The sequence below is a fragment of the Rhinoderma darwinii genome, chromosome 2, assembly GCF_050947455.1.
Source record: "Rhinoderma darwinii isolate aRhiDar2 chromosome 2, aRhiDar2.hap1, whole genome shotgun sequence".
Taxonomy (NCBI): domain Eukaryota; kingdom Metazoa; phylum Chordata; class Amphibia; order Anura; family Rhinodermatidae; genus Rhinoderma; species Rhinoderma darwinii.
In genome coordinates, this window is record NC_134688.1 from 252,907,721 (window position 1) to 252,968,668 (window position 60,948).

Sequence of the window (60,948 nt, forward strand, 5' to 3'; positions counted from 1 at the left end):
CTGTCTACCCAGGAGAGACAACGCAGATGCACCTCGGGACTCTGTCTGTATTGCAGCCTCGGAGGCCATCTTGTGCATCTGTGCCCCCAAAAGCCCCAGAGCCTAGGGTTGTTTGTGGAGAGAACTCTGGGTGAAGGACTTTTTTCTAAATTGTCCATCCCTGTGACCATAGTGTCCGGCGAAAAGATGCACCGGGTCTATGCCTATCTGGACTCTGGCTCCGCAGCTAACTTCATTCAGAGAGGCCTGATGGATCTTCTCCAGTTGCCCACAAACCCCCTAGAGAGGCCTTTGATCATTGCCTCGTGAATGGACTGCCTCTGCCAGACCCAATTGTGGCTGTGAACACACCACTGAGGCTCCAAGTGGGAGCCCTTCATTCCGAGCTCATCTCATTTTTTGTCCTGTCTAAGGCTGTCAACCCTGTGCTGCTGGGCCTGACATGGCTCCGACTACATGCCCCAGTTCTGGACTGGAATTCTGGAGAGGTTCTCCAGTGGGGTGATGCCCTTCAGTCTGTGTAACGCTCCCGCGGTCTTCCAAGAGTTCGTTAATGACATCTTCTGTGACCTCCTCTATGTCTGTGTTGTGGTCTATCTCGATGACATCTTAATTTTTTCTCCAGACCTGACGACTCATCAGAGACATGTCCGTCAAGTTTTGCTGCGATTAAGGGAGAATCGCCTGTATGCCAAGCTGGAGAAGTGCGTGTTTGAGAGAAATGCTCTTCCCTTCCTGGGCTACATCATCTCGGATCAAGGCCTCAAGATGGATCCTGAGAAGGTAAAGGCCGTCCTGGAATGGCCACGTCCTCAAGGCTTAAGGTCTATACAGCATTTCCTGGGATTCGCCAATTTCTACCGGCAGTTCATCCCAAACTTCTCCTCACTGACAGCTCCCATCTCCACCCTCACCAAAAAAGGCATGAACGCCAAGGTCTGGACTCCAGAAGCGGAATCCGCATTTAATAGCCTGAATAGTGCCTTCACGTCATCCTCTACCCTCCATCATACTGATGTATCTCAACAGTTTTCGTTGGAGGTGGATGCCTCCTCTGTTGGTGCTGGCGCACTTCTGTTCCAGAGAGGTCCCAAGGGCAAGGAAGTGGTATGTGGCTATTACTCTAAACTTTTCTCTTCCGCAGAGCACAACTACTCGAGTGGGGATCGGGAGTTACTGACCATCAAATTGGCCCTGAAGGAGTGGAGACATCTACTAGAGGGCGCAGTTCATCCCATCCTGATATTTACTGACCACGAGAACCTCACCTATCTCCAGAAAGCCCAACATCTGAATACCCATCAAGCCAGGTGGTCGCTGTTCTTTGCCCGGTTCCAGTTTGAGCTCCACTACCGCCCTGCCAACAAGAATGTGAGGGCCGATGCCTTGTCCAGGTCGTTCGAGACAGAAGACACCATGGAGTCTCCACAAAATATCATTGATCCGTCCTGCATTATCTCTGTCAACCCTCTGCAAGTAGGAGACATCCCTCTGGGGAGGACTTTTGTGCGCTTGGCAGACAGAAGGAGAATCCTTCGCTGGGGACACAGCTCCAGACTGGCAGGTCACGCGGGTGCCTGTAAAACTGGGACCTGATTGCCCGTAATTTATGGTGGCCCACGCTGCCCAAAGACATCATGGACTTAGTCTCGTCCTGCACGGTGTGCGCGGCTAACAAGGTTGCTCATATCAAGCCCGCTGGCTTGCTCCAGGCACTGCCTGTGCCCAATGCTCCCTGGAAGCATATAGGAATGTACTTTGTTACGGACCTGCCTCCCTGTGCTGGATGCAGTGCGGTCTGGGTGGTGGTGGACCAATTCTCGAAGATGGCTCATTTCGTTCCGCTGACCGGTCTACCTTCTGCTTCTCGACTGGCCAACCTCTTCATCCAACACATCTTCCGCCTGCATGGCTTACCTCTGCATATCGTTTCGGATCGGGGGGTTCAGTGCACCTCGAAATTTTGAAGAGCTCTCTGTAAACTCCTTGATGTAAAGTTGGATTTTTCCTAAGCCTACCATCCCCAGTCCAATGGCCAATTCGAGAGGATCAACCAAATCATGGAGAACTATCTACAACTATTCACTGTTCAATGGTAGATAAGTCTTGGTGGTTTTCCCTTGGATGATGTGCTACATATATTTCACTGGGTGGATACAAATGGGAATTTATTAGTTACAACGTAACCTTCAGTATGAGATTTGTTTCACTCTTTAGCAATTTATGATAGTGATACAATTGTATCTATATAGATAATTCACTAGTGCTTGCGCACTTTACATTGACACATGTAATAGGTTCGAGTAGGGCAAGGATGCGTTATAAAGTTTTAATGGTTAATACCATTACACTCTAATATTTTTATTTTTATTTTGAGTTTTATGTATTTTTACTCTCATATTTTAATTATTTTATATTTTTATAATATTTTAGTTTTGTTATCTTCAATTTGGGACCGGTAACCCCCCTTGTCAAGGAGCTATCACTCGGGTTCCTTATCTAGTTTCAAACACCGAAGCTGCTGCACACTGAACACCTTAATTGCCAGGTACTGAATGTGATGTCAGCAGCTGCAGCTTTATCTGTGTAACCCTCGTGCTATCAAAACACTCTCCCTGCCTATCTACAAACAACTAGCCCTTCACTCTTAGATAACTCTGCAGTGATTCGTCAGGGGCTTGCAGAGTTAATAGATTAGACCCTCTGGCATTCCATAGGTCTGTGTAAACAATGTACAAGGTCTGCAATTATAACTTGGACATAAATGCTAGCCGCTGTCAGCGGCAAAGTGCTCCGTCTTTTAAAGACAGAGTGCCCTCTCCCTAATGAGGTCACTGTCACCTTCAGCCAATGAATTGGAATTGCGTAGTTAGTGAAGTCTCGCCCCGATTGTAAGGGTATGTGCACACGGTGAGAGGCTTTTACGGCTGAAATGACAGACTGTTTTCAGGAGAAAACAGCTGCCTCGTTTCAGCCGTAAAAGCTCCTCCTCGTATTATGCGAGGCGTCTGAGACGCTCGTAAATCTTGAGCTGCTCTTCATTGAGTTCAATGAAGAACGGCTCAAATTACGTTGCAAAGAAGTGCCCTGCACTTCATTGCAGAGGCAGTTAATTTACGCGTCGTCGTTTGACATCTGTCAAACGACGACGCGTAAATTACAGGTCGTCTGCACAGTACGTCGGCAAACCCATTCAAATGAATGGGCAGATGTTTGCCGACGTATTGTAGCCCTATTTTCAGGCGTAAAACGAGGCATAATACGCCTCGTTTACGCCTGAAAATAGGTCATGTGAACCCAGCCTTAGGGGCTTGTCTGCGCTGGCCAATTAATGGTCTGCACTATTGCAGACTCCCCTCATGACATGAGGGGGCGTGGTCAGAGCTCCAGAGTCAGCCCTGTTGGAAATGGGCATGCCCTGTCTCTCCATACATAGCTGCAACATAATGCTGTTCAAACTGCTCCTCCACGTCAGAACAGAGATACAGCATCAGGACTCGCTGTACCTATAGTGAGCAATGCCAGATCTGTCTGTCTAATGCATGTTTTGTGACAGTAATTAGAGGCTGGGGTGATATAAGAACGTGTGTCAGGCTGTCAGCACATATAAAAATGACATATTCTAATGCATTGGGGGTATATGTAGTATATTGTCAAGAGAATAATGTATGATAACAAATAGATGTATCTCTTATCTAGTTGCATGTGATGCAGATGTCAAGTTATATACCGTATACCATTCTATATGAGATTAGATGAAACTTACACATGACATATAATCATTGATCCCAAGCGGATGTAGTGTTTTCAATCGATAAATCCATCTACATTCCTTCTGTAAAAGTAACCTATCTAGGTTACCTCCTCTAATAGAGGGTCTGATCACGTCTATGACTTGGAATGTGATTTCATCCTGTTTATCTGGATGTATTTCTCTCATATGTCTTGCTAGGCAAGTATCATATTTCCTGCGTATATTACCAATATGGTCCAAAATTCTTGTCCGAAACTCCCGAATTGTTTTGCCTATATAATTCTGCTTACAGACACAGGTAGCCATATAGACTACGCCCTTGGTTCTGCAATTGGCAAATTCACTATTTTCGTAAATTTTTCCAGTCACAGCACTAGTGAATGTATTACTTTTGGCAATATATCTGCACGCCTTGCAGGAACCGCATCTGAAGGTGCCTGCTGGTTTGTTAGAGAGCCATGTTGATGGAGAGGGGGGTTCATTGAAATGCATTACACGCCTTGCAGGAACCGCATCTGAAGGTGCCTGCTGGTTTGTTAGAGAGCCATGTTGATGGAGAGGGGGGTTCATTGAAATGGCTGTGCACCAAACGGTCTTGGAGGTTTTTTCCCCTCCTAAAGGTGATCAATGGATGGGAAAGTACTGCTTTATTTAGATCTCGATCGGCCTTTAAAATCCCCCAATAAAAGACGTTTCTGATCTCCCTGTGTCTATGATCGAAGGTACCCACTATTCTGGTTGGTGAGGATGTCTCCACCTCCTTTGATTTAGGGACCGATAGGCTGAGTCTGTTCACAGATAATGCATTTTGATATGCATCCCTCAATGTCTTATCTGGGTAACCTCTACTACCAAATCGTTTATGGAGTTGTTGGGATTTATCCATAAAGTCCCCAAAATTAGAACAATTTCGCTTAAGCCTTAAATACTGTCCTTTGGGGATCCCCCTTCTTAGAGGTACTGGGTGATGGCTATCCCATGCAAGTAAGTTGTTGGTGGCCGTAGGCTTACGGAATAGACTCGTAGTCAGAGTTCCCATTGTCGTCTTAGTGACCGTAATATCTAAAAAATTGATTGACGTTTCTTCTATCTCTGATGTGAAATATAGGCCTAATTCGTTCACATTTAGATTGTTGACAAATTGATTGAAGTGGTCGACAGAATCGCCCCACAGTATCAAAACGCCATCTATGTACCTAGCCCACAGAATAATGGACGAGGTATATGATGCCATATTCTTTGCAAAGACCACCTGGTCCTCCCACCAGCCCAGATATAAATTGGCATAGCTGGGGGCACATGGACTGCCCATGGCTGTACCTCTGAGCTGGTGGAAGAGTTGTCCCCCAAATAGAAAATTATTCTTAGTAAGGATAAAATTGAATAGGTTCAAAACCAGCTCATTATGCGCCTTAAATTGGATGCCTCGTGTTTCGAGGAAGCTCCACAAAGCCCGACGCCCCTGTTCATGGGGTATAGAGCTGCACAATGCCTCGTCATCCAGGCTTGTTCAATCTCTTTAGTAACCAATTGCACAAACAAGTCAATGTTATGTGTTTCTCCAAACGGTGCGGGTTTAGTACTCTTGTTTCTAAGTTTAGTGAAGGGGCCTTCCCCCAAGGTCACTTTCCTTCCATAGTTCCATTAGGTTCAAAAAGTCGGGATAATCTGTCTCCTCTATTCCTAATTCCCTACATTGTTTAAGGTCATGGTTCTTATAGAACTTGGTCCATTTAAATTTTCGCGAAAATAGATTCAGGTCTCTGACCCAGTCAAATGTGTTAAATCTCTAGGCAGCATAATGACTGGTTGCAGCATCTTCCTTGGGCCGAGTTCTCCTATAAAAACCACACAAGTGAGTTCACTACTTCTGCACCGTTCTTTATTGTCTACGGCCAACATCCACGAATTCCTCTCCCTGTGTCTGCTACGTCCCAGGTGCCTGCAGCTGACTCTGCATTCAGGGACTTCCTACAGATCTGGCAGCAAACCCGATCCTCTATTCTGCTGGCGGTCAACTGCATGAAGCGAAAGGCAGACACAAGGGGAAGAGAACCTCCGCAGTTTCCTCAGGGTCCCAAGGTCTGGCTGTCCTCAGGGAATATCCGGCTGAGGGTGCCATCGTGCAAATTAGCTCCCATGTTCCTCTGACCCTTTGAGATCCTCCAGCGGATCAACACGGTCTCTTATAAGCTTTGGCTGTCCACTACCCTCAGAATCCCCAAATCCTTTCACGTGACTCTTCTGAAGCCTGTGGTCCTGAACCGCTACTCTAAGACTCTTAGCCCTGCAGTTGCCCCCAGTGGTTCTGCCGATGTATTCGAGGTCAAGGAGATCTTGGACTTCAAGAGGATAAGAGGAAAAGCATTTTACTTGGTGGATTGGAAGTGGTTTGGTCCAGAAAAGAGGTCCTGGGAGCCAGAGGAGAATGTCAAGACTCCTTCCCTCATTAAGAAGTTCCTCTCTCGTTCTGGCCCCAAGAAGATGGGGGATACTGTAAACGTTTTCCTCCCCAGAGATGCCAGCACTTTCGGCCATTCTGTCCTGCAGTGACCACTAGGTTGAGCGCTCAAGCTCATTCCCGGCCTTAAAGGCCCAGAGCACACATATGTTTTAGATTGACTGATTGCTCTCGATTATAAGAAGGGCACTGCCCCTTCCTTCATTGCCTGAGCTTTGTTGTGTTTACCAGTGTTAGTCTTTGCAAATGGTCCCTTAGTTTTTTCCCATTCCCAGTGTTCCCGTTCCCACTACCTATATCCTGTATCCCGTGCTACTTTGTTCCTGTGCCGTAGAGAGTTGGAGTCGTGTTGTGTCATATACTACGCCTGCTGTATTTCACCGCGCCTGGTCTCTGCCTGCTGCCAAGGTCCCATCCGAGCCTGCCATCGCTACTGTCTGTATTGCCACAGGTACCCTTATTCGAACTATTGACTTTGCCTTGGTATCCTGTTTGGCCAGCTGCTATCTCGCTACGGCGGTAGGGCCCAGTGGGTCCACACACCCATTGTGACAACGGGGCACTCTGGCTGGCACTGTTATGAGTGCATGGTCAGTATTTGAGGGTGGTGCTTAAAAGGATTGTCTGGTTTAGAAAACGTATTTTGAAATACATTGTTAGGGAATTCTGAGTTAATAGAAAGAGTGACCCCGGGTATGGGACCATCATCTATTAGCCAGAGCAGAAAGCAGCTAAAAAGAGTGTCTAGCACTTTCTGACCCACCGCTACACCAACTCCTCTACCTTCTGCCAGTCACTACACTGGTTGCCCATACCATTCAGAATTCAATTCAAACTTATTACTCTCATCCACAAAGCTCTCCACAGTGCTACACCACCTTACATCTCCTCCCTCATCTCTGTTTACCACCTTACTCGCGCTCTACGTTCTGCCAACGACCTCAGATTAACATCTGCCATAACCCGAACCTCCCACTCCCGTCTCCAAGATTTTTCTCGTGCTGCACCAGTCCTCTGGAATGCACTACCCCAGACAATCGGATTAATTCCCAACTTCCAGTACAGACCGGACCCGGCTGAAAGCCATAGGGGGAGGCCACCATGAGCAGGGATGTAGGCAGTGAATGGGTTAAGGGAGACAGGAGGGGTGGTTAGGAGGTAGTAGGGGACGAGGTTAGTGGGGCGAGGCATGGCCTACTTAAGGGTGGGGAGAGAGGAAAGACGCCATTGCTGAGCAGAACAGTGCAGCTTGTACACTGTCTGCTGCGTTCGCTACTCACTCAGTCCGGGCGGCCGTGGCAGAACGAGGGACGGCGTGGCCGGATGAAGCGCTGGGGCTATCTGGCCCGCTGTCAGCAGGTCCGAGCTCGCGGTGAGCGTGAGTGGAGAGGAGATATTGGGGCCTTCTGCTCCGGCGGCAGGAGAGGAAGAAGTGTTGGCATGTAGATCCGGGGCTCAGGCGGTGACGTCATCTCCTCCTCGGCGGTGGTCCCGTCGCACGAAGCCTCCGGAGCGCCTGAGCCCCGACGTTTTACCGCGAGCCAGGCGCAGGGTAAGGAGCCCCTCAAGGGACCTTCCAGGCCGGGCTCCCTGCTCGGCTGCCAGGAGCAGGACAGCCCGGTCTGAGAGGAATCCTGTTAGCCGGCCTGGCTCAGTGGAGTGGGGGGGCAGGCTCCCTTGCAGCTGGGTCCGCCCTCTGCCTCCAGTCGTCGGGATCCTGGAATTGCGGCGGGCCGTGCGGGCGATGATCCAGTCGGGCAGCCAGCCTGTCGTCTGGATGAAGTACCGGTTTCGAGGCGTGTGCCACGGTCGGTGGTGACACGGCGGGCAGGTGGGTGGCTACCTGCGGGACCCGGGGTGGACAAGGGCCCCAACCGTCGGGCGGAGAGGCCCGATTCATCTGCGCTAGTCCAGAGCGCTTCCGTGGAGAGTCGGGGGTGTCGGTCGTGTGGCGCTTGTCCGGATGCAGCCGGGTCGGATGAAGCTGACGACTGGGAGGTCGGTGGACAGGAGGGACGTCTGGATGGATCCTTCGTCCCGGCTGGTGGAGACACAGCCCCTACGCAGCCCGGTGAGTTGTTATCTCCTACATTTTCATTGCCTGCTATATTTCGGTCCCCGGGAGTGGGTTTCCACTTGCGCTGATGGGGTTGCCGGGGTGTAGCGGGGGTGGTTCCGGTGGTGGGGTGTGCAATGGGGGGGAGATTTGTGAATTGTTGGGTTGTGTGCGGGAGCTGTTGGGGCATTGCGGAGGGGGGTCCTTGGGGTCCCCTTCCCCGGTTTCGGCGTGGGTGCCGCCGTCGGTTGGGCCAGCATTGGGGGATAGTACGTCGGGTGGTACTGGGGGTGTGGCTATGTAAGCGGGTGTGGCAGTGTCTGTGCAAACGGAGAAGGATGGGGCGGTCGATGAGGTGCGGTTGGATGATAAGGCAAAAGCTGAGGTGTATGTCTGCTTTGTGGGCCCGTTAGGTGCGCATCTGAAGCCTGAAGTCCGGGAAAAAATATGGAATGATGAACATGTTGAAATTTTTTCATTGTTGCCGTTAGAGAAGTTCAACTGAGATAAGGGAAAATGGTTGGAAAGTAAAAAGGAGAAGGAAGAAAAACGACGCTATCGCTTGATTCCCCAAACTTTTGTTAATTGGTTGCAGGCGTTTGCAATATTGGCAAGCATGATAGGTCAGAATACGCCGGAGCATTGTTCCGGGCTCTTTTGTTATATGGATGCTATCGGGGAAGCTCATCTTGTTTACGGCGGGCAGACGTGGCTGCGCTACGATGAGCAGTTCCGGCAGCGCAAAGCCGTGCGGCCTGACATTAGATGGGATAATAAGGATATAGGGTTGTGGTTGCGGGTCAGGGCTCCGGTGCGGTATGGCCAGTCCTTTCCTACGGGTGGGGTCGGTTCAGCCGGCTCCTCAGCGCCTGCGAGTGGGGGGTCTGGTGGGTCAGGAGGAAAGCCCGGGTTCTACTGGCAGTTTAATGAAGGCCAGTGTAAGTTCGGGCCGGGATGTAAGTTTAAGCATAGCTGTTCCTCCTGCGGCGGGACTTCCCACTGATCCGTTAAGTGTTATCGGAAGGGTAAGGGACGGGGGGCAGGGGGCGCTAGCCAAGGGCCTGATGCCAGTGAAGTGGGAAGAAATGGAGCCTTTCCTAAATAGATTTCCTGATAGAGCGCGGGCGGTTTTATTGTTGGATGGTTTTCGGGTTGGTTTCCATATCCCTGCCCCCTCTCATAAGGTTCCTGTTTCCTTGCGTAATCTGCGTTCGGCGTTGCAGTATGCAGCGGTGGTTGGGGAAAAGTTGCGGAAGGAGGTTGAGTTGGGGCGTATGGCGGGGCCGTTTGTGGATTGCCCTTTGCCGGATCTCGTGGTATCGCCACTGGGGGTGGTGCCTAAGAAGGAGCTTAAAAAAATTCCGGCTCATACATCATTTGTCTTATCCGCGGGGGCGGTCGGCTAATGATGGAATCTCTCCTGAACTCTCGGTGGTTTATACCTCGTTTGATGCAGCGGTGGAATGGGTGCGTCACTATGGGGGAGCTTTGATGGCGAAAACCGATATCGAATCAGTCTTTCGCCTCCTCCATGTGCATCCTGATAGCTTAAGGCTGTTAGGGTGTTATTGGGACGGGGCTTATTTTGTGGATCGCCGCCTCCCTATGGGTTGTTCGATTTCCTGTGCCTATTTAGAGGCCTTTAGTTCCTTCCTGGAGTGGGTGGTCTGTGATGTGGCGGGCATCTCGTCGGTCATACACTATTTAGACGATTTCCTATGTGTTGGTCCGGCGGGTTCCTCGGTTTGTTTTAATTTGCTGAGCACGATTGAGTGGGTGGCGAGGAGGTTCAGTGTACCTTTGGCCCTGGACAAATCATAGGGGCCTAGCTCCTGTCTGGTCTTTTTGGGAATCACGATCGATTCCGTGAAGCTGGAGTGTCGGCTTCCTGGTGATAAGCTGGAGGCTTTGCGGGCAGAGGTGGATCGAGCCAGGCGGAAGATCTCCTTGCGCGAGTTGCAGTCCTTGTTAGGCAAACTTAATTTTGCGTGTCGGATTATGCCCATGGGGCGGATTTTTAGTAGGCGGCTGTCGGGAGACGGCCCGCATCATTTTATTCGGCTGAACAAAGAGCTCAGAGCGGATTTGGCGGTTTGGTTTGAGTTTTTAAGTATAATGGGAAGTCCTTTATTATGTCCCCAGTGGTGGACAGTGTTGTTTGGGAGTTATTTACAGACGCGGCGGGGGGCGTTGGTTTCGGAGTTTACTGCAAGGGGCAGTGGTGTGCTGCTCTCTGGCCACAGAAGTGAGTGGATTTAGGATTAGTAAAGAACCTTGCTTTCCTTGAACTCTTTCCTATTCTGGTGGCGGTAGAGATTTGGAGTGAGATGTTTCGGGACAGCAAGGTCCGTTTTCAGTGTGACAATTTGGGGGTTGTGGAGGCCATTAACAATTGTCGGCTTCTTCACTCCCTGGTCGTCCGGCTGTTGAGGCGCTTGGTGTTACGTTGCCTGTCCCTGAATGCGTGGATAGTTGCGGTTCATGTACCAGGCGTCCAGAATGACATTGCGGATTCTCTTTCTCGATTGCAGTGGGATCGTTTTCGCTTGGTGGCTCCGGACGCGGCGTTGGAAGGGTGATCCGGTCTTCTCTTGCACCTGGGACTTGGGTTGCTCATGATTCTGCGTGGTGGAATTGGGAAAGTTGGCTGGCATCTCTGGATGGGGTAAGAACAGATGACGATCGCGTAGTGGCGCTGCTGGTGTTTCTGGGACAGGTTTCTATTGCGGGCTGGTCCGTATCTAAGGTTAGTAGTTTTGTGGTAGCCCTGGCCTTTGGTTTTAAGCTCCGGGGGTACAGGGATATTACAAAAAGTTTTTTGGTTGGCCAGGCCCTGAGGGGTTATAGGAAGGGGAGAGTGTTACCTGATCGTCGACGCCCTGTGGCTTTCGTGTTATTGGGACAGTTGCGGGGGGTGTTGGTAGATGTTTGTTTTTCTGATTTTGAGGTGACTTTGTACAGATTGGCGTTCTCGTGGGCGTTCTTTGGGGCCATGAGGGTGAGGGAGCTGATGGCGCCTAGCACAAAGAGGTCTGGGGGGTTGCGGATGGAGGATGTGGTACTGGCGGACAGGAGTGTGGAGTTTTGGATCCGTCGTTCTAAGACGGATCAGGGTGGACGTGGTAAGCGAGTGGTGTTAGGGGCAGCGGCTGGGGCCAGGATGTGCCCGGTTGCATGCTTCATGGGTTATAGGGCTGTTTGGCCGGTGGTGAGGGGGCAACTGTTGTGTCACGTGGATGGGTCATTTCTGTCTCGTTAACAGTTTACTTGGATTTTGCGTCTTGAGCAGTTGGGGTTAGATGTGTCCTTGTTCTCCCCTCATTAATTTCGTATTGGAGCAGCGACGGAGACGGTGTCCTGGGGGATGGGGGCAGATGTTGTAAAACGGATAGGTCGGTGGGATTCCCGCCGTTTTCAGTTGTATGTGCGCCCGCAGTTTTTATTATGATTATGTGTGTGCTGGTTTTCGGCCCACCCCTCCACTCTCTTTTTTATTCTTCCCATCGCCCCTCCCCCCTCTCTCTTTTCCCTTTCCCTCCCTTTCTTCCTCCTCCGGTTCTTTTTTTTTTTTTTTTTTTTTTAAACTTTTTTTTATTGAGTTTTACATATATCTTTAACATACATATAATATAATATTATAGCAGAAATGTACAATACATCACATTATTTATACCCTGAAACTGGTACAGCTATGGTACATAGTCTTTCTTCCGCTGGTAAGTCCAAACTTTTCTAATTTATAGAGCTATTGCAGCTTTGGCAACAGATTACACATAAAAAACCAAAAACATTTAACACATTAACTATGGTAGCCTAACCAATAATTCCTCATTTGTCTCTTCTCTTGCTCCTTTTATGTCTTGCTTTCAATGTGTTCCTATCTGACTGTTTGATTCTGCTGTTTTTAGCTTCCCTAATGTCCCTTTAATATCTTCGATAAGATACCATTTAGTTTGTCTAAAACCTTCCATCGTTTTTGCTATATCGGATTCTGTCATTTGTTCTAAAAATGGCCTCCATTTTCTAAAAAATTTCACCGTCCCCCGCTCTTTGTGCCTCAGTGCTTCCATTCTGTCCGAATGTAAATATCCATGTAGTTGCTGGACTAATTGTTCCATCTTTGGGGTGTTAGTTTCCAACCAATTTTTCAGGATGCACCTCTTTGCTATAAGTATTATTATGTGTGCTAACGGCGGTATGCGTTGCAATATTCCCTCTTCTGCAGTGTCCACTAACGCTATTGAATGAAATAATAACAGTGTCGGGCTCAATGGAATGGTTTTACCCCATAGCTTCTTGATATATGTTAATACTTCCGTCCAATATCCCTGAGTAGCCGAACACAACCAGATACCATGATATAAGTCTGTGTGCGGCTGAGCACACTTTGGGCAGGAATGCATCCTATTTGGATTTTCAGCTGTGGGTGGTATATTAAAAGCATAAATGGCTGCATGTATCAGTCTAAATTGTGTCTCCCTCCACACTTCATTAATCACATGTTTTCTCACTGTTTGCCATCCCTCCAGTAATTGTTCATTTATATCTGGGGTTTTGAAAATACGTCTCCAATATGGAAATTGATTTTTATTTTCTAGTTTTACATAAATACCTTTCATTGCCCGATATAATTCCGACAGGGACTTCCTATGGGAATCTTCTCCCACTAGTGTATCAAAGGGGTTGTCTATTATTTCTTTTTCTAAATTCCCCACCAGCTTCGTACAAAAAGCTCTAATTTGCATATATTGTAAAAAATGAGTTTGCTGAATTCCATATTCACTCCCCAGTTCTGTTAGCGTCTTTAACCTTGGTTCCGTCCCATGCAATACATGTTCTACTGTGTCTATCCCTTTGTTTTTCCATGCCTTAAATAGACTGCTAGACTGCCCCGCCGGAAACCGGGCATCATTCCAAAGGGGCAAATACTTAGATAATTGGAAGGAAAGGCCCTGTTTTTTCCTCACTTCCTTCCAACACATTATTGTGTCACGTAATATGACTGAGGACTTGACCTTTTGAGGTAGGTGTCCTAGCTTAGTGTGTAACAAAGCCCGGAGATCATATTCTCCCGCCAGAGCCGACTCCAAGTTTCTATTCGAATAGTGGCTAGTTTTATGTATCCAGTCCAGGACATGGCGGAAAAGGCTAGCTATATTATAACCTCTCAAGTGTGGTATGTTCACCCCCCCTTGCCAATGATATCCCTGTAATTTTAGCAATGACACTCTAGGGCGCTTATTCATCCATATGAATTTCGTTATGGCCGAATTGAAGGCATTTACATCTTTATGTTTTAGCAACAGAGGCAGTGTTTGCAGTGGATATAGTAATCTCGCAAAGGAAATCATTTTGACCAAATGGCATCTCCCAAACATGGACAATGGTAAAGCCATCCATCTTTGTAGTTCCACTTTTATTTTGCTGAAAATGGGTTCGTAATTTAGTTGGTATAGCGTTCCTGTGCTCCGCCCTATATGTATTCCCAGATATTTTATTCGTGTTTTTGCTATTTTAATTCCCAGTCGCTGAAGGTTCTCGTCTGCTGTGTGATTATGATGTGTTAAACCTAAAAGTTCACACTTGCTTGTGTTAATTTTCAGTCCTGCATGTTTTCCATATTCCTGAATCACTTCAAATACTCTAGGCAAGTGCCTGGACGGTTGGGAAAGAAACAACAGAATGTCATCTGCAAAGACCGCTGTCTTAACTTCCATTTCGCCTACTTGGATCCCTGAGTATATCTGCCCTCGCTCCAGAACCCGTATCAGAGGCTCCAAAGCAAGGTCAAACAAAAGTGGTGACAAGGGACACCCCTGCCGTGTGCCTTTTGACAACTTAAACATTTTTGATCTAATGCCCGGAGTGCAAACTGCTGCTGTTGGATTATTGTATAGCGTTTTCAAATATACTCTGAATGCTCCTTGTATATTGAATTTATCCATGACCATATCTAACCACCTCCACTCAACATTGTCAAATGCTTTTTCAGCATCCAATAACACTATCGCTGCCTGGTTGTGTGACTTTACTTCGGCCCTTATCCCGTCCATGACTCCCAGTACCTTTCTTATGTTTGTCACTGCCGACCTACCTTTTATAAATCCCACTTGTGAAGGACCCACCAATAATGGCATTATCTGAGCCAGTCTGGTCGCCATGATTTTCGAGATTAGCTTAAGATCCTGGTTAATTAACGATATTGGTCTATAGGAGCCCGGCAGTAACAAATCTTTCCCCTCTTTGGGCAACACTTTTATATACGCCATGTTTGCTGCTATAGGAATGCCTTCTCCCATTAACAATGAATTAAAGTATGTTAGTAACGGAGGGGTTACCTGGTCTTGCAATATTTTGTAGAATTCCGCCGGGTAACCATCAGGTCCCGGCGCCTTTCCATTTGCCAATGTCTTAATCGTCTGCTGTAGTTCTTCCTGCGTGATAGATGCATTCAGTTCCCCTAATTGTTCCTGGGTGAGTGTAGGCATGGGGAGATTAGCCAAAAACTGGCTTCCTTGTAAATCCCCAGGTCCCGCTGTGGAAGTATATAGCTGCTGGTAGAATTCCTCTAGTACAGCATTTATTTTCTTAGGGTCCGAATGAATCTGGCCTTCCTTATCCTTCATTTTAGTGATGTGTGTCTGCGGTCGGAACCCTCTAGATAACCCTGCTAGCATCTTTCCAGCTTTGTTACCATACCTAAAAAGCTTGGCTTCATAGAGTGATCTCCCAAACCTTTCTTTGTTTTCCAACCATGTCTCAAAATGTCTTCTGGCCTCTATCCATTTTAGTTTTTTTCCTGTTATAGGGTCAGCCAGAAAGGCAGAGTATGCAGCTCTAAGCTCGTCACTGCATTCTCTAAATTTCTGCTGTGTTTGTTTTTTCCTAAACGCTGCATATGATATGAGCCTCCCTCTTAATACCGCTTTCGCTGTTTCCCAATAAAGTGCCTGGTCAGTGACATGTTCTGCATTATCTATCGAATACTCCATCCACCATCCTTTTAACTTCTGTTGGAAATCTTCCTCCTCCGCCAGATGAGTTGGGAATCTCCACTGCGTGAAATCCCCCCTGGGATGTTTATCTATCAGTACCAGTCTCACTGGCGCGTGGTCCGAAATGATCATGTCAGTGATGTCTATTTGATCCAAGTACTGTAATAGTTGTTGACTCAGATATATGTAATCTATCCTAGACCAGGATTTATGGTATGGTGAGTAATAGGTGTATTCCCTATCATCTGGATGACTATATCTCCACCCATCCGTTACTTGTGTAATTTGCGCAAACTTCTCTAGAATACCATCTGTGCCTAATGCCGATGTCTGACTACTTCTCTTCCTATCTTCAGCCACACATTGTACTGAGTTGAAATCCCCTCCCACTAACTTCATTGCACACGTGTCCGCTAGTAATGTCGTCTGCAGGGTTTGGAAATAGGTGCGGTTATTTGTGTTGGGTGCATATATATTATAGACACTGATCTCTCCCAATTGCGTGTCTAATAATAATCTCATCATGCGTCCCTCCGAATCTACCTCCTGTGAGCACATCGTTGCGGCAAGATTTTTATTTATTAAAATCAGGACCCCGTTTTTTTTTTTTATCGCCGGTGAGCCGTATACCTGTCCCACCCAAAATTTTCGCATCCTGAAGAAATCTTTTTCCTCCAGGTGCGTTTCCTGGAGTAAGGCCAAATCTACCTTCATTTTACCGAGATGTCTCAGAACCATTGACCTTTTGTGTGGGGACAAGAGCCCCTTAACGTTCCATGTTACTACTTTCATATAGGATTCTTATGATATGTGTCTGTGTTATCATTTGATGTATCCCCATCCCCTAGGAGGAACCACTTCACAATCTTCCCTTCAATATGGCTACCATTCCACCTTAAACTCCAATTATAAACCAACAATTTAACATTTTTTGTTGTCTTCTGACAACCTCCCTTCCCCCTGTTTTTATTCCTTTTGACTTCACTTTTTTCTGCCATGTGTTCTTCTTTCACCTACTTTTAAATCTGTCCTATGCAGCTTGACTTTCTTTGTCACATACTAGATTAACATTTGTAACATAACATATCTCCCGGATTCACAGATATATATCTATACATCCCACTTTGTCGTCCTTTTTTACCACTTCCCTCCTTAATTATCCCAGAGGTAGATCTCGTCAACAAAATATATCTGGAGCTAAACATCTGTATTACTCACTACTCCCATAAATCGGACAGTCCACCATTTTCTGGCTGTGTGCCCAGGTTATCAATGCCTCGGCGTCTGCGTCAGCCTTTTTTCTTTTGGCGGTTGTCCTTTCTGGTGCGACGTCTCTTGTTGCGTTCCACTTTTTGCGGGGTTGTTTTCTGCCGCGGTAGATCCCGGACCTTTGAGTATGTCCTTGTATACTGCTTCCGCTTCCCTATGATCCGTATATACTTGCAATGTGCCACTTGGCGTTGTTACTTTTAAAATCGCCGGGTACTGGAGCTGAAACTTCATGCCTCGATGATGAAATGCTGTGCAGATTTTACTAAACAATTTTCTTTTCTTCGAGACTTCCGCTGAGTAGTCTCCAAATAACAGGACTGTGACCCCGTTTAATTTTACCGGCCCTCTTCTGGTCTTGTACTGACGTAACAGCGCTTCCTTGTCAGAGTAATCCAAGTAACGAACTATGACTTGTCTTGCCCTCTGCATCTGACCTTGCGGCTGCGTCAGCTTTTGTCTGTCTGGGCCCACCCTGTGCGCTCTTTCCACCTTGCACGGACCATCCATGTTCAGCATCTTCGGGAGGTCATATTCACAAATGTTTTTTAAATGCGTTGCCGGCACTGTTTCTGGTATTCCCACCACCCGGACGTTATTTCGCCTTGATCTGTTCTCCAGATCATCTATTTTGGCCAGCATTTTTTCCTTCTCTGCTACCAGCTCCTGCAGTGTGCCATGAGTCTCTGCTGCCTCATCTTCCAGCATAGAGATTCGCTGTTCCACCTCATCTAGTCCCTCCTCCGGTTCTTATGGTTGGTTTTCTTATATTTTGCTCTTATCGTCCTAGGTATCCCTTGCCGGTTGGTGTGGATTGTCAGGCATTCTTACGTGCATTGGGGGGCGGAGTGGGCCGATGTTCGTCCGGACAGGCGACAGTTGGGTTTTTGGCGGGAGGAGGTATTGGTTAGTCGGCTGGGGAGTAGAGGGATGGTCTGGAATTGGGTATTGCCTGATGTTCATAGGTTTGCGGAGATGGATAGAGCGCCTGACATTTTAGTGTTGCACGTGGGGGGTAATGATTTGGGTAGTCGCCCTTTTCAGGAATTGATTAGGGACATTAAATAGGATTTGCTTAGGTTGTGGTCCAGTTTCCCGGGGTTCACGGTGGTGTGATCTGAAATTGTTCCGCGTAAGGCCTGGAGGCATGCCAGGTCTGTGGCGCGTTTAAATAAGGCCCAGATGAAGGTCAATAGGGCGGTTTCGGGGTTTGTAGTGAGGAACGGGGGCATCTTTGTTCGTCATTATGACTTTAAAGATGGCCAAGGCAATTTCTGGTTGGGTGATGGTGTTCACCTGACGGCCGTGGGGATCGACCTGTGGACTCTGCGCCTGCAGGAGGGGATTGAGCGGGCTCTCTTGCTGGGTGGGGGCTCTCATACTTCAAGGTGGTCTAAGTATGTTCGTGTGGCGGATTGGGGGTCCTTGGAGTTGGTGGTAAATTGCTGTTGGGGGGGGGGGGGAGATACATCGAGGGTATAGTCCCTCCCTAATTTATTATGGTTTTGTGCTCTGGTCAATTGGGCTCCTGCTGGGTGGTGTCCCGGGGAGTGGTTGTGGTGTAGGTCAGCCAACTGTAGGTATGACGGTGCCCCTGAGCCTGTAGGGTGACGGCTGGGAGTAAAATACGGTGCAGGTGGGCTGTTTATGTTGACAGACTTTTGTAGCTCCAAGGACTCCCCTTCCATTGTTATTTTATGTAAATTGTTGTTTCCATTATATTTGTTTGTAAATAAAATGGCTGCTGTGGCCAAAATGTATCCAACCCAGTTGTCTGTGTTTTCCTTATAGGTGAAGGGTGATGGTAGGTGGTATGACCATTAAGAAGGGGAGGGGTAGAAGGCATAGTAACATTACCCTTATGAGAGTGAACACACTCTACAGTCCCCTCATCAAGAAATTTAGACGTGCCCTGAAAACACATTTTTTAGACAGGCCTATAACATTCCCTACTCTAATTCCTTTCCCTGGTCCCCCTTTAGATCATTAATGAGGCCCCTTCATTCAGCAGTATCCCCCACACTCCTTGTACCCTAATACACTTCATGTCTGTCATACACTGACACTGGCTGGTGACCAGCTCATGCAGCTTTATGTGTACTACCCCATATGTATAAAATATGGCTGGACCATTGTACTTAAGCATTTTTTTACACTTTGTGTCTCCCTTATTTTCTCATAGATTGTAAGCTCTTGCGAGCAGGGTCCTGACTCCTCTTGTTTGAATTGTAAATTAGTTTTGTCAATATGTAATGTCTGATTTTGTCTGTACAATTTACCCCCTGAACTGTAAAGTGCTGTGGAATACGTTGGCGCTATATAAATAATTTTTTTTATTTCTTGAGGCCCTATCAGTGCATTACATGGCAGTCCATTCAAGTTTAATAAGGACTCTGTAATGCTTCATTTCTTCTATGATCGCACTGCAGAAGAATTAATCACAAACTGCCAGGATCGCCCACAGATTACTGCGGATTGCTGGAGACCCAGTGGCAGGATACCCTGTCATTAGCTTATTGTTGGTGGACACGTCTAGGAAAAAGGGATTGTCCAAAACATACATCCCCCATAAGCCTTCCTGAAAACACCTCTTAAACATTAGCAACTATGATCCATGTCAGGGTTTCTCAAACTGTGAGGTGCCCCCCCCCCCCCCCCAGTTGTTGGTAAGGGGCAGCTGGGGAGGCAGTTTTGACAGAAGTGATCATAACCTGCACAGTTCTCTCTCTAGCTACAGCAATATTTGGTTTAGGAACAAAACCAGCTTCTTTTGTGCTTATTTTAATGTTCTACTCGATTTAGGAGACAAATTTTAACCCCATAATGACGCGGCCTATTCTGGTCATCAGGACGCAGTGATTTCTATTTTCATTGTTGCATTCTAAGAGCCATAAAATTTTTCTTTTTCTGTCAACGTAGCCATATGAGGGCTTATTTTTGCGGAATGAGTTATATTTCATGGGTAACATACTGTATAACGTATTGTATAACTTTTATTTATTTTTTTACCAATTATGTGTACTATTTTTTTATTTATTTTTTTATTATAATTATTGTTATTATTATTTTACTTTATAAAGCATTCCTATTTAGGAGGCTTTGTGTTATTTATTTATTTATATTTTTAAATATTTTAATTAACTTTTTTTGTGCCACTAGGTGGCTAGATTATGTGATTGTTTGATCAATGATATAACACACTACAAAACTTCTGTAATGCAGTGTATTATTTGCCTGTCAGTGTCCTATTAGGCCCTGCCTTCTGCCACAGAAACACATCGGCATCCCACGATCACGTCACAGGGGGGATGGGCTAACAGAGGGAGCCCCTAGGATGCCACAGTCACCAGGATCGGTGTTATCTCCGATCCCAGCCGTTAGAGAGTGGTGTTGGCTGTGTAATCCACCCGAAACTTGCTAGTGATGTGCCTGCGCCATCACTATTATATACATTTACGTTAATTTGCTGGAACTGTACAATTCCCAGAACGTAAATGTACATCATAGCGAGGGAATGGGTCAGGGGCTGGCTGACTGGCAAATTTTGGCCAGTGGGGCAAGTACACAGTACTGGCCCATGAGTAGAAGCCCATCCTTAACCTGTTTACATCCGCCTGCTGTATAAAGGTGTCAGAGGTAACTAGTCTTTAAATACAGCCGTTGTTAAAAGAGTGCTGTTTTCATGTTGGGATCGCACACGTATGTGCAATCTCTGATACAGTACTAGAATGAAGATAAAAAGTGCTTAAAGGGGTTATCCAATCAGGGACATATATGGCCAGGGTCGGACTGGGAGGATCCTCCGGTGGGGCCAGGCAACAAGCTGCTTTTATCCAGCAGCTGCTTACTCTTGTAGGCAGGGCCAGCGTTAAGGCCCACTGCCGACTATAGCAGCCAGAGTGGCTGAAATGGGGCCTGAAACATGAGGCGGCACGTGCCCCCTCATGATCGGTCGCGTCGCTAGCACTCGAGGGGGACCCGGTGCAAGCGACTGCAACATTCACTTGTATCTGCGTCCTCAGGATGCAGATACAATTGAATAGTATTGGCTGCAGGCTATGACGGAGTGACGTCATTGCATCACGCTGACCTATGCAAGGGTCCCGTACGAGACGGTGGAGCACTCCGTCCGTCGCGGGAACAGGGCTAGTTAAGTACAATTATTATTTTTGGGGGGGCACTATTTACTTGGGGGGACTGTGTGGCGCTATTTACTAGGGGGGCTGTGTGGCACAATACAGGGGGAAGGGCTGTGTGGCACTATCTACTAGGAGGGCAGTGTGGCAAATTAGAGGGGGAGGGCTGTGTGGCGTCATCTACTAGGGGGGCTGTGTGGCGCTAAATACAAGGGTGTGTGTGGCAATATCTACTAGGGGATCTGTGTGACTGAAAGGATCTGCCAGGCACAGCTTCTGTGTCAACACCCATAGGTAATCAGTCTGCACCTGCTTCTATGTCTGTGAGACTGACTCCATCTTCCACCACTCAGGATGGCAGGCTTAGGAGTGGGAGAGCCTATCACAGCCTGGCCAGACGGAGCTAGCTCCCGCCCTCTGTCTATTTATACCTGCCTTTCCTGTTCCTCCTTGCTTGTGATTCTTCTCGTTTGGTTTCCTGGCCCTGCTGCAGCTTCTTGAACTATTTGACCTTGCTTCATATTGACCCTGGCTTACTGACTACTCTCCTGCTCTGCGTTTGGTACCTCGTACACTCCTGGTTTGACTCGGCTTGTTCACTACTCTACTGCTCTGCGTTTGGTACCTCGTACACTCCTGGTTTGACTCGGCTCGTTCACCACTCTTGTTGCTCACGGTGTTGCCGTGGGCAACTGCCCCTTTTCCCTTGCTTCTGTGTACCCTTGTCTGTTTGTCTGTCATGCACTTATTGAGCGTAGGGACCGTCGCCCAGTTGTACCCCGTCGCCTAGGGCGGGTCGTTGCAAGTAGGCAGGGACTGAGTGGCGGGTAGATTAGGGTTCACTTGTCTGTTTCCCTACCCCCAGCATTACAGTGACAGTATTTACTAGGGGGGCTGTGTGGCGCTATCTACTAGGGAGCTGTGTGGGGCTATCTACTAGGGGGAGGGCTATGCTGCACTATCTACCAGGGGCACAATGTGGCACTATATGGGGGGCTGTGTGGCACTATCTACAAGAGGGGGCTGTGTGTGGTAATATCTACAAGAGGGGGGCTGTGTGTGGAACTATCTACAGGGGCTGTGTGTGGCAATCTACAGGGAGCTTTGTGTGGCACTCTCTACAGGGAGCTATGTGTGGCACTATTATTATTGTGTGGCCTAAAGGGGGTACCATTATAGTGTGTGGCAACGAAGGGGCATTAATTCCATCTGGGGCACTATAAATGGTAAGGTTTTTGTAGAGGGTGGAGAGGTGCTAGAAAAGCGAGAAGCCAAAGATGTTTTTGTTGCAAATTCTGCAGAGGCGATTCGTGGTCGGGAAAAGGTGTCGGGGCAATCCGGGCTGGATGAAGAAGAAAAGGAAAAGTGAGCGACTCCAATCTGAGAAGACATCACCGGTGAGTCACTGGATTTCCCTCTATTGTATTAAAGGAGTTTTCCCATCTTAGACATTTATGGCATATTCACAGGAAATGCCAGAATTGTCTTGATAGATGCAAATTCAGGCGGTAATATTGGTATTTGGTTTACTACACACGTTTTACTACACAATTAAGAGTAGTTGCATTATTTATATATAGCTGGTGGGCCCAAGGTACTCCAGTCTGACACTGTTTATGGCATATCCACAGGATATGCCATAAATGTCAGATAAATGCGGGTCCCACAACATAATACAAGAAGACAAACGCACACTTACTAATCACAGGCATGCACACATACACACATCCACTACCTAAATGCACTTACGTATTATACACACACTCCCTATGTACATACGGCACGCACACTACATACATGTGTACATACATTTTGGTAACGGCTTCTCATCTCTTTCCTCCTAATGAAATTGGCGCAGGGCCCCGAAGCAAGGGGGGCCCACGGCCCCCCGCACCACATCAATAAAAAGTTACTATAGTAACTCGGACCGCGGGCCCCTGTTACTATAGTAACATACTTTACTTACTTTCCTGGTTCCGGATGGCAGCGGAGGTCCTGACGTCAGGCGCTGTGCGCAGCGCATGACGTCACAGCGCTATGCGCCGCGCACAGCATCGAGACGACAGAACTCCCGCCGCGGCCGAAGAGGAAGGTAAGGTTAGCCCTGACTGGCGGGGACCGACTCCCGGGACCCGCCAATCAGCTGTTTTGAAGGGGCCGCAGCACTCGGCCCATGCGTGATCCTGTCTGCTGGGCCCTGTATCTAAGCCAATCACAAGGTAGGCTTAGATACATGGCCCATGTGTGATCCTGTCTGCTGGGCCCTGTATCTAAGCCTACCGCACTGTAGGTTTAGATACAGGGCCCCAGCACACAGTAATCTTATACTGTATAAGATTACTGTCTGCTGGACCCTGTATCTAAGAATACCTTGTGGTAGGCTTAGATACAGGGTCCCACAGACAGTATCACACATGGGCCCTGTATCTAAGCCTAACACACGTGTTACTAATAATTTTTTGTGTGTTTTCTTACAGGTTCGGTCGTTGGACTACGTCGGATTCCAGGACTACTTCGATGACAGCTTTTTTTTTATTATCAATAAAATGGTTAATGAGGGCTGTGTGGGTTTTTTCTTTATTTCAATAAAATATTTTTTCTATATCTTTGTGGTTTTTTTTAAACTATATTACTACCGCCTTAGTAATGGCCGCCGGCTGATTGACAGCATCCATTGCTAAGGCGGGGCTTAGTGTTAGCCGATGCCGAGGCTAACACTAACCCCCTTTATTACCCCGGTACCCACCGCCACCAGGGGTGCTGGGAAGAGCCAGGTACGATCCAGTACCTGACCATCTGTAGTGATGGTCGGCCACTGGGGTGGCCGCAGGCTGGTATTATCAGGAGGGGAAAGGCCAAAAACAGTGGCCCTTCCTACCCTGGTGATGCTAGGCTGCTGCTGCTTTATTGTATCTGGCTGGTTATGAAAAATGGGGGGACCCCACGTCATTTAAAAAAAAAATAAAAATAATAATTTTAAAGAACGATGTGGGGTCCCCCCCAATTTTCATAACCAGCCAGATACAACACAGCAGCAGCAGGCAGCATTACCAGGGTGGGAAGGGCCACTGTTTTTGGCCTTCCCCAGCCTAATACTACCAGCCTGCGGCCACCCCGGTGCCTGCCCGTCACTACAGATGGTCGGGTACTGGTTCGTACCCAGCTCTTCCCAGTACCCCTGGTGGCGGTGGGTACCGGGGTAATAATGGGGGTTAGTGTAGCCTCTGCACCGGCTAACATTTAGCCTCGCCTTAGTAATGGAGGTTGTCAATCAGCCAGCGGCCATTACTAAGGCGGTGATAATAAAGTTTAAAAAAGCACATAGAAAAAATATTTTATTGAAATAAAAAAACACAACCCTCATTAATAATTTTATTGAGAATAAAAAAAACGGCGTCATTGAAGTCCTCGAATCCGAAGTCCAACAACCAAACCTGTAAAAAAACACAAACACACAAAAATAATCAGTAATACATAAAGAAGCAAAATTATTATTCTTACCTGTCCTGGGTCCAGCGCTGGAGCCGCAATGTCAGCGAGCTGGGCCCTGTATCTAATCCAATCATGTGTGATACTGTCTGCTGAGCTGTGTATCTAATCCAATCATGTGTGATACTGTCTGCTGAGCTGTGTATCTAATCCAATCATGTGTGATACTGTCTGCTGGGCCCTGTATCTAATCGTATCTTGTGTGATACTGTCTGCTGAGCTGTGTATCTAATCCTATCATGTGTGATACTGTCTGCTGAGCCACTGTATCTAATCCTATCATGTGTGATACTGCCTTCTGAGCCACTGTATCTAATCCTATCATGTGTGGTACTGTCTGCTGAGCCACTGTATCTAATCCTATCATGTGTGATACCGTCTGCTGGGCCCTATATCTAATCCTATCATGTGTGATACTGTCTGCTGAGCCACTGTATCTAATCCTATCATGTGTGATACTGCCTTCTGAGCCACTGTATCTAATCCTATCCTGTGTGATACTGTCTGCTGAGCCACTGTATCTAATCCTATCCATAGTTTATAGGGTCGTAGTGCTATAGATATGCTATGCTGTCTCATATACACACTTTTTTTTGGGCGGACACATATGTATTGGGGCTATTTCCCCTGACATTTTAAGCCCTGAGGGTATGTTCACACGGCAGCCTCCGTTACGGCTGAAATTACGGTGCTGTTTTCAGGAGAAAACAGCACCGTAATTTCAGCCGTAATGGCATGTGCAGGCGTCTTTCGCTGCGTCCATTACGGACGTAATTGGAGCTGTTTTTCTATGGAGTCCATGGAAAACGGCTCCATTTACGTCTGAAGAAGTGACAGGCACTTCTTTGACGCGGGCGTCTTTTTTACGCGCCGCCTTTTGACAGCGGCGCGTAAAAAAAAATGACCGTCGGCACAGAACATCGTAAGACCCATTCAAATGAATGGGCAGATGTTTGCCAACGCTTTTGAGCCGCATTTTCGGACGTAATTCAATGCTAAAACGCCGGAATTACGTCCGTAAATAGGGTGTGTGAACCCAGCCATAGTGACGCCCCCGGCTGCTAGTGCTGCATTGTTGGGTCACTTAGGAGACCCAGCGATGCAGCTGAAAGCTGCGGACCGTCGGCCATGAGAAGTTTGCGGGTGCGGGGGGGGGGGGGGGGGGCAGTAAGAATTCTTGCATCGGGGCCCATGAGCCTTTAGCTACGCCCCTGCAGAAACCCCTTCAATTAATGCATTTCTTCAGATTATACGAATATTAAACCTGTTCTAACAAATTGAGTGTTGGGGACAGGGCTGCCATTCCCGATCACTGCCATAAGTAAACAGGGAACCGATCAGCCGATGAACGAGCAAACATTCATTCATCAGCTGATTGTATTGTTTGTTTATGCAGCAGAAAATATTATCGTTGTTGGCAGCACATCACTCTATGTAAACAGGGAGATGTGCTGCCGACATGATGTAAATGCATGGGGACGAGCGTTCGTAGTAAAAATCGCCTTCTTTCTGCTCAACACATTAATAGCGCCTTCCTAAGAACTACACAGTAATAGTATTCCTCAGTGCCAGACACAGTAATATTGCCCCTTTTGTGCTCCACACTGAAGTAATGTCTTGCGTTGTAGCCCCTAGACAACAATAAAGCCCCATTTGTGCCTGACACAGGATTAATAGCCCCATTGTACCACACAGACAGCAATAATGTCCCTATTTACACAATAATAATGGCCCTGAAAAAAATGTAATTCATACTCTCCTAACCCATCAGCATGACGAAGGTAGCGAAACGCGCGTCGGGGTGTTTCCTTGGATCGGAGACTGTCACCCATTAGCATGTCCACCATAGGTAAATTATCTAAACATTGATATATATATTTTTTGCTATTGTGTTATTGTCATTTTGCAATAATCCTATGGTGCAACCTGAGGGACCATATTCTAGATACTTGGTCTCCTGTGTAAACATTTAACCTTATTATTGGTCTTTTTTTTAGGGGGGATTCACACGAGCGTGTATTCGGTCCGTGCGGGCCGCGTGGTTTTCACGCGGCACGCATGGACCAATACAAGTCTATGGGGCAGTACAGACAGTCCGTGCTTTTTGCGCAGCGTTTGTCTGCTGCGCAAAAAGCGCGACAGGTTCAATAACTCTGCGTATTTCGCGCATCACGCACCCATTGAAGTCAATGGGTGCGTGAAAATCACGCGCACCACACGGAAGCACTTCCGTGGGACGAGCGTGATTCGCGCAACAGCAGTGAAAAGGATGAATGAAAACCGAAAAGCACCACGTGCTTTTCTGTTTCCGAACATCCAAACGGAGTGTCTTTGCGATGAGCGAAGCCGGACAAGCGTACCGAACTTCACCGGGTTCGGCCAAACTCGTTTTGGCCGATCCCGGCAAAAAAATTATCGGTACGCGACGTCAGGAGATAGTCACTGTCCATGGTGCTGAAAGAGTTAAACTGTTTCAGCACCATGGACAGTGACTTGCGATCCCAAAATACATTAACCTGTAAAAAAAAACGAAGTTCTAACTTACCGATAACTCCTGTCTCCTTCCTGCAGTCCGACCTCCCGGGATGACACTTCAGTTCAAGTGACAGCTCCAGCCAATCACAGGCCAAGCACAGGCTGCAGCCAATCACAGGCTGCAGCGGTCACTTGGACTGCTGCGTCATCCAGGGAGGTGGGGCCCGATGTCAAGAGAGGCGCGTCACCAAGGACGCGTCACCAAGGACGCGTCACCAAGGCAACGGCCGGGAAGTTCTCGGTAAGTAGGAACTTTATCTTTTTTTTTTACAGGTTTTTCGCTGTTGTGTTCGGCATTCACTGTCGAGGGTGCTGAAAGATTTAGCTCTTTCAGCACCTTGGACAGTGACGGGCGTTGACAAGCCTCATCTCTATGATGCCGGCTGCGCGAAAATCACGCAGCCGCGCATCAGACACGCATGATATACAAAAAAATGGGACATAGAATGTAATTAAAACCACAGAAAAGGCCATACTCACAGATTAGGTGGTGGGTAAAATACCCGTTCCAAACAGGACGCAACCAGGTCAGAGAATGCTGTTGATGGGAAGTGCCCAGGTGTGTTTAAATAATGATAGCCACTCCCACTAACCTTGAGGGGAGTGGTGTGTTGGGCATGGAAGTAAATGTGTAATAATAATAAATAAATAACTAATAAAGTACTGTGTATAGTGCACATGTGAGGTATAGGGGATATGACTAAGTGTAGTGTGTAGAAATCAGGGCTGTGAGTGAAACAAAAAAAGTGAGTGGAAAGTGTAAAACATGGAGGCATAGTGTTTGGATAGTGAGGCACAGCATATATCGCCGAATAGCAGCCTATTTATAACGCCCATATTGTAAGAGAGCGGGCTGCCCTGCGTGCAGTGCCAAACATCCGCACACCAGGCTATCCCAGCATCATAAGACCCGGGCGCGTCCTGAAAAAAAGTTTGTACAATGTAAGTAACCATGAAAAAACATGGGGTATTAGTTGTTGTTTTGGCCAAAAAAACGCAAGCTCGCAATCCACGTCACGGATCCCCACACTTGCGAGTCCCTACCTAGAACTTTTCGTTCCAAAATCTAAGATATACAAAAAAATGGGACATAGAATGTAATTAAAACCACAGAAAAGGCCATACTCACAGATTAGGTGGTGGGTAAAATACCCGTTCCAAACAGGACGCAACCAGGTCAGAGAATGCTGTTGATGGGAAGTGCCCAGGTGTGTTTAAATAATGATAGCCACTCCCACTAACCTTGAGGGGAGTGGTGTGTTGGGCATGGAAGTAAATGTGTAATAATAATAAATAAATAAATAATAAAGTACTGTGTATAGTGCACATGTGAGGTATAGGGGACATGACTAAGTGTAGTGTGTAGAAATCAGGGCTGTGAGTGAAACAAAAAAAGTGAGTGGAAAGTGTAAAACATGGAGGCATAGTGTTTGGATAGTGAGGCACAGCATATATCAGACACGCATGACACACGCAGCTGTCAAATGGTTTTTGCGCTCGCAAAACGCTGCGTTGTTTGCGCGCGCAAAAACGCAACGTTCGTGTGAATCTGCCCTTATTGACATAACTTCATTATATTATGGTGGAGTCTCTTGTTCGAGGTTGTTTTTTATTATATGTTTTTAACTATTGTATGTAATTGTGGGAAAAAAGGGGGGTCATTCCCGTAACGGGACAATAAAGATTGGTATTTTGGGAAATTTAGAAATACTTTGTTGTTATTTTGTTTAGACATTTTTTTGTTTTTTTTAAATATTTTTATGTCTTGACTATTTATTGGAAGCTTTGAATACATTTTTGGTGGATAACCCATCAGAGTAGTTGAGGGCTCTTGCAGCCTGTGCTGCGAATTGATGTCACCATATCCAGCCGCCTGTGCCACACTGCTGACATTCTGTGACCCATCAGAGAGAATGGCGATACAGAGAACCTATGGTTTTTTATGCTGCGGTAGTTTTCAATTGTATCCACGTCCTCAGTTGCACTATTTCCTCTATGGTTACAGCGGTCCTGTCTCCTCCTTTGCTATTGACTCTACAGGTTAAGCCGGCAGTGTGCACATCTCTGGCTGCTAAATGTCAGTGCCTCTGACTATTCTGCCTTGCCCAATGCAATCTCCCGCTGGCATCACACACTTGACCTAGTCTTGAGACTTCTGACATTCCTAGGGCTGGGCAGCCTGGCAAAGAAGGAATATCTGATCCAAATAAGAAGTAACCTGACTGGGCACATATTGTCTTAAAGGGGTTATCTGGGATGTGCATTTTTTTGGGAAATTAAATAAATGAACCAAAAAAATACAAGCAATACTTACCTATCCTTGCCCCCGGCGATCCAGCCGATGGTTGTTTATATGCATGTAGCATGTAACCCCGGCAGCCAATCACAGGGCTCACGGGCGATGAATCATATTTCTGCCATAATGCCAGAAATACAATATATGGCCGCTGAGCCCTCTGATCGGCTGCATTGGGCACATGCTAGGTGCACGTAAACTTCCACCGGAAATGCTGTCAGAGCAACCATGCTGGATCGCCAGGAGAAAGGATAGGTAAGTACTGCTTTTTTGGTTTATTTATTTCATTTCCAGCCCCTAATAAAAAAAATTCACATACCAGGTAAATCCTTTATAACATATTTAAAATTGCTAATGTACCGCCATAGTCTTTCAAGTGTATATGAAGGCTGGGCAGTGGTTTACTGGCCTGGTGATAATACTAATTCTAATGCTTTTGTTAAATGCATAACTCATGGTATCAGCTTCATATGTACATGGAAATGTTTAACTTTATATGAAGCTATTATAATCCAGCTAATGAAAGACTTATTTTGTAAATGAAGTTATTACTTAGAAAGATAGTGTGATCTCAAAAGATTTCTATCTGATTTTATATATAACTCATATATCTCAAGATCTTAGTCTTTGAACCATAAAATCGCGCATTGAGGCCTTTCTAATGTTATAGTCTCTCTGACACAGACAGGTCCTTGTCACTACCAGCACTGCTGTAAGAGGAAAGCATCTGGTAATGCTGAGCAAAGCGACCGTTTACACGAGTCTCTACATTACTCTGGTCTTCTAAACAATGGCCGCCGAGTTATCTGACAGATTGTAACAGGAGCGCTAGATGCGGCGTGACGTCATCAGAAAGTGCCGGGAATAGTTGCTAAGGGGACGGCGGTTGAATGATGGAGCCGGAAGAAGCTGCAGTGATAGTCTTGCAGGTGAGATAAACTCGACATAGTTCTCTCAGAAAGACGTTTATAGCTGTAATTCAAATCACCGCATTTATAGGTTTACCGGCCCCAACTGTAGTCTTTACAGGATTTCATATCTTGGCACTACGAACACCACAAACCCCAATGTGATAACAACAGTTTGTAGTGTATTATTGAAGGCTCAAGAAACTGCTTTAAACCTGTAGGAGGAATTGTCCTCGTGAACTAGGAAGGACTAGTTTATAAAGATGCGTCCATTATAAAAAGAGCCTGTCGTGGATAAACATGAATAGAAGAGAGAATTGCTATTTAAACTTACCTCCACTTTCACTGAAAAACGAGGGTATTTTCACAGAGGGCGGATAGGCTGCATAAAAGCACACAGTGTATACGCCCCGGGCGCCGCAGGGGATTGAGGCCGAAAAACCGCACCAAGTTGTGGTTCTGTTTTTCGCCGGAATGTCCGCTGCTGAAAACTGCACATAAAAAAAAGTTTGATAGTTATGTAGCCATGGCGACGCGTCCCTCTGCTGTCCTGCAGGCCGGCATTCTGCGATGACATTTCTTCCCAAGTGACAGCTGCAGCCTGTGATTGGATGCAGCAGTCACATGGGATGAAATGTCATCCCAGGAGGCCGGCCTCGACGAAGAAACAGATTTCTGGGGAAGTATAAGATTTAAAAAAACATTCTGAGTTGCGGTTTTTGCAGCGGAATCCCTGCTTTTCCGCCGCAAAGAAACACAGCATCTGCTATTTGTTGCAGGTTTTACCTCCCATTGAATTCAATGGGTAAAAACCCGCAGTGCAAAAGCAGCGATTACGCAAATCCAATTGACATGCTGTGGATTAAAAATCCGCACGGCAGGTCAATTTCTGAGTGTTTTTTCCGCTCATCGTGTACGCAGCGCGTGGATGACTGTTGTTTAAATCTCATCCACTCTGCTGCTACTGCATTATTCTGCGGATTTTGCGCAACTAATTCAGTTACGGAAAATCCGCCGCATTTACGCGACGTGTGAACTTAACCTAATGGTGCAGGATTGTGTACAATAACCGTTTCTCTAAATCACTTGTATTACCATTTCTGCTCCTAAATACGGCACAGACTGCCCGTAGTCTGTGCTGCCAGCGGCTCATAACTCTGCAGTAGGAGACAGAGCGTCCTATTCGTCTCTATGGCTCATGTATCCAAAACAGGAACGTTAAGGGATTTTCCTGCACTATAATAGTTTTTCGGTGAAAGTGGAGGTACGGTGTTCTTCAGTGAAAACTTATGTGCTAGAGAACTATTGTAATATAAGAAATATGATTATCTTCTTATTATACTGCCCCCTGGCTGTGTGATATGAATACAACCTCCTACTGTCTGCTTGGGTTCCCTATCTCCGAATACACATAGCCCGGATTCTGTCTGTGTGGCATACAAAGGAAGTAATGCCCTTACACAAGATGGCAGCAGTTTGCTAAGTTTGGTAACTGCTCTCATCTTCCTCTGGTGTCAGATAACCTGCTGAGAGTACAATGTATGTATGATGGGACAAAGACCACAAGGAGAAAAAAAAATAAGAAACTAAACTGTTTCTTATCTTACCAGTGGGGCTTACAATCTAAATTCCCTATCTGTAGTGGAAGGAAACCGGAGGACCTGGAGGAAACCCATGCAAACATAGGGAGAACCTACAAACTCCATGTGTAAGGCTTCGTTCACATCTGCGTTGGGGTCCCGTTCGGACGTTCCGTCGGAACTTTCCATCAGAACGGGACCCTGAACAGACACAAGCTGCCCACGAATGGAAACCAGAGGTTTCCGTTTCCATTAGCATGGATTACAATGGGGACGGATCCGATGCCCGTGTCTCTGTTGTGCACCGGACCTGTCGTTTTGCCGGAAGCAATAACGTAGTCGAGGCAGATGTGAACGAAGCCTTACTGTCACAGCTGTCTTTGGTTCTCATACCTGCCTAAATTGCTGACACTTTCTGGTCTCAATCAGGCACACATCCGTGGTTTCCTGGCCCGCCGGAAGCTACAGGCGGTGCATCAGGAATATTTGGAGGTGGTGCGAGAGATAGAGGGAGAAGAAGTCGTCCTTTACCCAGGAAAATGGCTCCTATCCCCCCCACAATTCACTGCATTGGTGAGTATTATTATTCTTAGCCAAGTTGCTACTGCTTTATTTGACTTCATCTCTAATTCTCAGTTTCTGCTCTCAGGTAACTGGACCACACAACCCTGAATATAATGGCGGAAAAGGAACTCCTGGCTCTCTGCAAGAGAAGAAAACGGAAACCAGTATGCCTTGGGTTGGCAGAGAAGCAGATGTAAAGACCTTGGAAAAACCATTTGCCCGGCTTCCAGATTCTGATTGGAAGAAAAGGAAAGGTGACCTTATTGAGACGCCTGGCTCCAAAAAGGACATCTCCTTAATTCCGAGAACCAAGGCAGAAAGGGGTGGCTGCTTCTCAGATACGGTTAGCCCAGTAAGAGACTGTTGCATTACAGAGGCTGATGGTCCCGTAATAGAGGGCAGCCATAGAAGTGACAAAGAAATAGAGGACTCCGTGATCCAGAAAAATAGGTTGGAGAAAGAAGTTCTGTCCAGGACTCCTAACCCTGACGTGGAGCACTGCTTACCTCATTCTGACATCGCAGTGAGAGCCTTCGAAAGTCTGGGACTGAGAAGAGACCGTTCATTATGGTGTGAAGAAAATGTGAATATAGGTGAGGAAGATAGGCCTAAGATCTGTTATGGGGTCACAAGTTTTCAAACAATTTATAATATTACTTTACTAAATTCGCAGTCATAATTCGCTGGAGTATTCTAGTACTTACCGGCCAGTATGGGTTCAGCCTAGAATCGTATGTGGAAACACTCTAACCGCCATCTGTATTTATGGAAAGAAATGAAAGAGAATATTATTTTCATAGATACATATGTTGTTTAGGAAGATAATTTTTCCCTTTTGTGTCTGGTGTAAACACTACATCTACCACAATGCAAGGTATGCTATTTACACACTAAACCAGATGTGAAGTCATGCAGCTCAACAAAGAAACGTTAGAATGTAGCTTTGTCCCAGAGCAGAGCTAGACTTTACCAGCGCTGGACAAACACAGGAGCCAGGAAGACAAAGTGCCTTAACCTCTTAATGACCAGGCCCTTTTGCGCATCAATGACCAAAGATAATTTTTCGTTTTTTCACTGTCGCATTCTAAGGGTATGTGCACACACACTAATTACGTCCGTAATTGACGGACGTATTTCGGCCGCAAGTACCGGACCGAACACAGTGCAGGGAGCCGGGCTCCTAGCATCATACTTATGTACGATGCTAGGAGTCCCTGCCTCTCTGCAGGACAACTGTCCCGTACTGTAATCGTGTTTTCAGTACGGGACAGTAGTTCCACGGAGAGGCAGGGACTCCTAGCATCGTACATAACTATGATGCTAGGAGCCTGGCTCCCTGCACTGTGTTCGGTCCGGGACTTGCGGCCGTATTACGTCCGTCAATTACGGACGTAATTAGTGTGTGTGCACATACCCTAAGAGTCGTAACTTTGTTCTGTCGACATAGCCGTATAAGGGCTTGTTTTTTGCGGGACGAGTTGTATTTTTTTAATTGCACCATTTTTGGGTGCATATAATATATTGATTAACTTTATTTTAGGAAAGAATTGAAAATAAACAGCTAATCCAGCCTTGTTTTTCACGTTATAGGTTTGCGCCGTTCACTATGCGGCATAAATAGCATGTTACCTTTATTCTCTGTGTCGGCTGTGTTCACACAGAGTTTTTTGCAGGAGGAAAATTCCTCCTGCAGAAACTGCTCCAGACGGTTTTTGCACAGTGGTTTGACAAAAACTCGTCGAGGCGTTTTTTTCCTCTTTCAGACTGATTGAAATGGGGTTTCGGTGGCGGAAACCGCCTCTAGATGGGTCATGCCGCTTCTTTTTACCGCGACGCGTTTTTTTTACTCACAGTAAAAAAACTCGTCCAACTCCCATTGAAATCAATGGGAGGCATTTTCGGGCGGTTTTTGAGGAGTTTTGCGGCACGGTTTCCGCGTAAAAAAACTTGTAAAAAAATACTCAGTGTGAACAGGACCTAAATGTTAAGGCTTTGTGTTTTCCTATGTTTGCAAAATAAAAACCCTTTTAAAAAAAATATATACCGTATAAGACGACTGGGCGTATAAGACGACCCCCAACTTTTACCCTTAAAATATAGAATTTAAGATATACTCACCATTTCGTGCAGGAGCGCTTCACTATGGCCATCGGCGGCAGGACCCAGGACTCTGTCTCTTTGAACTCGCACATGCGCAGATAGGCGAGGTACATGATGGGGTTAATTACTATTAATGTGAGGAACATGGAGGGTAAATTCATCGCACCTCGCGCCTCACATTAATAAGTGAATGAAAGGCGTGTTTATTTCATTTTTTTACAGCGTACACATCATAAATGATGCAAAAACATTGTTGTCCGCGCCATTACTGAATGTGTGTATTTTATGTATTGAGACTTATTTTAATGTTTATTGTAAAAAAGGTGAAGGTGTATTTTTTTTAAAATGTAACCATACTTTGTTTTTACTTTATTTTTAAACTTTAATGTACTGACATATATCAGATATGTGCCAGTACATTAGCCTGTGGACGGATAGCACACAGGCAGTTGTTAGGACATACTTGGGTATATCCTAACAACAAGAGATATGATCAGACAGCCCTGGGGTCCGTCAATAGACCCTGGGCTGTCTGCCCATATATGGTATGGCCCTCGATCGCGTCACAGGAATTCCCTGTGACGCGATCCAGGGGCATCCCCCCTTCTCACTTTCCCCTGAATGCTGCAGTCAGCTGTGATCGCAGCATTCACGGGAATAACGGCGGAGATGAGAGGTTCTCTGATCTCCGGCGTTATAGAGCGGGGCTGCGGCTGTGTAATACAGCCATTGCCCCGCTCCTGACAGGAAGTGCGCGCGCGGTCAGCATGAGGAGATGCGGCCGGCGCTGCACTAATGAGCGGCAGTTCAGGCACTGAAGACAACATGGGGGTGCTTTGTAGCGCGCCCGCCATGTTCTGTCTTCAGTGCCGCAGATCATTAGTGCAGCGCCGGCCGCATCACATGATGCTGACCCCGCGCGCATATGTCAGGACTCAGGAGCGGGGCTGTGGCTGAATTACACAGCCGCAGCCCCGCTCTCATAGTCATGTGTACTATACTGAGCTGTGCGGCTGCAACGTGCATCCCTAATATCCGACAATATCCGGCATATAAGACGACCCCACACTTTTGACATTTTTTTAAGGGTGTAGAAAGTCGTCTTGTACGCCGATATATACGGTATATATATATATATATTTTTATTTTTTTTTTGCATCGCTGCATTTCAAATGCTGTGAATTTTTTATTTTTCCGTCGATGTAGCTGTATGTGGGCTTTTTTTTTTTTTTACATGACAAGATGTAGATTTCATTGGTAGTATTTTGGGGTACATGGGACTTATTGATTAACTTTTATTTTTGATGGGGGGGAATGGGAGAAAAAAAGGAATTTTGCCGTTGTTTTTTCTTATGCCGTTCACCTGGCGGTTTAATTAATGTGTTAACTTCATTGTTTGAGTTGTAACAATCGCGGCGATACCATATATGTGTGTGTTGTTGTTGTTGTTATTTTTTTACACTTTTACTAAATAAAACCACTTTTTGGGGGACAAAGTGGTTTTATTTAATTTTTACTTTAATCTTTATTTTTAAATATTTTTGTTTTTGTCCCACCAGGGGACTTCACCATGCGATCTGCTGATCGCTTATATAATGTTTTGGTATACTCACTATACCAAAACATTATTGCCGGTCAGTGTAAAACTGACAATCTATTAGGCTATGCCTGGGGGCCTTTGTTAGGCCCCCAGCTGCCATGGAAACCCAACTGCGCCCTGCGATTTCTTTGCAGGGGCGCCAATGGGGTGACAGGGAGCTCCCCCCCTCTGTCAAACACATTAGATGCCACTGTCGCTATTGGCAGCGGCACCTAATGGGTTAATCTGCCGGAATCGGAGCGCACCTCGATTACGGCAGTTGCAGCAGCAGCCTGGCTGTGTATAACAGCCGTGGCCCTTCCGCTGATCGCGTGGGTACACTGGCAGTGCCCACGCGATCAGAGCGACTGATATATCCGTCTCTATGCAGAAACTAACACCTGCTTGTGACGGATATATCAGTCGCTCGTTGTTAAGGGGTTAAAGGGGTTGTCCGGTTTCAGCAACTTAATCTAATTTTTGTAATACAATTTTTCCAATATACTTATGTATTAATTCCTCACCTTCTTTAAAAATGTATGCTTGTTTTTATTCAGGAGGAACATTTGTTGTTTACATACAGTAGATAAAATTCTGTCCATGGTCATGTGGTGATCACACAGGTGCACAGATCGTTAGTTACAGTATCTGTATCAGAGCTGTATCTTCTAACGAGCCGTGCACCTGTGTGATCGTCAAATTTTATCCACTGGAAGTAAATAATGAATGTTCCTGCTGAATAACAACAAGCAGAGATCTTGTAAACCGTGAGGAATTAATCCAGAAAGTATATTGGAAAATTGTATAACTTTTAATTATACAAAAAAATAAAGTAATTTGCTAAAACTGGACAACCCCTTTAATGATTTGAACTGACTACCGGAGGGATCTAACTGATTCCTAAAGTTGACAGCAATTTTTATATCTTACCTAATAGGGAGCCACAACTAAACTGTACCAATCTGGTGATAGATTATTTACTTTGCATGGATTGCTTGACTGGTGCATATGGGCAATCAATAGTAAAGATCTACAAATGAAAAATATATGATTGTTTAAACGTAGATTCTCTTTACCCCGTTTTATTTGTAGCCAGTGTTTTCTCCATATATTTTCGTGAACTAAAAACAAATTTGGGTGAAGAAAAAAAACCTTTCCCCAGCAGATCTCATTTCTTGATTTTTGCAAAATGGAAACATGGAGGGCATCACAGACCCCAGGCAAAAAAAAAAAAAAAAAGCTCCTACATAGACAAACATATACACTACACATTAGATTGGAGATGGGGAAAATACCGCAGTGCCCACTGACAGAAATAAAAAACAATAGTAGCTCTTTTTTTCTTTATAGTTGGGCAGAACACTCCGCGTATCGGACCGCTAATGCCTGCTCTTTATCCTGGGGAAGGAATCTACATCTTCCGCTGGTGGCTGCACTAATGTCTATATGCGTGTACTGTTATTGTGCATAGCAGTTGTCTGTTTGATTTACAGCATATCATTCTGTTTTTTTATTTGTATTTTCTCCTAGAGCTTACCATGAAGACTGCGAGTGAGCTAAGAAAGCACAGAAGTCATTTGGCTATGGAGATCTTGTGGGTGCAACAAGCAATTGCTAGTAGAAAGAATGTGAGTCTTGTATATATATTTTTGTCAAAAAATACTGCAATACTTTATACTGCAGCCTAAAACTGGGAGTGGCATTAAAAGGGATGTCCCACAATAAGGCCTCATTCACACGGCAGGGTTTCCCGGCCGGGTGCCGGCCGTTCATAAATCGGCCGGCACCCGGCTGCATTAGGAATAATAGACCCCTAATGGGGCTATTCACACGACCGATTTTTTGACGGCCGGGAAAACCGCCCGTCAAAAAATAGGACATGCTCTATTTTCGCCCGGGTACCCGGCCGCCCGGCTCCCATAGAAGTCTATGGGGCCGGGTAATACCCGGCCATCACCGGGATGTGTCCCGAGTGACGGCCGGGTTTTCCGGCTCTTGCGCTCTATCTCCTCCTCCTCCTCACAGCGCAGAGTGCATGTGAGGAGGAGGAGTTGATGCCATTCTGACGAATGGCATCGCTGCACACTGTGTGGCAGGGCCGGGGTGTACAGCAGGTGGAGGGAGCGCTGCGCTGGCTCCCTTCTCCTGCTTGTTTTAAAAGCGCCCTGGCCCGGCGACACCTTTTTATGGCGCCGCTAGCAGCTGCAGCAGCTGCTGCTACTACTACTGTAGCGACGCCACTATAGCAGAGCAGGGAGGTATCTCCCCGCTCTGCTATGTGCTAGCCGCACTTTAGCTCCTTGAAGGAGCGGAATCCCCGTGTGTTCGGGGATTCCGCTCCTGGACAGAGCGCTTGATGTCTCTGTCCATATCTGGGCAGTGACATCAGGGGAAACTCCTGAAGCGGAATCCCCTAACACATGGGGATTCCCCTTCAGGAGTTGCCGCTGATGTCACTGTCCGGATCTGCCCGGCACGGATGCATAACTTTATGCAAACCGGCCGGGCAGAATGGGCGATTTTACCGGCCGGCACTCGGGCTCGGACGCGACCCCGTCGTGTGAATCCCGCCTAAATATTCAATTTCTTTGTTCGATCGCTTAAAGGGAACCTGTCACCAGCATTTCACCTATTGAACTCTACTCACCCCTCGCTGGCCGTTGCTTTAAAAAGTTAATTGCCGTTATCCCCTCTCCTAAACTCCTCCGACCATAAATAACGCTCTGCAAACATTTTGCGCTATTTATGGTAATAATCCAGAAGTCTCGTTTGTTCCTCTTCTTACGCCTGCCCACCACCGAAAACTGGCCCGCCCTGAATGCCGAAATCTCGTCTGTGCCCGCATGCACCCGTCATGTATGGTCTGACAACCTTCCCTGCTTCGTCCTGGCCTCAAATCTAGTTACTGCGCAAGCACCGCTATGGTGTTCCGTTGTGCGCACTTACCAGAACAGGACATCGGTGCAAACGCGGGATTTCGTGTGCTGGGGGGAGGCGAGGAGCTGTCAATCAAAAGTAAGGAGGAGGGGTTAACTCGGAAAGGCTTGAGGAATGAAGATATATCTTCTTTTTGAAAAGATTCATGATTCTTATCCGCATTAGCATAGGAACGCTAAGGCTGCGTTCACATCAGTGTTGCCATTCCGTTTAGGGTTTCCGTCGGGTTAACCCCTCAACGGAAAGGGAAACGGAAACCTAAGCTTCCTTTTGCATCCCCATTGATATCAATGGTGACGGAGACGTTGCTAAAGGTTTCTGTTTGTTACCGTTGTGACAGGGTTCCGTTGTTTTTGACCGAATCAATAGCACTTTCGACTGTTTCCGTCGGGTTAATCCGATGGAAGCCCTCGACGGAAGGGCAACGCTGATGTGAACAGGCCCTAAAAAAAGGAATACTGAAGGTACAGAGCCTACTTAGAAGATAATTCTAGGTTACATAAAAATTCTTTATTTTTCACCCACTTCCACCAGGTATTGCTGGTTTAATAGGTGAAATGCTGGTGAGAGGTTCCCTTTAACAATTTTTTTAATCGGAATAATTTAAAAGAAGATGCTACTGCGTCTAGATATTGCTGTTAGATGCTGGTATGGCGCCCCCTGGTGCTCTTTTGATTCCGTCTCGAAAGTTCCACCTAATGTGTCCAGTATCGGTGGTTGTACACGCTTAGTCACACCTCTCAGATCCTCCAGTATGTGGGCAGTGGAGTGATTCCGGCTATTGTGCATGCCAGTCAGTAAGGTCTAGTTCACACAGATTTTTGTTGCAATCAGAAAATGCTGCCTGGAAACAACCGCTGTTTTTTGTTTTTTGCCGCATATTTTTTGAGGCGTTTAAAAAATGTGTCCAAAAACCGCCGCGGCCGTTCGTGGCAGTTTTCTCTGTCTCCCATTGATTTTCAATGGGGTTTTTGAGGAGGAAAACACCTCAAGATAGGTCATGACGCCGCCGCCTCCTATTGAAATCAATGGGAGTTTTTTTCGGCCTCTTACTCAGCCCGACATGAGCTATGTAAACGAGCGCCGATCAATGAGACAGCTCGTTGATTGGCATTCGTTTGCTCCTTTCACAAGAAGCTGTGTTTGGGGACGAGCGCTTGTTACTACGATGGCTCGTCTCGATACGTTTCTGTTATGTCGGCAGCATGTCTACCTTTGTAAGGCAAATTAATTTATTTTTTTAATTTTTTTTCTAAAAAAGTTGTATCAGTGTGTGTTTTTGTAACTGTGTAAATAATTTTAACTTTTTTAGATATAGCTGCTTTGTATTCTCTATAAAGAGCAGCTGTATCGTTCGCTATTCACTGAATCAGTCAGTCCCGCGGACCTGACGAGTTCAGGGACAGCGGGTCCTGCGTGTCTCTGACACGCAGGATCCACCTGTAAACTATTACATCTAAGAATGAACTTAGAGAGACGCAGGACCCGCTGTCACTGAACCAGTCAGTTCAGCAGACCCGACCGGTACAGGATTCAGTGCAAGGTACATCTGCTCTTTATACAGGATACATAGCAGCTGTATCTCAAAAAGTTAAAATAAAAAAAAAGTTGCCTTTCAAAGGTTTACATAGCCTTTAAATCTGTTTTCTTAAAGTATCAATAGATGTCTTTCTCTGAGCATCATATATTAACTATTTGCTGGCTTCTTCTATTACAATAAGCATCTAATGTAAGAAATCTTATTTTCTCCACAGTATCTTATGGTAAGACAAAGGTTGGGGACCTGTGATTGATCGTTTGTGACTCTGAAATCATCTAGAAGCCAGAACGTTTACCTTACCCAGTCCAGGGCTTTCACACTTCGACTGTAGTCAAAGCATTTTTTATGAAAAATCTGGCATCATGCGCTTTGCTAAATTTAGCAGGATTGTCACTGTTGACTTTATTTGTGCACAAATGATAGTAGACATTAATGTAATACTTGTTAATGCCAATAATGAGTAAACCGTAATAAAGCACTTTATTTATTGTATTTGTGTGTGTTTCTTTTAAGCCTTGTTAGCATTTACAAAGCATCACATGGAATAAGCAGTCTTAGGGCCTGTTCACATCAGCGTTCGCTTTCCGTTTCCGGGGTTCCCTCCGAGGTTTCCGTCGGGTGAACCCCGCAACGGAAAGTGAAACAAACCACAGCTTCCGTTTTCCGACGGAAACAATAGCGCAGTCGACTCCGCTATTGATTCCGTCGTTAAAACGGAAACCTGCCGGAATGGTGACGAACGGAAACCATTAGCAATGTTTCCGTCACCATTACCATATCAATGGTTACGGAAGCTGTGGTTTCAGTTTCACTTTCCGTTGCGGGGTCCACCCGATGGAAACCTCCGACGGAAAGCGAACGCTGATGTGAACAGGCCTATTTATTTTCTTTAAGCCCATGCTAACACCAAATTTTTGGCCTACGTCAGGCGCACCATAGCGGTGCTTGCGCAGTAACTAGATTTGAGACCAGGACGAAGCAGGGAAGGGTGTCAGACCATACATGACGGGTGCATGCGGGCACAGACGAGATTTCGGCATTCAGGGCGGGCCAGTTTTCGGTGGTGGGCAGGCGTAAGAAGAGGAACAAACGAGACTAAATAAAGAATCCAAACATTTACTGTACAGTACCCGTAGTCTTCTATGGGCCAAACAAATGGCAAAATTGTGTCCTTTTGGCATGACGAGTTTACATCTGGATGTATTTTTGAAGGCACTAAAAATTTTATGCTTTTCAGAATCCCAAGAAAAAGTATGAGATCAAAACTTTGCAAAGGCTTCAGAAAAAAACATGAGCGAAGCTGCCAGGAGCCAAAGTGGCACGGCATTTTCCTAGCGACGCTGCCAATTTGTTTGACGGGGTCACATCGGTCGGATCCCCACTTATCAGAGTTTGATGGCATAACCAAGCGATAAGGCTAGGTTTAAACCTAGAAGTATAGAAAGGTATACTGCAAAAAAACAGGGATGCAGTCGTCTGCCAACGATATGCGCTTTTTGAGGTTATAAAACGGTGAACAGATACTCCCATATAAAACAGTGGCATACTTTAAATATAGGTTTAAAAAAAACAGTTTCAAAAGTATGCAAAAATAAGGTGGAGTGCAAGGGGCAATATTGAACATTCGTAATTCTAAATGTTTTTCCCAGTTCTAATCTGGTGAATAATGATCTGTGCGGGTAGTCTGTTATAATCTGAAGTTTGTGTTATCAACGACTGATATGTGAAATTGAGGAAGAGCGCTTCTAGGGGTGTTTCAATTCTGCATTTGATAATATTTATCTGTTCATATCTTTGTAAGGGTAAATTCACACGAGGCAGGTTTGTAGAAATTTCTGTGACCGCCCCATTCATCTAAATAAGGCATTCAGAAATCCATGCACATGCTGCACAAACAACCCAATTTAGATGTATGGAATGTATTTTTTAGTAGCAGAAACTTCTGTATTAAATCTGCTGTGTGTGAATATGCCCTTATGCTATCGGCCAAAAATACTGTCGGAGAAGTGATCGGTTCCCATCTCAAAGCCTGCTTAAGAGTGAAAACCTCCACAAAATAGTTCCTTTTCCTTTGTATCATGTGTCAGTTGTGAAAATGTAGTAACACTATGTGTAATAATGACGTCTTGGAGCTCTTGTACTAGAGGCGTGGTTGGTGTAACTGATCACCCTCCTCTCTAACCTGTTATTGTCGCCTGGCAACAGCAAAGAGTCACAGCAACTGAATGATCGACAGGGAAAGCAGATCTGTGTGTGTCGGAATAACACTGTCAGATATTTCTTGTCACTTGGCAAAGTAATGACCAATTTGGGAACATTTTAGTTTTCTTTTATATTTGTTTTCTCCCCTATTTTGTATTTTTGTTTTTTTACATTTTGAGGATGAGCTCCCCTTCGGGGGTAAAGCTGGTTCCACATGGCAAAAAAATGCTTTTGTTTAGAAATGGGGACCCTTTTCACAATGGGCGCCGCATGGTTGTGAACGACAAGCAATTTATAACATTTGAATCTTTCTTAAATGAGGTAACTACCTCCATCCAAGCCCCGTCTGCTGTACGCAACATCTACACTCCACGCAATGGTCATCGTGTGACACAGCTCAACGACCTACTAAACAGGGGGCAGTATGTAGCTGCAGGAACGGAAAAGTTCCGAAAACTTGAGTGAGTATAAATAAGTACATTATGTGTTGTGCCATTGTTTCAGTTATATCCCTAAGCATATAATGTATTTTTCAGTGTATTACACGTATTACGAACTTAAATATGTAAAGTTTGGTGGGAGAGATATATATTGTAGTAATCGCTATTTATCGGGATCACCTTTGTTCGGACCAAAGGACCCTGGGCAATTATGCCACTTTTCTGGTGTAATTCCATTGAAAAGAATGCTGTTTATGTTGGAAACTATATTTATTAATCCTGCAAAAGTTTCCAACACTGTTCCATGCAGAAAAGTGGCGGTGAATTACACCAGATACCCAATCAACGTGCTCCATCATGGGACATGCAACGCAGGTTACACTGTGTTAATGTACTGGTGTATCGATAGACATTAGACTGATTCTACAAGATGCGCCCCACTGTGTCTGCATTAACATGCAAATCCGGCCCATTTCAGTAAATAGTTTTGCGCCAGATTCATATAGTAAAGTTTTTGATGCTATAAAGAGGAGCTCTGACTCTGCGGGACTCGACGCAGTCATGTATTATTACATGTTGCCTATTCAATTGAATGGGTCCCATGTAAAAAAACGCCACAAACCAAAACACTGTATGTAGACTTTCTCATGTTAAATAATAGACCTTCGACTGCAGGGTTTTTTTTGGGGAAAAAAACATGCGAAATAAACCCACGGTGAAAAACGGCACTGTAAATGCTGTGTGTGTGTGACTTGTAGTCAAGTTTATATAGCAGGTTGCAAACAAAGCAAATTGACCAGCAGCCAAATAAGTCCTTGCCTGTCCGGCACTCGCACTACATCCCTGTCTGATAGCAGGAGAGCTACTCCCTCTATAATCACAAAAAATACAACTCTAGCAACTTTTCTCTCATCCACTTCTCCTCACCAGCACCCAGACCTTCTTCCAGGAGACAAGAATAAAATAATAATTTTCACGTTTTGTTTTTTTGTTAAAATTTGAGCTAAGGCTGTGTTCACATCAGCGTTGCCCTTCCGTTGAAGAGTTCCGTTCGAGGTTTCCGTCGGGTAACCCCTCAACAGAAAGGCAAACGGAAACCTTAGGTTCGGTTTCTCTCACCATTGATGGTCAGGGAAACCGAACCTAAGGTTTCCGTTTTCCTTTCTGTTGAGGGGTTACCCGACGGAAACCTCCAATGGAACCCTTCAACGGAAGGGCAACGGGTAACTTTGCTAAAGGTTTCCGTTTGTCACCGTTGTGACAGGGTTCCGTTGTTTTGACGGAATCAATAGCGCAGTCGGCTGCGGAAACCATTAGCAAAGTATCAGTCACCATTGAGATGAATGGTGATGCAAACCAAAGCTATGGTTTCCGTTTGCCTTTCTGTTGAGGTGTTCCCCCGACAGAAAGCTCCGACGGAACCCCAACGCTGATGTGAACAGGCCCTAACTTCCTTTCTTGTGGTTCTCTGACAGATACGCTAGAACGGAAGCCGCAACGCAGATGTCAACGCAGCCGAATTGCTTTCTCTTGCTTATTGGGAAGTCAATTCTTACTTTTATTCCTATGGAGATCATTGGATACAAAACTTGCCAACGCTAGGATCTCTAAGTTTTTGTGTTTTAGTTACATAAATGTCCATTAACCCTTAGTTCATTCGTATTGCACGTCACTTGAAAATCTACCGCCACCCTCAGGCCTTGTGCAGTTGTCCCTAATGAAACATGTCCTGACAATAGACCCCTTAGCATGTCGTGGGGTTTTATAGTCTTATTTTATGGCATTTCTGATGAGTCACATGACCCTGCATATCTAATCTTGTGTATTTAATATATTATGATAGTTACCTTCATACTGAGGTCAAGCCACCTGTCCGCACACAAGTCAGAGAGATCCAACTGGTAAGATCCGATTCGTCTTTATTTTTTATATTGTTTTGTTTACCAATTTTGATGTATATTCGCACTTACATTCCGAGATTTTTTTATTAACATAACTTGGATAGGAAAATGACCTTTCTAGCAGTTTCCATTTCGGCACACAATGCATATTTGAATCTGTAAAGATCCATTGGTGAATTGTAGATATTTGCTTCACATCTGTCTCTGGTTTTCCCGAACTACAATTCCACTCCAAGTACAGAGGGAAAATTCTAAGGTCTCTATAAGGGTCATTCTTGCCTCTACTAACCTCGTCTGTAGCCATAGAAAATCCTCAAATTTTAAACTACACATCTTATGTATATGAAAAGAAACCTTAGACAATAGTACATCCATTTTAGATTGTTTTTTTTCTTTACAATTTTTATCACTTTAGTCCTAATAATTACAAAATCACATATATAGAAATCAAGCCCTGTTTGCCATAAAATCACTTAAAATGTTTTTTTTGGCTCATAAGACTCCTAAATACCTTGGTCACAAAGCGATCCAAAACAGGAGCAGAAATCTAAAAGAGTATTTCATGTTATATTTGTGCATTTCATTCACTCAGGATTTTTTTTTATATAAATCGTTTCTTCATTATATAATGAAAAGCTGTGCTACTTTTCTGTTCCTCACCATTTTCAAGATCTCCACTTGCTGTCCGTGAATAGACACGTTCATTATTTACATTCAGATTCTGAAAAACCTCCCTGATCTTGTCCAGCAGACGCCGTTGCACATGTCATTACATGAAAGAGCTGTGATGCACTGTAACAGGCAAGGTTTCCGCTTCTGGATATAAACCAGAATGTTTCAATTCACTGACAGCAAAGGGGGGAAATTATGAAGAATTAAAGCAAAAAAGTAATTAGAAAACCGTATAATGCTTTATAATACTATGATTAGAGTGTCCCTATCATTTATTCCTCAAAGGGAGCATGATGGAGCCTCCAGAGGAAACTGGATGATGCCTGAAGAGTCTCATGTACAGCTATGGGTCAGACGGAAACAACTGGATGTTTCCATCAATCCCGTAGACTTTGAATGGTGCGGCAGTGCGCATGCTGGACCACGGCTCCATTCAAGTCCTCACTTCAATCGAGTGCAAAAACATATTTTTTTTGGTGCATCAATCCAGTTTTTACAGGATTTGCCTACAATCTAATGTTTATGGGGCCTGTCATATGGTCCACAAATGTTTGTCGTCTGGGAATCAAGGATCTGATATTCAACCAATAGGCTTATCCCCCTTGCTGTATTAAAACAACTTGTATATTCGGCTGTAGGGGAGTCTGGGTGATGGCTGTTGGCAAATCGATCATACAGCTGATAGATGTTGCAAGTCTATGGCCAACTAGGAGTCCCTGCTAATGCTGGCCTGTCCCTTTTATACATGGGTAGTACGTTGAGCACTGGAAAATAGCTCTAGTACTTTCGGCAAAGATTTTCGAGACACATACTACAAGTTAAAAGTGCGTTTTAAATATACAGCATACACCTACAGGTTATACATGGTTACTTCACTGTTCTGCTTTATGTACTCAGAACCACTTGTATTTCACAGAGCCAGGACAAAAATTCCCAGAATGTTCCGCTTTCCCAAATACTTCCTCCATACATGACCCTTCCACCCTCTCTGCTAGCTATTCTCATTGTGCATACCAGGATTGGTCTTCCTCCCTTTGATGAGTCAAAAGTCCAAAGGGAGAGGTGTGTGAATTAGGTCAGCAGGAAGGGTGTTAGGGTGTTTATCTGGTGTCATGGTGTTCAGAAATGAATGAATGAAGCTTTCAGGAAGGGCATGCACAAAACATACTGAAATATAATTAATGTTGGCAGAGATATATTCCCACCCTAATCTTTGTTTCCCCAGATTTCTCGCAAGCTGAAAGTCACAGGCCGCTGGAGGGAGGAATCTCACCTTCCCTGCATAATTCAGTGAGTACATTTATAAAGCTTAAAGCAGTAAAGCTTGACATATTTTTAAAGGGAATCTGACACATTGAACATTCTGCCTGATCTGCATCCAGCATGTTATAGAGCAGGAGGAGCTGAACAGATTGATATATAGTTTTGTCAGAAAAGGTTAAGTATAACTTCTAATTTATTCATTTAAATCCCTGTTCATTCTGGGCTTTAAAGTCCAGTGGGCGTCCTAAACAGTGATTGGCAGCTATCTCTGTATGCATGCTCATTCAGGAAATGCTGTCAATCATTGAGTAGGACCGCCCACTGGACTCTTCAGCCCACAGCAAACAGGGATTTAAATAAATGAATTACAAGTTACACTATATCTATATACTCCTCCTGCTCTAGAACATACTGCCTGCAAAACAAAACACAAAGTTAGTCAGCATATCCTAACAAAATGACAAATGTGCAGGTGCACTTACGCTGTGACTGCAAACAATACAAAACAAAAACACTGCAGCAGCACTCTACAAGCACCAAGACCGTCAAATGCTAGACATAGATTATTGAAAAATTGCATTGCTGCTATGTTTATTATTCTTACAAATGTGAGGTTCTTAGCGCACATTTTTATCCAGCTGTGTGATTCAATTTTCCACAACAAGGTGACCTCTTTTAAGTGGGTCCCTAACCTAAACAGACCTCTCTCCTGTGCCTAAGCCTGCGGAAGGAACTCTGGGGATGTAGAAACCGCTTCACTCTAAATAAAACAGCGTAAAATAAAACACAGCACGTGTTTACCGCTCAGACGGCACTGGTTAAGCAGTCCAACTTGTAGTCGGTATGGACACTCTGTCCCAGTAAAATGCAATAGACCATCTGCGATCCAGTGAGGGTGTGGATGGTTATTCTTATACCTCTAGTTCCACAGAGCTCCGTACAGTCTCCCAACGTTCACAACTCCTGGTAGGACAAGATCCTATATCTCTAGTAGGTAAAAAAAAAAAGGAAGAAACATAGTGCAACACCCTCTGGAAACTGTTCGCTCCACTCACAAGGATAACAATGAATAAAAGCATCAAATATGTAAAACGATAAGAGTTCGTAAGCAGCACACCATACACTCTCGACCGACCCTTCCTCTAGGGCGAAACTCGCGGTCGGGCGAGAGTGTTTGGCGTGCCACTTACGAACTCATCATTTTACTTATTTGATACTTTTTTTCATTGTTATCTTTGTGAGTGGAGCGAACAGTTTCCAGAGGGTGTTGCACTATGTTTCTTCCTTTTTTTTTACCTACTAGAGATATAGGATCTTGTCCTACCAGGAGTTTTGAACGTCGAGAGACTGTACTGAGCTCTGTGGAACTACAGGGATAAGAATAACCATCCACACCCTCACTGGATCGCGGACTATCTATTGCATTTTACTGGGCGAGAGGGTCCATACCGACTACAAGTTGGACTGCTTAACCAGCGCTGTCTGAGCGGTAAAACCGTGCTGTGTTTTATTTTACTTTGTTTAGGGTGTTTTTGGATACCACCCAATTTATTTTACCTGCTCCGGTCTGAGTTATACACATTGTTGATATTAGAGCCAGGAGAAACTAGTATATTTATATTTTTAAATAAAACAGCATAGGGAAGAATGGGAAAAGTGCACGGCCAAAATGGGGCAGTCGCCATTCCGAAATGTTCAACGCAAGACACAAAAAGTTGGTCCGTAGATCCTAACAGAACAACATAAATGTGCAGTATATTGACCACCAAATGCTGCAAGTTAAAATAATCCATTTATAGCATTTGGTGTTCTTGGCACTTGCAAAGTGCTTTTGCAATGGTTTTTTAACATCAGACGGCTTTCATCAGTGTGACAGGTTCTCTTTATAGACAATCCAGTAAGTGTCATCCTAGGTGCAGTGTACCTGAAAGATAAAGGAGAATAAGGATTATTCATATTAACATATATTATGTACTGTAAAAAAATCTTGCTGATCCAAATGGTGCCCGTTTCAGGGGGAAATTTCATTTCAGCACTAGTGCATTTTAAAGGTCAATGAAATAGCCAGTGGCAGTGGCATTGCTGCTGCGGTACCTATAGAGTAGATGTGCCAAATGATGAAAAGTAGTAGGACCAGACAGAATGGAAACCTCTTCTTTTTTTTTTTTTTTTTTTTCAGCTAAATATCTCTGCAATATATCATGTCTTCGTTTCATGAATTATGATCAAGTAATTCATCACATCTTTTGTATAATTTGCTTACTAGAAATAATTTAATCCTCAATTAAGAAATTCCTGACATGTCATATTCAGCTAGCCAGAAACTACTGGCACAAATGACAGCCAAATATTTAGATCAATATACCACATTACTATGCATATATTCCTAACTTTCAATTAGTAAAATCAGTACAAGCTATGGTACAATAGGTTCTACTCTTTAGGGGTTCTGTGTTTTAATACCCAGAGGCGGCAACTGGGGTTTAGTTTTCTAATATATACTCTGTCCTAATTCTGTCTTCTCACAGTAATCAAGAGGGCAGAATCAGGAACGGGTGCCTTTGTAGGACCCCTTTAATTAAGAATGTATAAATCAACTGTTAGAGGGGTTGTCCTCTGTCCAGATGATAAACTGCTGCAATCGGCTGGCAACTATTCATGTCTCGTGCAGCGACACTTCTGGAAAAATGAAGCATTTTCTAATGTAGTCTGTGTAATGCATTGACTATTTGAGTCCTTCTGAGGGAGAGACACTTTCTGCAGGGCCCCCCTTCCTCTGGTTAATAGAGGAAAGGGGTTCTCAATCTTTTTCCACTGGGGCCTCGCCAGCTAGAACATGGGTATTCCTGGGCCTTATATAATAGTGAAAAAGTATCGTCCAGCACTCGATCTAATAAAAACAAACGTTTAATTCATCTATTTAAAACCAGGTAAAACATTCCTAGGACGGACGCGATCTTGTTTTAAATAGATGAATTAAACATTTTTGTTTTTATTGGATGCAGGACGATACTTTGACTATTTTTTTATTGCTTCCTCTGCTCCCAATGCAGAGATCTTCTGTCTGGCGCACCGAATAGGATTCTAGCGTGGTGTCTGCAATATCTCAGGTGCATGGTGAGCGGACCCACAATTATTTTTGTGTTTCATTTCCGGGCCTTACCATTAGTCATAAACCATGCCAAACTTTTTTTAAATTGATCAATTTATCTTTTATCTCCTTTTTATGCTTTTATCTCAGTGTAACAGTAAAATGAGAGAAGTCAGTTATGTTGCTTAAAGGGAACCTGTCACCAGCATTTCACCTATTAAACCAGCAATACCTGGTGCTAGTGGGTGAAAAATCATTTCTATATAACCTATAATTGTCTTCTTAGTCGGCTCTGTTGCTTTAGTATTCAGTTTTTTAGTGTTCGCACACCGTATGCTAATGAGCAGAAAAGAGTCAGATCTTCGTTTGAAAAAGAGTCAAATCTTCGTTTGAAAAAGAGTCTTAACTCTTATCTTCATTCCTCAAGTCTTTCCGCGTTTACCCCGCCCCTGTACTTTTGATTGACAGCTCGTCGCCTTTCCCCAGCACACACAATCCCGTGCTTGTGCATTGATGTCCTCTTCTGGTGTGTGCGCACAAAGGGACACCTGATTATTATGATAAAATGCTCAAAATTTTGCAGACCGTTATTTACAGTTGGAGGAGGAGTTTAGGAGAGGGGATAACGGTAATGAACTTTTGACAGCAGCGGCCAGTGACGGATAAGTAAAGTTCAATAGGTCAAATTCTGGTGACAGGTTCCCTTTAACCATAGATTTCTGCAAACATGCAAAGTCCTGCGCAGCTTATAATGACTTCTGTCTAAGCTTTTAACTGCCAGCTGTGCTTCACCAACAACAGGCAGGGGATGCCCGACCAGTTTGGCCATCCTCAGAAATTAAGAAGCACTTCTCTAAAGCATACATCTCAGAAGAAGGGATTTTATATAGACAAAAATGAATCTTCTTTCTAGCACCAGAAATGAGATGTTTAAGACCTCATGCATACGACCCTAAGGGTATTTACGGTGCGCTTATGCAGATTTGTAGTCATCCACAAGTCTGGCACGCTGTCCGCAAATACGGTCCATAGTGCATCCCTATTTACGGATCCGCAAAAAAAAAAAAAGGGAGACTACAAATGATGTCACCAACATGTGTCAACCCCTTGCAAAGGTCTCGATGGTAAATCCCTTGCCATTGCATAGCCACGCTGCTGCAATTACGGACGGCTATGGATACACATCCATAGCCGTCCGCAATAGCCGAAGCACCCATAGACTTCTATGGGCGAGTTTGTGCCGCAATTGCGGACAAGAATAGGACATGTTCTATATTTTGCGGATCATTTCTATGGCCCAAACACACATATGTAAATATACGGAGAGGCCAATAGAAATGAATGGGTCCGAAATTTCATATGTAATTACGGATGAAAACTATGGTCATGTGCATGGGGCCCAAGACAGGAGGATAAGGAAGACGTAGGCACTTTGATTTTCCCATGGCTCCTCTAGTACCAGAAAGCTGATCAAGGCAGTAATTCTGATAATGGAAGTATATTTGAAAATGGTTATATATTCAGCTCCCAAATATTTAAGTTTATGTTTGTCAGGTCCTTGTACAGTAAACGTTTCTCTTGGCTACAGTCTGAATTTACTAGGCTAAAGGCCTGTTCACATCACCGTTCGCTTTCCGTTCAGGGGTTCCGTCTGAGGTTTCAGTCGGGTGAACCCCGCCACAGTCGACTGCGCTATTGATTACTTCGGAAAAACAGAAACCTGCCGGAATGTTGACAAACGGAAACCATTAGCAGTGTTTCCGTCACCATTGATATCAATGGTGATGCAAACGGAAGCTGTGTTTTCCGTTTAACCTTCCATTGCAGGGTTCACCCGACTGAAACCTCAGACGGAACCCCGAAACGGAAAGCGAACGGTGATGTGAACAGGCCCAATAAAGCCGATATCCATCTTTTTCAAGCTTTTTAGATTTCACCTGTGACTGTTACATACTGTATAGAACAAAATATAGCCAAAATAGTTATAACAATAAAGGATATTACATGATTAGTCTAAATTTCCATTTCTCCTTGAAACATCTCTGGTCCAGATGCATCTGAGCAGATATTGAGGGGATTAAACAGTTGCATAAGGGGTCATTCAGGCGAGCGTGATTCCGGTCCGTGTGCTGATCATTGAAATAACGTACAGCACATGGACCCTATTCACACATGCGTGAATTTTCACGCAGTGAGTGTCCTATATTGGTTCGTTTTCACGCACCTAGTCGCCCATTGAAGTCAAAGGGTGCGTGAAAACCACGGACAGCACACGGATGCCCATCCGTGTGCTGTCCGTGTTTTACGAATCAATTACATTAAAAATAAGTGCTTGCGAGTGAGAGAAAAACACATGCCACACGCAAAGCACACTGATGTAAAATGCAATGTACACGGACAGATTTAAGTGCGTTTTTTACGCGCGGAAATCTGTCACGCTCGTGTGAATGTAGCCTTACGCTTATTCTGATCACAATTGTTTTATCTAATTTGCCATTTCTATTTCTACTTTTGTCAGCGTTTTTCGCAATGGAGATCTTATGACCCCACCTCTCCGAGTTCTTATACCACCAAGTATCTTGAAGGAATGGGAGCTGGTCTTAACCCTCCTTACTGAAAAGGCCAACTTGTACAATGGAGCTGTTAGAAAGTAAGTGAAGATTATGGGCACAGAATAGCAATGTATCTTCCTTTTTTTTTGTGCATGGTTATGCGGATACAGGATAGACTAATGCTCTGCTTCTTTAGGCTCTGCACTTTAGATGGAGTTTCTATCTCATGTGGAGCTGAGCTGGTGTCTGGAGAATATTATGTTGTTGTTGGATCAGAGAAATATAAATGCCTCCCGTATGAAGAACTTCTAACTCCACCTGGAGGCAACAAGTACAGACACTAAGATATTTCAACTTATTATTTTCTCGAAGACTTTCCTTACCTTTTATTCTTTCTGTTACGTGTTATTAGGAATATTTACTTTTGCCTTATATCATCTTTACTTTAGGAATCGCACTGGTGTTAAGCGCAGGATTCCTAATGTGGTAAGTAGGACGTACTTTGTTAGCCTGTCAATGTTATACAACACAGATGAAGCTTTACTTCTGTCACAACATAGCTCGACCTGATCAGCAATAACCAATAAGTCATTGAATATACTGTCCCGTTTTTGGTAATTTCTGATGGTTGTAGTACAATACATTTTTGTTAAATATTTTTTTGTATACACCAATTTCTTATTGTAGGCTATTTTAAAGTGCTATATCTTATTTTTAAGGAGGGCAAGGTCTATAGTGTATCACAGGATGGAGTTAGTGACTCTGCTCTTAATAACTCACCTACTCAGGTACAATAGTTTTTTGTAGCGATGAGTTTGAATTGTGAAGTAAGTAGAACCTTTGTAAACCTACAGATTAATACTGTTCTTGCATTTATCTCCCCTCCCAGGGAGATAACCGTAGGATCTATTCCACAGGTGCATCGCCAAATTTTTCCAGTGTCAAACACAAAACTGATGGGGAGAATTCCGTTTTCTATGCTAAACCAGTAAGGGTGCGTCCAACTCAAAAACAAAAAGCTAATGAGGAGGAAACCAAAGGTACTCTTATGTCAAACTGACAATGATTGTAGCTGTGAAACTCTTTTAAACATATGAATTAGTCAAATAGGTTTTCTGGGGCATTGATATTGCTGACGTTTTCTTAGGATATTTCTAATATCAGATCGGTGGGGTTCCGACTCCCGGCATCCCCTCGGATCATATGTGTGAAGGGGCTGCAGCGCTCCAGTCAGTGCTGAGACCACTTCATTGTTTAGCAGGCACAGCGCCGTAGATTTGGTAGCGGGCCTGGTATTACTGCTAAGACTCATTCTCTTGAATGGAACGGGGATGCAGAGAGTTGCAGTACAAAATGTATGGCGCTGTGCCTGGTAAACAATGATCGGGACTAGGCTGACCCTTCACTCAACTGATTGGAAGGGGGGGCAGATGTAGAACCCCCACCAATCTGATATCGCGTGGCTACCCTAAGGATAGACCATCAATATCAGAGTCCCAGAAAAACCCTTTAAATCATTTGCATTAATAATGTGCTGTTTTTACACTGGCACTAATACTAATTGTTTTCAATAGAAGAAGGTGGAGTATTTAAAGTCAAAGAAACCCGACATGAATTACAAGGAGCTCAAGAAGTAAAGGAAGATGCACATACAAAAGTAGAGGTCCCTATAGATCAGGTACAATCCTATATATTATGTATTACTATAATTGTAATCACTATAAAGATAATTTGTATTCCTTTCCTAACCGTCTATTTCAAAGGTCAGCAACCTGTGGCACCGGTGCCACGGCCAGCACATGGGGCATGGATTGCTGGAACACTTCCCTCTCCTGGTGTCCAACGCTGAACACAGGAAGAGAGCAGAGCTTCATTATGCGGTTGGCGGCGTTGATCACCAGGAGAGAGCAGTGCTTCATTGTGTTTGTTGCTGCTGAACACTTGGCAAGCACACAATTCAGCACTGCTTTCCTGGTGTTCACTGCAGAGAAGCCAATAGAAATAGATTTCTGCCCTGCCTCTTCGGAAAGGAGCAGAGCCTCTGCAGTAGCATGGCTGTATAGCTGAGAAGACTCCTCCGCTTGTTAGGACATAAAAGCTCCATATCAAAGGTCAGCATCTTGTGCCACCGGTGTCATAGTCCGCACGTGGGGCATGGTTTGCCGGCACACTTCCCTTTCCCGGTGTCCAACACCGTTGTATGCTTGCCGGCACTGAACACAGGGAGGGGAGAGAGAGCAGCGATTGATTATGCGCTTGGCGGCGCTGATCACCAGGAGAGAGCAGTGCTTCATTGTGTTTTTCGCTGCTGAACACTTGGCAAGCACTGGTGTTCAGCGTTGCCAAGCGCATAATGAAGTGCTGCTCTCTCCTGGTGATCAACACCGCAAGGACAGAGTTCAGTAACCGCTCTGTAAAAGAAAAAGTTAACAAAAGTTAGCAACTATCTCTCCTAAGTGCTCCCCCCAAGCTGGTGTTCAGTAGCAGTGGTCTCTTTTATGTGCACCCCCAAAATCTGGTGTTCAGTAGTCGCTCTCATTCCTGTGTGCAGCGCCCCTAAGCTTGTGTTGAGTAGCCTCTGTCTCTCTTATGTGCGCCCCACCGCAGCTGGCTTTCAGTAGTCTGGTATGCACAACAAATGGATTATCTATACAAAGAAAGTCAGAGACAAGGGTCACACTGAAATGTAAAATGAATTAACTAATTAATTGGTTTATGTCCCATACGTGGTACCAGTTGGTCTTATATGACTTTCATGTTTGCATGGTACACTGAATACTCCATCTTTGATTTTTTTTTATTTTTATCGGCACGCCATACAAATAAGGTTGCCTACCCCTGGTCTGTAAGTTACTTATTAACCTGATGCATGTGTACATTATAATATATAACACTAAGGCCTCATGCACATGACCGTAAGTGTTTTTACTGTCTGCAAATACTGATTTGACGGCTACACAAATCCGTGGCCTAAAAAAATGAATCGGTCTGCAATTTCATCCGTAATTAAGGATGAAAACTACGGTCGTGTGCATAGAGCCTGAGCATATACTGTGTAACAGAGATCTCCAAATTTGACTGACATGGCTTCCTTTAGCTCCCATTAGAAACAAAATATAAAATTATAATATAAGATAATTACAGGCTCTTATTGTTCATTGTCTTGGTTGGGTTCTTTTTTGCAGTTAGTTAAGAGCCCGTATAATTGGAATTCATTGGCTGGTTCCTACTGTTTAAGGCCTCATTTACACGAGCGTAATATACGCGCGTTCGACGCGCGTGCTTTTTACACGTGTCGTACGCACCTATATTACTCTATGGGGCAGTTTAGACGATGCGTGAATTTTGCGCAGCGTGAGTGCGTTGCGTAAAACTCACGACATGTTCTATAATCGTGCGTTTTTCACGCAACACGCACCCATTGAAGTCAATGGGTGCGTGAAAGCAACGCATGGCTACTGCGTTGCATGCGCGAAAATCACGCAAGAGCTGTCAAAAGGATGAATGTAAACAGAAAAGCACCACGTGCTTTTCTGTTTACAAACATCCAAACGGAGTGTCAAATTAGAGATGAGCGCACCGAACTTAACCGGGTTCGGCCGAACTCGTTTTGACCGAACCCGGCAAAAAATGTTCGGGTACGCGACGTCAGGAGACAGTCACTGCCCACGGTGCTGAAAGACTTAAACTGTTTCAGCACCATGGACAGTGACTTTCGATCACAATATACATATACGTGTAAAAAAAAAAAAGAAGTTCGGACTTACCGATAAGTCCCGGCTCCTTCCTCCAGTCCGACCTCCCGGGATGACAATTCAGGCCAAGTGACAGCTGCAGCCAATCACAGGCCAAGCACAGCCTGCAGCCAATCACAGGCTGCAGCGGTCTCATGGACTGCCGTGTCATCCTGGGAGGTGGGGCCGGATGACAAGAGAGCGACGCGTCACCAAGGCAACGGCCGGGAGACCGGACTGGAGGAAGCAGGAAGTTCATGGTAAGTTTGAACGTCTTTTTTTATTCACAGGTTGGTGTATATTGTGATCGGAACTCACTGTCGAGGGTGCTGAAAGAGTTACTGCCGATCAGTTAGCTCTTTCAGCACCTTGGACAGTGACGGGCGTCGACTAGCCTCATCTCTATGATGGCGGCTGCGCGAAAATCACGCAGCCGCGCATCATACACGGATGACACACGGAGCTGTCAAATGCCTTTTGCGCGCGCAAAACGCAGCGTTTTTTGCGCGAGCAAAACGCACACGCTCGTGTAAATCAGGCCTAACACTTTTTAGGGCCTATTGTCTTTTGTGCATTTGAATATGCCCCTCCTAGTGAATTTTTGCTTTTTCAGTACATGGGGTAATACAAAATGAGGCATTATATACATAGCAACTCTGGTCACCCACACCACATATATTTTTTATCTAATGACTATGAACGTTTTTTGTTCTGTCTCAGATTCTTCACAAATTACAGCATCCTTAATTTTATAGTTTAATAATGCAAAGCTTTCCTTATGTCACCATATTATTATTTTAATCCAGTTAGGCTACATTCAGATGAGCGTAGGCAACCTCAGACGTGAAAAACTGACGACGTCCTATTTTTTTCACTGACCCTTCACTCTCTGTTGAAACAACGGTCATGCGAACGGCCCCATTAAAATACATGAGTCCGTGTGACAGCCGCCGTCACACGGACGTGATACACGCTCGTCTGAATGAGCCCGTAGCCTGACATTCAGTAAAGGCGTTGCCTTGTTTCGAAAATCCAGTTTAAAACATCCTATTGGAGAACTATTGAGTTAATAGAAGAGCGTTCCCTGTTCAGCACTCTCACCTATTAGACAGAGGACCTGGCACGTCCATGCATTACAATTGGTTACAGCAGCGGGACACATTGTGATCTGCTTATCGTCGGGGGAACCTTCTAACAAAAAGGGACAACTCTTTTGAGTTTAATATTTAAAAAAAATTAAATTAGTTTTCTAAAGACAAATTATTTTGGTCTTTGGATTTGATCACAGAGGGAAGCAGAGATTGTGCCGGAGGAAAATATTCACCTGAAGAAAGGAGCACAGCCCAAAAAGGTATGTGTAGCAAGTATACATCAAAGATGACATTGAATACATAGGGACATACATGATAGTGGGTTATTTTTCTGTTCTTCCTTATATTCCTGTCTTTTCTTTAGGCAATAAAGTCTGAATACCAGTGACATTCACATTCCTCACCAGAAGGAAACAAGGAAGAGACACCATGAATCTGTAATGAGCACAGCCTATATTCTTTGTTCAATAATATATAATTTTTGGAAATATTCTGACTTCATACATTATTTTCCATGAGGTCCTGAACTCTTATAGTTGTTCCATAAAATAATATGTTCCATATGTTACCCGTTTCTCATAACATTGTGACGAAAGAGAGATATAGCACAAGTCTCCAATGTTTTATTATTTTAAAATTTCTGTTTTGGCCATTTAAGATGAAGAAAGATGTCTAACGTATGTTGTAAAAATACTTTTACTAAATAAAATAAATATTTCTCTTGTCTTGTGTAGCTATAAAGTATACATGACTTACACTCCAAAAGCAGGACTTTAGCGTTTGATGTTTTCTCAATGTTTCCATTTGGAAAATGAAAGATTCAATATACTAAAAAGTGCACTGAATCTTTAATAATTGTGATGAATGTAGAGGAGTTTATAGACATTTTTCCTTCGAGATTATAGACTTTTTCTGCTGATTGGTAAATGAGGGGCAATAGAAGTGATGACTTGGGATTTCAGAGATCCAGAGTCCGTTGATAACCTACCGCAACTCCTAACAGGGGTGTTAAGTTTTCCATGTAATGGGTTCTAAATTTAGGTGTTAGATTCAGGCTACATGCACACGACTGATTGTATTTTGTGGCCTGTAATCAACAGATACGTTGTAATCTGTGTTTCATTCATGTGTTCTCTGTATTCATTCCGTATATTTCATAGGTTTGACTTGAATGAGCAAAACAGCCGCAAATACGGACAGGAATAAGACGTGCTCCTAGTTTTGCGGCGCTCTATCCTACGGCCCGCACACAGATCAGTGGAAACCATGGTCGTGTGCATGGGGCCATTAGATATGAATGGGTCGGGTGGATGATACACGCGTACAGGTGCCATGTGAAGATCTCCCTATGAAGTGTGTCACATCTTTTAAATACTTGGGTGTGGAAGTCGCATTGAACTTGGAGGACTTTGAAAAATTTAATTTGACCCCTTTACTGGCCCAATTTAAACTTAAGCTTGATGTTTGGCGTAAATTATATCTCTGTCATTGGCAAATGTAATTTAATTAAAATGATATGGATGCCCCAATTGTTATATCTTTTACACAATGCACCTATATGGTTATCACAACGCTTTTTCTATAAGGTCAACAGATTGTTTCGACCCCTCATTTGGAATACGGGACACGCACGCATAAAGTTGGAAACGCTGCAAAGAGATAAGACGGGCGGAGGTCTGGCTGTTCCTAATCCCCGATTATACTATTTGGCTTCTCAGCTGCAGCATCTCCGAGGTTGGGATATTGATGAATCAGCTGATTCCATTAGACTGTTGCTACAACACTTCTTATGTTCAGATTCCCTATATGAGGCGCTAGAGGCACATAAATTCCAACGGCCTACAAAAAAATATCTGACACTGTATTTGATGCACAAAATATGGTGGTGTGTTAAAACTATGCAAGGTATTAAAGGATGTACACAATATACAGCTATTTGGGATACGCCTTGGTTATCTCATGAACACTGACAGATTTTGCTCTGTGGAAGAACAATGGGGTACATAGAATAGAGCAGTTGTTGGAAAATCAGGAACTGAAGCTATTCTGTCTGCAATCAGAATTTGGTCTTCCTCATACTCCATTTTATAAATATCTTCAGGTGCGTATGGAATGGAGAATAGGAATACAGCTGTCACAGTAACGGACAATGTCCTGATAGGAGTCATTGGCAAAGCCAAATCGCACCTCTGGTCTTATATCCCTTCTGTACAAAAGCCTTCTGACAAGGTTTTTAGATGGTTTTCCTTCCTTGTTAAAGAGTAAATGGGAAAGAGATCTTGGGCCCATAGAAGAAAGTCAGTGGGGGGGGATATATTATTGCGGATTCCTAAATTGTCTATGAATGAAGCACACCGTATTTCTAATACATCGTGTTTATAGAACACCAGCATTTCTGACTGATATTGGTCTCAGGGATTCCCCCGACTGTCCCAGATGTGGTGGGGCACCTGGCACATTGATACGTATGATGTGGCAATGTGTGCAGCTGCGACAGTTTTGCTCTGAGGTGGTGGACACTATCTCTTCTGTATACCAGGTGTCGGTGGATTTCACTCCGTTTGTATGTGCTTTGGGATACGTGGAGGACATCTCTGTTTCTGAACATGTAAACTTAGCGGTTGCTCGTATGTTGTATATGGCTAGGAAGCTTAATGCACAACATTGGCAGGATGATCGACCACTTACGCTATTGGAATTTTGTAGCAAAGTCACGTGGCTAACACGTATGTAAAAATAAATTTACACAGCTAGGAACACACATATGATTCAAATATGGTCCCTGTGGGTGGAGAGACGGGGTCTGAATTTGTCACCTGATGCTGCGGCTGAGATTAATTCGGGAACGTGATAGTCTTGTAGACAGAGCGTGCTGTGTAGGGTAACCTGAATGGCAAAGGGGGGGATCTTAGTGCTTAATGTATCTGTATACCATGGATTTATATATGTGCTTATATTATGTATTCGTAACAATATATACTCTGGAAGAAGGGGGAGAGGGTGTTTGCATTTGGTTTGTGATGATGTATCACAAATGTTTTATTTTTTGTTGAAAATGAAAATAAAAAATTACTTTATTTAAAAAAGAAAAAAATATTAATGGGTCGTGTGCTATCCGTTGAACAACGGATAGCATATGGACATAAAACACCGGTTGTGTGCACACTGGGCCTTCGACTTATGTCAATGAATGGAAAATTCTTATCAGTTAAAATTTTCACACATTCTTCTTTCTGTCATCCTTAAAATTACATTTCAGTATTGACATTTTCAAATCTGTCATCGTGTCATGGTCCAGAGAAACGTTTACCCATGATTGTATCCAGCTTCTTTGTTATTGTGTGTCTGTGTAGATTTATCCTGTAGTTTCTGCAAAGTGTCCTCGATATAGATTCCTCCATTTGGGCACCTTGTACACAGTATCATGTACACCACATTGGAGGATGTACATGAGAAGAGTCAGTGATTTTATAGTCCAGTTGTGTGTTGGATATACGTAGACTGTGGTAAGATGTAGGTACAGGTCTTGTATTTTTTACTAGTTTGAAGCCTATCAGATTACAAACAGAAGGAGTATAATAGTAGGGTGCCCATTCTGGTCACATATAACCTCCACATGAGCATCTTGAGGAAAACAGTCACCAAACCTAAGGAACATCTTTTTCAAAAGTGCCCTCTCATTACAATCAGAGACTGGCACCTTCCCTTTATAACAGTAAAAAATGCAAGATCTGTACCCACATCTCAACATACTCAGTCCACATACACAACAAGACTATAAAATCACTGGCGTGTTCTCATGT

At 44.7% G+C, this 60,948-nt stretch overlaps 2 protein-coding genes across 2 annotated transcripts; both read left to right on the forward strand.

Annotated features, from left to right (window-relative positions):
- The first annotated feature begins 29,821 nt into the window (after positions 1-29,821).
- On the forward strand, positions 29,822-40,691 carry IQCC (IQ motif containing C). The gene is made up of 5 exons (XM_075850488.1): positions 29,822-29,920; positions 31,909-32,052; positions 32,129-32,636; positions 37,253-37,350; positions 40,414-40,691. The coding sequence occupies exons 1-5, from the start codon at positions 29,882-29,884 to the stop codon at positions 40,450-40,452; spliced, it is 828 nt and encodes a 275-aa protein (XP_075706603.1). The 5' UTR covers positions 29,822-29,881; the 3' UTR covers positions 40,453-40,691.
- Positions 40,692-42,461: 1,770 nt separating this feature from the next.
- On the forward strand, positions 42,462-57,810 carry DCDC2B (doublecortin domain containing 2B). The gene is made up of 11 exons (XM_075850489.1): positions 42,462-42,862; positions 44,685-44,742; positions 46,640-46,704; positions 52,287-52,418; positions 52,517-52,651; positions 52,770-52,806; positions 53,040-53,108; positions 53,210-53,360; positions 53,895-53,998; positions 57,343-57,405; positions 57,510-57,810. Exons 1-11 carry the CDS (start codon positions 42,582-42,584, stop codon positions 57,531-57,533), a joined length of 1,119 nt encoding a protein of 372 aa, XP_075706604.1. The 5' UTR covers positions 42,462-42,581; the 3' UTR covers positions 57,534-57,810.
- Positions 57,811-60,948: the final 3,138 nt, after the last annotated feature.

What these genes read in the sequence shown, in the direction of transcription:
- IQCC (XM_075850488.1), top strand. Translation starts at nt 29,882, where the DNA reads ATGATGGAGCCGGAAGAAGCTGCAGTGATAGTCTTGCAG. An exon ending in CTGCAGTGATAGTCTTGCAG is followed by an intron (nt 29,921 to 31,908) that starts GTGAGATAAACT and finishes GGTCTCAATCAG; the next exon opens with GCACACATCCGTGGTTTCCT. An exon ending in CAATTGCTAGTAGAAAGAAT is followed by an intron (nt 37,351 to 40,413) that starts GTGAGTCTTGTA and finishes TTTTCTCCACAG; the next exon opens with TATCTTATGGTAAGACAAAG.
- DCDC2B (XM_075850489.1), top strand. Translation starts at nt 42,582, where the DNA reads ATGAGCTCCCCTTCGGGGGTAAAGCTGGTTCCACATGGCAAAAAAATG. An exon ending in AGCGCAGGATTCCTAATGTG is followed by an intron (nt 52,807 to 53,039) that starts GTAAGTAGGACG and finishes CTTATTTTTAAG; the next exon opens with GAGGGCAAGGTCTATAGTGT. An exon ending in TAATGAGGAGGAAACCAAAG is followed by an intron (nt 53,361 to 53,894) that starts GTACTCTTATGT and finishes TGTTTTCAATAG; the next exon opens with AAGAAGGTGGAGTATTTAAA.